A 55,030-nucleotide genomic window follows, 5' to 3' on the forward strand; every position below is an offset into this window, starting at 1 on the left:
GAACAAAGTTCTGGACACTGGCTAGTCCAGCATACTTTTACAACACACCCATAGTTCCTATTTATAGTCCACAACACAATTAGGGTTCTACCCATTTTCCCAAAATAACAGTAGGCTAGGGTTTGTGATTACTCACCCAATTTGACACAACCACTCCATTTTGATGTCGACCCATGCTTCTATTTGTTCTCCTGTATCACCTCCATGCATCAATTTTGTTCTCTAGACTCATCTGTTTTAATGATTTATCACCTAGGGTTATGGTGTGAAATCATTAAAATAGAGGGCTAGAGAGAGTGAAAGGAAAGGGGGAAGTGTGGAGGTGATGTTTAGGGTGAAGACGTGATGGCGCTGCAGAGGTGAGGTGGTAGAGATGGTGGAGCAGGTGGTGGACATGGTGTTTGGTGGAGTTGCAGACGAGGTCGAGAGAAAGAAGAAGAAAGAAGAGAAGAATGGGTCGAGTTTAGGGTATAGGTATAGGTTGCTAGAGTGTTGAGCGAATCCATCGAGTCTTGATGTTCTGTGACTCTGAGCTGCGAGATGCGAAGATGGTAGGTAGATCGGATGGTGATGCGGAGGCAAGCGAGGAGCGACCGTCGGATGAAGGGATACAACGAAACGAACGGTGCTAGATTAGGTTAGGTACTGTAGTGTAGGGCGGAGATATCAAACTTCGATGAACAGCAAGGGAGCAACCGTTGGATTCAACTACCATCTAATCTGAAGGCTTGGAATTTCAGCGCTGTGGTGCTTGGCAGAGACTTCAGATTTTGATGATCTATGAAGGAGCGACCGTCGGATGCTTCTGAGAAACTGATCTGATGGCTGAGAACGGAGGCGTTTTTGTGTGTAGAAAATGAGGCTGTGCGCACCATTCTTCGCGGCTTCCTTGCGTGATTTCTCCCGGCTTTTCACTACTTTTTTGCTCTTTTCGCTCCGCGACTCATCCGAACTTTATTTATTACCTAAAAATGCAAAATTAATTAATAAAATATTATTCTTGAAAACAATGAAAATACAGAATATGGGATAAAATGTAGAATTAATGCACAAAAGATGAGTTAAATGCCAACAAAAAGGGATAAATAATACAATATTTGGCACTCATCAAATACCCCCAAACCTGAATTTTACTTGTCCTCAAGTAAAACAAAACTAAGGAAATCCTAACTATACCACTGTCGCTGGTCTCTCGAATGCATTTAGCGTATGCACTAAGCCTTTTAAACCACTAAGTGTCCCTAGTGGACGAGTTGAAGTCTCGTGAAGGTTTACCAGAGGTGTGCCTACAAAACCTAAGGACAAATATAAGCTCAGATTCCATCAAATGTGACATGTGCAAAACAGTTAAGCTCACAGCAAAAGGAGATGTCAATCTAGCTATCGAAGGCACAATCCTAGCACTGATAACAAAAAAAAGACATGTGATAAGAGTGTAAAGTGTATCTACACATGTGTAAAGAAAGATCTGAAGTTATGACTACTAATCACCAAGAGTTTCTCAGGCTAAGAACTGAGGTCGAAATCTAGCTAGCTGTCCGGACTTTACGAGAATTGTGAATGAGTTGGAGGTATTTCACAATTACTCGCGTTGTCATCAATGGCATACACCCTCCTTGCTTATTACAATAAAACAACAAAATGACTCTTTACATGACTCTTATTTACATTGACTTTTCTCTTTTTATTTTTGGAACAAGAGATGATGGAATTGATAAATACTTGATTTTTTTTTATTTTTTTTTTTGTATTTTTCTTTTTTTTTTTTCTTTCTGAATATATACATCGTTTTTTTTTTTTTTTTTTTTTCATTCGATTTTTATTTTTTTTTTTTTTTGAATATATACGTCGTTTTTTTTTTTTTTTTTTTTTTTTTTTTTTTTTTTTTTTTTTAACAAGGAAACACTTTTGATACATATACAAAAGGAAACAAAAGATTACATGACACTTTGCAAGAGGTAGCCCTTTTTGATGCACCCAGTTAAATTCGATGGTTGTCTTTCTTAATGTAACCTCCACCTTCTATCCCAACCAACCAAAGAACAAGCTAGTCAAGTTTCGTTCAGTATTCTAAAGTGATTGGCAATCGTAATTCCTATCAAACACCTTGAAGATCGAGGCCATACATGTATTGGTAGATCGTGCGCGTGCAAATTTCTTATCACTATGTGAATTGTGCTAGAATCAGGGTGCCTAAATATCTAGACTAAGACTCTCTCTAAAAAATACATATTTGCACAAGAGTCAACATTTCAAGGTAAATGAGCTCCATTTTTATGATTTTTCATTTTTTAATTTTTTTTCATTTTGATTTTTCAATTTTTTTGGAATTTTTTCAATTTTTTTCAAAAAGATGGAGTTTTGTTTTCAATTATGGCTATATATGTGGTATCTACTCTATACCCCCAAACCTAAACTAAACATTGTCCTCATGTTTCAAAATATGGAAAGAATTAAAATGCAACATATGGAAAGGGACATGCTGAGTAGAGTAAAAGGAGAGAGAATACCCGATTTCGGCGAAAGCAGAATTAAAACTCCGTTATTCAAGGCAAAAATCCAACATATTTCAGCCGAGATCATATTGGATTAGCAAAATATATACAAAAGGAACAAAAGGGTTTTTAAGAAATTTTATCTACTGGATTATATACAAAAAATTCACCATACACTAACAATCTAAAGAGTTGAGGATCAACCCAAAAGAAAAGTGTAGAGACAAGAAAGTTTCAAAACACTAAAATTGGACTTAAATGGGAGTGAGAGTGAAAAACCGAATGAATCACCCCTAAACCAAATTTTCAACAGGTTTACTTTTAAGCACAAAATCTTTTAATTTTAGGGGTTCAGGATTCAAAAGGTCTAACTCATAATGGACTGTTTTCGGGATGGGCAAAGAAATGCATTCCAACTGTGGCTCTTTAAAAGTGTTATATTTTGAAGCAAAATAGTCCAAGAGGACTTGGGAAGCACACAGTTCCAATCCTAGATTAGGAATTTTCAGAAAAATCGGTTTACAATATGGTACAAACCAAATCTAGGTTGGGTGGAAGGCCATCAGATTGTGACTTAGGTAGAAGAATAGGCATATCATTATCAATCAAATCAAAATCTAACTCATCTACACATGTCACATCATGCTCACAATCATCAATCATTGGCAAGATCACAATCAGAATATCAACATCATCAAAGATTTTCGTGTATCGGCACATCAGGGGAAACATCACATGGAATACTAGAAGAAATATCATGCATTAAGGTCGGGGCAGAGAAGCCTAATGTATTTGAACCCAAAGGTTCCATAACATTTTCAGTATAGACATGTTCTTCTAACATAACATCATAATCATCATCATCATCATGATAGGATTTTGCAATCTAGGATAATTTTCAATCCTAAGGTCGGAGCTATTACAAGAATAAAACTCTAATTCATGGGGGTGACTCATATCATGTGGTGTTGTTCCTGTTTCCCTAACGGATTCCCATTGATGGGTTTTCTCTGCAATCTCGGCTAAAAAATTCCATGCATCATCCACAGATTTATCAATAAACTCACCATTACACATAGACTCAACCATGGTTCGAGATTTAAAGTCTAGTCCCTCATAGAGGATGACGACAAGTCTCCACTTCTCAATTCCATGGTGCGGACATTCACTCAACAAATCATTAAAACGTTCAAAATAGTGAAAAACAGTTTCCTCATCCAATTGGACAAAACAATTGATACTTTGACGAATAGCGATGGTCCTATGATGTGGAAAGAATTTTTGAAAAATGATTGTGAGTTGTCCCAAGTGTGATTGATTGTGGTCTCAAACCGTAAAACCATGTTTTGGCCCTTTCCTTTAAAGAAAATGTAAACAAACGCAATTTCAGAGAGTCTTCGGACATATGATCAGGTTGCATAGTCCGACAAATTTGTTCAAACTCTCTACATGAGTATAGGGGTTCTCAGAATCGAACCCTCGAAATATAGGAAGTATTTGTATCATGCTTGCATTTATTTTAAAAGGGTTATTGGTTTGAGGTAATACAATACATGATAATGGAATTTTTATTGACGGATACATGTATTCATGGAGAGCATGAGGTTGGCCCATTTTGAAAGACACAAAGCCCACTATTTGGTTTTAATGGGTTTTCAAAAATTTGGTTTTTGGGTTTGGATTTTGGGAAAATTTGGTTTTGTGGGTAAAAAGAAATTTGGTTTAAAATGGGAGCAAAAGAAATTTGGTTTTTTTGGGAAAAAAAATTTTTTTTTTTTTTTTTTTTTTTTTTTAAAAAGAAAATAAAATTTGGTTTTTGAATGGGAGCGCCCACTGTTGTTGTGTTTGCTTTGGCTCCGCTTGGTTGAAAACTTTTGGTGGAACTGAGTCCAAAATCTCGGCCTAGAATTTGGGTACTCGGCCCACTAACGAGTTCAACTAGCGTGATCGGTTACAAGCTCAGCTGGGTTTAAAAACCCAGAATACAAATACAAGTCCAAATTAAACAAGCTCACAAAAATTAAATACAAGCCCACAAATTAAACAAACAAGCCCACAAATAAATTATTACAAACCCAACAGAAAATAAGAGAAGCCCAAAAATTGGCTTTAATATTACAGCCCACAATTAAAAAATTGGAAGCCCACAATTCGGGTTCTCTTAAATGGGTTACCTTTTAAGCACAGCCCAGCTGCTCTGATATTGTTGCAAAAACCCAGTTGGGCTTTGGTTCTTTTCCTTGGTGGCGTCCCAGCAGAGGAAAAACAGGTTCAGAACAGCAGGTCCAACAGCAAATGAAGTGAAGCAGATGCAGATGCAAATGCTATGCAGTGAAATGCAAAAATAGCTAATAAAAAACAGAAAAACACAGCACCAATCCCCGGCAGCGGCGCCAAAAACTTGGCAGGCCTCAAAAGGGTGAAATTATCCCCGGCCAAAAACTTGGTGGGCCGGAGATATGTATAAAATTATGCGCAATAAAAACGGGGGCCTACAGTAATACCGCAAGTGCACGGTCGTCAGTTGTAGCTCGTGCAAGTACGGGTCGATCCACAGAGATCGGGTGTGTTTTGGAGTTTCTAGCTATTTTGGGTTCTAGTTGCTATTGGGCTATGAAGCCTTTTGGCTTAGATTGGGCTTTGAGTACTAATGGGTTTGAATGCCCTTTGAATGAATTGGGCTCTGTAATGTGAACTGATGCTTTGGGCTCAGAGTTTTTGAACTAACAGTTATAATGGACTGGGCTTGACCTTTTGTCCTAGCAGTGAACTAGGCTTTGCCTTGAACTTAGGCTTGGGCTCAGTGTAGTGAACTGAGAATTGGAGAGGAAGCAGCAGCAGCAGGGTAGCAGACAGCTGCAAGGGAAGTGGAGTGGCAGCAACAGCTGCAGAAACTCAGATGCAGGAGAAGGGAAGAAAAGGCAGCTGCAGCACAAGTGCAAGTGCCTCAAAAAGGGTATAGAAATTATCCCCGGCAGCGGCGCCAAAAACTTGGTGGGCCCGGAAATGTGTATAAAATTGAAGTGAAATGAAACGCGGGCCTACAGTAATACCGCAAGTGCACGGTCGTTGGTTGTAGTCCGTGCAAGTACGGGTCGATCCACAGAGACTGGGTGTGTTTGGAGTTTCTAGCTATTTTGGGTTTCTAAATTGCTGTTGGGCTTTGAATGGTCAATGGGCTTTGAGTACTAATGGGTTTTGATAACAATGGGCTTGGTAGTATTTTGATGTGAACTGGGCCTTTGGGCCTTTGAGGGACTGAACTTCAAATGTAGCAGTGAACCGAGCTTGGCTTTTGAAGTGGGCTTTTGCCTTTCCCTAGCAGTAGCTGTGATCTGGGCTTGGCTTAGTAATGAGCTTGGGCTTTTAGCCTTTGGTTTCAACCCTAACAGGGTGCAATGGGCTTAAACCAGTGAACCAAAACAGGAAAATGGATTAAGATACTGAAGAAAAGTGCCAAGGAGACAGTTGCACACCAAGGCCTAAGCCAAGGGCAGTGATGTGAAGAAAATAGCAAATGAAAGAAAGAAAACAGTAAACAATGGAATGAGTCTAAACATGAAAAAGAGCAAAACAAAACAGTGAAGACAAGAGGATGAACTCAACTGATCATGCCAATTCTTCCTTACAGCAGGTAAAGGTAAAGGTTCAAGCCTGCCTTTTACCTAAGGTGTTTCACCAATGGATAGTTGAATCACAACTAAAGTGTCAATCCTAAGCACTAAATGTCTGACTAAAGCACAATTAGTCAGAGAATTTGACAATGTCAATAAGGTATGAGTTGTGGTAATATCACATAGTTTTATCCTAACTACAAAGCATACATGATATGCACTGTGAGAGTAAAATGTGGTTTACCTTGATTCAATTCTATCCTAGAACATTTCACACATCTAAGAATGACATGAACAAAATGAGAACATTACAAGACATAACAGAACATACACATTAACAGAGAACATACACATTAACAGAGAGCATACACAGAACTGAACATAATATGAACAGCAAAAAAAGTGAACATTAACAGAACAAAGTTCTGGACACTGGCTAGTCCAGCATACTTTTACAACACACCCATAGTTCCTATTTATAGTCCACAACACAATTAGGGTTCTACCCATTTTCCCAAAATAACAGTAGGCTAGGGTTTGTGATTACTCACCCAATTTGACACAACCACTCCATTTTGATGTCGACCCATGCTTCTATTTGTTCTCCTGTATCACCTCCATGCATCAATTTTGTTCTCTAGACTCATCTGTTTTAATGATTTATCACCTAGGGTTATGGTGTGAAATCATTAAAATAGAGGTCTAGAGAGAGTGAAAGGAAATGGGGAAGTGTGGAGGTGATGTTTAGGGTGAAGACGTGATGGCGCTGCAGAGGTGAGGTGGTAGAGATGGTGGAGCAGGTGGTGGACATGGTGTTTGGTGGAGTTGCAGACGAGGTCGAGAGAAAGAAGAGAAGAATGGGTCGAGTTTAGGGTATAGGTATAGGTTGCTAGAGTGTTGAGCGAATCCATCGAGTCTTGATGTTCTGTGACTCTGAGCTGCGAGATGCGAAGATGGTAGGTAGATCGGATGGTGATGCGGAGGCAAGCGAGGAGCGACCGTCGGATGAAGGGATACAACGAAACGAACGGTGCTAGATTAGGTTAGGTACTGTAGTGTAGGGCGGAGATATCAAACTTCGATGAACAGCAAGGGAGCAACCGTTGGATTCAACTACCATCTAATCTGAAGGCTTGGAATTTCAGCGCTGTGGTGCTTGGCAGAGACTTCAGATTTTGATGATCTATGAAGGAGCGACCGTCGGATGCTTCTGAGAACTGATCTGATGGCTGAGAACGGAGGCGTTTTTGTGTGTAGAAAATGAGGTTGTGCGCACCATTCTTCGCGGCTTCCTTGCGTGATTTCTCCCGGCTTTTCACTACTTTTCTGCTCTTTTCGCTCCGCGACTCATCCGAACTTTATTTATTACCTAAAAATGCAAAATTAATTAATAAAAATATTTATTCTTGAAAACAATGAAAATACAGAATATGGGATAAAATGTAGAATTAATGCACAAAAGATGAGTTAAATGCCAACAAAAAGGGATAAATATATACAATATTTGGCACTCATCAATACCCACTTGCACCCTATGGCCTTCTTACCGTTCGGAAGCTTTATAAGAATCATGTGTCATTCTTGTAAAGAGACTCCATCTCGTCCTGCATTGCACCTTCCCATTCTTTACACTCTACACTGCGTACAACTTCTAAATAGGAAGTAGGAGTACCATCTTCAACAACTGGTAATGCATAAGAAATGTAATCATTCATCCAACCAGGCTTCCTGGTTGATCTTCTCGGTTTTCTGGTTGTTATGGTTTCCGTGACCGTAGCTTCTGTATCTTCTACTGACTCTTGTTTCTCTTCATCAACAGTGTCACTATCATTTGGAACTTCAGTAGTTACCTCTCTTGCAGATCCAATGTCTTCATAAGTATTATGAACATATACAGACTTAACTGGAATTGGTGGAGTTGCATCAATCTCCACCTACTGCAAAGGCTCACTAGTACTAGTGCTTCTGTCCTCCACCTGCCGAGAACCTCAAGACTTTACCATAGACATCTCATCAAATGTGACATCTCTACTCATGACTATCTTCTTCTAAAATGGATTCCAAATCTTGAACCCTTTTACTCCACTCTTCATATCCACAAAGATTCCTTTCACAGCACGGCTATCAAGCTTGTTTTCACTAACATGATACCACGCAGGACAACCAAATATATGAATTGAGTCATAATCATAAGCTGGTTTACCAAACCACTTCTCCATAGGAGTTTTACCTTCTAATGCAGCTGATGGCAACCTATTAATGAGGAAGCACGCATACGTAACTGCCTCATCCCAAAACGCTTTACCTAATCCAGCATTAGATAACATACATCGTACCTTCTCCAGCAAAGTACGATTCATGCGTTCAGCTACCCCATTTTATTGTGGTGTCTTCTTAACTGTGAAGTGCCTCTTTATCCCTTCATCCTGACATACTTGCAAGAACGGATCACTCTTGTACTCTTCACCGTTGTACGAACGTAGTACTTTGATCTTTCTTCCAGTTTGAGTCTCATTTGCCTTTTTCCACCTCACAAAGATTTCTAGGACTTCATCCGTATGCCTCATGGTGTATACCCATACGCGCCTAGAATAATCATCAATGAACGACACAAACCAATATTTCCCTCCCAATGATGCATTCTTGGAAGAACCCCAAACATCTGAGTGAACATAGTCAAGAAATCCACTGGTATTGTGGATAGTTGTGCCAAATCTTATTCTTGTTTTCTTTCCCTTAACACAATTTTCACAAAATGCTAACTTGCAGGCAATATCACCTTTCAACAAGTCTTGTTGAATCAACCTATGTAACGACTTCTCACCTGGATGTGCAAGTCTCATGTGCCATAGCTTCGTCTTCTCGGTAGCTGCTCTCTCGATGTGTTCAGAAATAGACATATCCCCTGTTGTTGTACTCCCAATAAAGTAATACAAGTTATGATGACGTGTGCCCTTTATGATTACCATAGATCCAGATATTACCTTTAGAACACCATTTTCAGCGATTATCTTATAGTCCCTAGCTTCTAAAATTCCGAGTGAAATCAGATTCTTCTTTATGGAAGGTACAAATCTTACCTCCTTCAGTTCTCTAACCATATTATCATGCATCTTGATACGAACACTACCAATCCCAATCACCCTCCAGGTATGATTGTTTCCCATACGTACTTCTCCATCAAATTATTCAAAACTTCAGAACCAGTCCCGATATGGACATATATGATATGTTGCTCTAGTATCTAATACCCATGTACCATCTATAATAGCACAAGCTGATGGTGTCACAGTTAGCGAGAAATCAGAAGCATCATCTTATTCTTCATTACCTTTAGCAATGTTCACCTCGGTATTACCGTTATCTCCTTCTCTCGCCTTATGCTTGGTACAATCCTTATCCCAATGACCAAAGTCATGGCACCAAGCACACTCATCTTTCCGTAGTTGCGTTCTACTCTTAGAACATCCTCTACCTTTACCATAACCACCAGTCTTCCTTCTCCTGTCTGTTGAACGACCTCTTGCAAGAAGCACATCATTATTAGATTCACTTGCAAGGTATTCACGGTCCATCTTCCCGAAATCCTCACTACGCAATGTTGTAGTGACCTCAACGTATGTTATCTTATCCTTGCCGTGCATTAATGCTTTAATCACGGGTTCATACTTTTCAGGAAGAGAGTTTATCAGATACAAAGCTTTTTCCTCGTCGTCGATTATCTCATCGTAGTTAACCAACTCAGCAAGAAGTTTATTATATGAATCTAGGTGCTCGTTTAGTGTTTGTTAGCATCAATGAGAATACAAGGAGATCTGCAATACAAGTACATGGTGAATATATTAGAACCTTGCACCTGAATTATGCAGTTAGCATCAATGAGAATACAAGGAGGTGGCAATACTGGAAATGGTTGTGCTGCTCGCCTGGGTATGATCCGCAACTAAAGAGATGATATTACTTTATTTTACTTATACCCCCATCTGAGTTCGAAACTAAGGTCTTATGCTGGTATGATGCCTGTGAGTGAAAGCATATAACATATTTTTGATTTGTGAAATCTAAAGTTTGATAATAATAAATGAGTCCACTTACAATATTTATGACCAGTGTTTGCATGCACGTCAACCATCCACCACTGGTGCCTTTGCTCCACAACCACCTGCCTTCTTACTTAGAGTGATAGCAAGACGTGAACAGGATACTGATCCCCATAATATTGTCGAGCGGGTAAGACCGGATTTTATACCAAAACAATAAGCATTTTCTAACCGTTAATTCTTTAGTTTTTGGGTTTGTTTCTGTTTTCTATTTTAACACTCTCCTTTGTGTGCTATATGTACTTGTAGAGTTGGCTGAGATTCAAGATCGGGGTTGGTCCGGCTACATGGGGTTGGTCCTGCTACATGTTCCAAAGCACTATTCGTAAGTTGGTGTTGCACTTATATTTTGTTCGTAAGTTGTTCTAGTCTAGTAAAAGATAAATCCGGTGTGGTTCCTCTGAACTGCAGGACAATAAAGATGCGAGACATGTTAAAACACATGCGGTTGCACTCAAGGAAAAAGACTTCTCGGAGGGTCTATGGTCACAGTAATCTTGATATTGGGCTGGCTTGTTAATTCCCAACCCTATGCCTCTTGGGGGTGTTATCATTATTGGAGAGGAAACAATTGTTTATTGTAGTGCCGGCGTATCTAAAGAAATCCCGACTAGACCTGTAAGTTACTAAAAACGCCTGCTGATTTGCATCCTAAGCTCTAGCTGGCAGATGGATATTTACACGCTTCTTTCATTTATTGATCTTTTTAATCTGCTTTTGAAGTCGATTACAAGGGACTACAGAAGGGTTGATGCAGATAGCTCTCGTTTCTTACTCAGTGGTTATGAAGGTCTTCTTCACTTACTTGTGATTACCCATGAGAAAGAAAGCTGACTGATCTTTCTAACTTGGACAGTCTTAAACGCTAAAATTAGTGACATGGGAAAAGCTAAGCTCACTGTATAACATTTTTGAGGTTTTTTGAGAATTATTCTCAATTCCTCTAACTGTCATGTAGCTCATTTGGACATAACTTGTCATGTAGCTCATCTGGTAATGTTGCTTTCTAATACATAGGACCATCCATTGATCCAAATCTTCCATGGTGATTACTATGGAAGTTTAGTTCTAAAACCTTGACTTACTTACACCGTACATGTTTTATTTTGATGTTTTTGTTTCATGTTAATCCTGAAAGTATCTTTAGAATGGTAATGCAAGTTTTAACTCTTTTGTGATGTAGCTTTGAGTGAACTTGCCCGACACCTGAGAATTCCACTGGTGGAAATCATGTAGCTCCCCCTGTGAAGATGTGAGTTGAAAACATACCCTGAACCTCCTTTTATGATTTTGATACTTATATGGGTCAGATAGCATGCCGAATCTTAGGTTATAATCTGCACCTTTTCTATTCCACTATATATATATATATATAATAACATGTTGGCTGTTGATACGGTTTTTAACATTATTCCCCTGTGATGCTGTTAATCTCCAAAAAATAAAACACACAGAGTTTATGAACTGAACGAAGTCCTTGTACTGTTGTTGATTTGCTTTGCAGGAACGACTATCTTTGTTGATTTGCTATGCTCGACTTGATATCATTCATGAAGCATTGGCTAAGTCCATCGTCATCGGACGAACTGAACCTGTCGTTTTTTTGTTTAACATTTTGTTGGTAGCACTAGCTAGCTAGCTTGGACATGTATTGTTCTGAATCAGAATCAGCATTTTTGTGTAATTCTAAACCCAATGGAAATGAATGAATGAATGAATATGGAATTCTCAGTTCGAGTTTAAATTTGAATTTCAGGTTGAGTTCCATTTAAGTTAAATTTGGCTTGATTGACTTGACTTGACTGATTTGGCTTGACGGACTTGGCTTGACTTGACTGACTATGACTTTCGTTGAGTTCAATTTGACTTGACTATGACTTGACTTCAATTCAGTTTGACTTGACTATGGCTTGACTTCAATTCAATTTGACTTGACTTTGCAGTCAGATCATTTCAGATTCATCCATTCAGGAGCAAATCTGAATCTATTCTTTTTTTATATTATAATATAAATCTGAGACCCACGGCTGAGAGTCTGCATCTCGGTACACTTAAAATCAGTCGTTATTCTGAAACGCACGGCTGAGAGTCGCCAAAAAAAACACGCTTTATCAGCGACCCTATCAGAGACTGTTGGGTCTGGTCGTGTAACTCGTATATATGACCTGTCCTGACGGTCGCGATATTGTTGTTTTCCACTAGTGGTCCGTTCTCCATAAACCAAAGTTATTGGTTCCTGTAAACTTTTCTACCTTGACTTGTGATCTATGTGAATGAAGTATTTCTTCTTTTGTTTCTTTATATTTATTTGTGGACTCTGAATATTCTCCTAAAGGATTTTTCGGATCTTCGTCCCCGTCAAGTATTGTTCACAAACAAACAAATATAGATAAAAAACAGAACCTTTGGGATTTGTATTACCTCAAGCAATCTTCAGAAGAAAAAAAATACCTTCACTTCTACTGCAATTCGAGTACCCGTATCCAAGAGCGTCTCCTTGTTCTGATACTAATTGTTGTGCCAAATCCTGCGGAAGCGTTTAGGTTTGCACTACTACGAGGTAGCTCAATATCACCAAGAACACAATCACACACACAAGAAGGACAAGTATTTAACGAGGTTGAATCCTCGGGAAGGAATAGCAATTTTATATATCACCGTATAGGTTGGAATATACAAAGCTCAAGCAGAGAAGAAGATAACTCTTTCTAGTTCTGGTGTATTTTCTCTAGTATCAATAGGATTGGACACATTCCTTAACAAGGATTACTTTCCTACAAGTATAGGGTTTCCTAACTTAGCTCTAAAAGACACAAGTACTTGGTTTCCTTAACCAACTAGATTTCCTAATCTAGTCCCTGACCGACCTACCAACATTTTTCTTTCCCTTCCCGTGGAAGTATTTCACGTCAGGCAATGAGACTTTCCATTTTGTCGTGGATAGTTTTATATTACTGATAGCCATCTCATCTAGCATCTTGAGAAGATAGGTGAGATTCCCAAAGATTTTGGAGAACTTACAGAAGCATGGTTTTTTTTATGCACACAAAATTTTTGGGTGTTGAACGTGGCCCTTTATCTCATGATTTATATGGGCTGATACCAGCTCTACTAGTGCTGATATCATTCCGTATAAGATAAAAAGTTCATGGATATTGGATCAATGGAATGGTACCAGCCCATATAAATCATGCTTTATTTGCACTCTGCAGTCTACATTTCTAACTAAAGTTAAACGCACAGGGGAAGAAAGGTCGGCATTTAGAGTGACTAATTCAATATAATGAAATTCGACTTTACTGATTTTCTAGATTTAGAGTGACTAATTCTATTTGGCCATTTTGTCAAGATAAAAAAAAAATAAAGAAGAAAATTCAGTAATTATCACATTTCATAAATTTAGAAAAGTTCCTTTTTTAGATTGTAAACTGATTTCTAAAGACGACAAAATACAGAATGACTAACTCAATATATAGCTAGATTAAAAAAAACGAAAAAAAAAATTGGAAAAGAAAACACAGAAGAAGAGAAGTTTTCTGCACTTTCGAGAAAAGACGTGAAATTTAGAAAGAATAAAAAAAAGTCAATAAATAAGAAAAGCCAATAATCATGAGTTTGAATTTTACAGCAGTTTTATACATACCGCTTCTTTAGGGCTGTTCATATGGCGATGATCAAATTTTGTTTTTGTTGAGCCACGTGGCTGAATAAATAACGTTTTCTACTAATGGTGGGTTTGGATGTAGAATTTAAAGGTGAAATTTATGGGTCCAGGAGATTAATTTGGTAGAATTACGTTTTCCTTTGTACGTTTGGTTTTCCGAATCCTTGGAATCACGTTTCGTACGGGATTCAGTTTTCCAGCAAATCCTCCATATAGAGTCCGACCCCTCCCCCTAAGATTTGCTGGGCAACTTATCAAGGGATTTATGGATCCATTTTTTTTTAACTCTAAATCCCATACATATGCAATTTTAAGATTTTACGGTAATGCCAAACTGTACAAAGACTTTTTTTTATAAAGAAAAATTTATTAGCTTTCTAGCTGGAAATGTTTTGCCTGTCTTTTGCCAAAAGACTAAAGCTCATCATTGAATAACACATACTCTTCAAGATTTAAAGAAGATTCTCTAACAGACTTTGATATCGAGTCTGCCACTTGATTGTTCATTCTACCAACAAAAGAAAAAATACAACTATTGAAACCTGAGATGAGGTGTTTAATCTCTTTTATTATAATTCCTATTTTCCCATTGAACTAGCAAAGCACTGCCAGTTATGGATTGTATGGCCAGTTTTGCATCGGCTTCAATATGGACGTTAACTAGTTGCTTCTCCTTAGCCCATGATAAAGCCTCACGCACTGCCATACATTCTCCAGCCTCTGCAGTTAAAGCTCCAATTGAGTAACTCCCTTTGATGCCATTACAGTTACCTGTGTGCTCTCGCAAAACAAAACCAGTTCCAAATTGGTTAGTATTCATATCAAAGGAAGCATCCACATTAATTTTGCAAGTACCATTCAAAGGTGGTTTCCATTCAGAATTATTAACACTCAGAAAAAAGGGATTAATTGATGTAGTTTCACGCAAATAAGGAGATAAATAATATAAGATCTTATGCATAGTAGTTTTAGGGTTGAGAGAAACTCCCTGAAAAACCACTTCACATCTGTCCTTCCATATCATCCAAGATCCTATCATAAAAGTGTATAACATGCTCTCTTCTAGAACTGAGTTGTTTAAGACCCAACTTATAACCCATTCAGAAACAGTGTGAAATTGATGTCTGACATTATCTATATTTATGTGAATCTCCTTCCAGACTTTTCTGGCATGACTACACTCAAATATAACACGTTCCATAGTCTCATCGTAATGTCCACAAGTGACACGGTGATTATCCATATCCCCATTATACCTTTCGAAGTTGTGTTTAGTTGAGTGAATTTCTCTAATACACTTCCAGGAAAACATTTTAATCCTGTGTGATGCAAAAATGCTCCATAATCTTCTCCAAACCATTTTATTAATAGAAACCCCATTAACTTGCACTTCCCTGTCAGAACTAGTGAGAAGCTTGTAAGCGCTTTTAACTGAGAACTTTCCATCTTTTGCAGGCATCCAAATCATAAAATCCTTTTTAGACTTATCAATAAAGAGAGTTTGGATTTTCATGGATGTATTGACATCAAAAAGTTGATTTAGCAGGCTAATGTTCCACTGATTTGTGTTTGGGATCATGAGTTCATCTACTTCACCATAAAACCTGGAAATATCATTTTGAGGAAGAGGTGGAGTATGCATACCTGGTATCCATTTGTCTAACCAGATTTTTGTGTCTTCCCCATTGTTGATTTCCATGAAATAGTTTTGCTACACTATCTTCAAGCCTTTAGTGATCCCATTCCAAGTGAAGGAACAATTTTTAGCTTCTATATTTTGATGAAGTATGTCCTTGCTTTTGAAGTATTTGCTGCTCAAAAGTTTGAACATAAGATGTTCTGAATCATTACATATCCTCCAAGCTAATTTGGTGAGAAGAGCAAGGTTTAGTTTTTCCAGATCCCTAAAAGCTAGACCTCCTAGGTCCTTAGAAGTACATAAATTTTGCCATGCTATAGGATTAGAATCTCTATTATATTTATGACCCCAAAAGAATTTCTTTTCAATGGATGTGAGCTGATTGATCAAATTACTGGGGAGCTTGAAAGTTCCCATCTGATAAACAGGAATAGAATTAAGCACATGTTTGATCATTGTTCCTCGACCAGCTTGAGAAAGATTGCTGGAAGACCAGGTGGAGAATCTTGATTCAAAACATTCCTTAATGCTGTTGAAAGCTTATTGCTTTGAGTGGCCAATAATGAGTGATGAACCCAAATACCTTTCTTTTGAATTCATTGTTTTGACTCCAAGAATGTTGGTGATAGTTGCTGCAACTTCTGGTTTAGTCTTCTTGCTAAAGTGGACTGCAGATTTATCAAAGTTGATAACCTGCCCTGATTGAGAACTGAACATATGAAGAACTTCTAATAAGTTGTTGACTGAAGAAATGTTTGCTTGAGTGAAAATAAAGCAGTCATCTGCAAATAACATATGATTGATGGCTGGTGCAAGAGCAACCACTTTAATACCAGGAATTGACTTGTTTTCTTGAGCAGCAGTAAGATGCCTAGAAAGGAATTTCATAGCTAAAATAAAAATATAAGGAGACAAGGGGTCTCCTTGTCTTAATCCTCTTGTAGAAGTAAAATCTTCACAGGGACTACCATTGAGCATAACTGACAGTGTGGTAGTATTGATGCATTGATGAACCAGGGAGCAAAAATCATTACAGAACCCAAAGTATTGGAGTACTTTTAATAAGAAAGGACATTCTAGTCTGTCAAAAGATTTTGAAATATCTAGTTTAAGGGATAGCCAACCTATCTGACCTCTTTTTTTCTTCATTGAGTGTATAATTTCTTGTACAATAACGGTGTTATCCTAAATGAGTCTGCCTGTGACATAAGCAGCCTGAAAAGGAGACACAATTTTAGACATTAGAGGCTTCATTCTGTTTACCAATATCTTGGAGATGATCTTATAGGAAGTATTGCATAGTCATATAGGTCTGTAATCAGCTGCACACAAGGATTTCTTCTTCTTTGGGATGAGAGAAATATATGTGTTGTTAATTTGTCTTCATAAATGCTTAGAATCAAAAAATCTGGAGACCATTAAACAAACATCTTCTCCTATCACAGACCACTGAATTTTATAAAAACCAGCCTGAAATCCTTCTGGCCCTGGTGCACTCCAGTTTTCCATACTTTTAAGAGTATCAAAGATTTATTGAGATGATGGAATACAGATGAGACTGCAGTTGTCTTCCTCAGTGATGAAGGTAGGCAGGATATTATAGAGACTTTCTTCCAGCTGAGGATTAGTGGTTGAACTGATTTGTTTGAAGTGAAGAGTAAGATATGCAGAAATATCCTCTCTTGATTGTAACCAGTTACCTTCATGATCTTGTATAGAATCTATGTTATTCCTTGATATCCTTTTATTGGCCTTGGTGTGAAAATATTTGCTGTTATAATCCATCTCCTTCATGAAGCTATCTCTTGATTTTTGCTGGTAGAAATCACTTTGAGCTTTGTGCCACTTATCCAATTCAATATTGATGTTGATGATATTACCTTGAACATTAGAGATATTAGGATCTTCTTGAAGTAGTTTTAATTCCTCTTGCAACTTATCTACCCTTTGGTTTATGTCACCAAAATGTTCCTTGTTCCACAGAGATAGATTCCTTCTTGTGATATAAAGTCTTTGATTAAACTGAAATGCTGGAGAGCCTTGAACACTAGTTTTCCAAGAGTTAGCAATAAAAGTAGAAAAATTATCAGCATTCAACCAAGTAAGGAAAAATTTAAAAGGTTTGCAACATTTAGGAACATTGGCATCTGTTACAAGCATTAATTATAGGACTGTGGTCACTACCAACCTGAGGAAAATGCATGAGTTTAGCATTGGGAAAATAAAAAGACCAATTACCATTACTAATGGCCATGTCTATCCTGGATTTCTTAGTACCTGTTCCTATATTGTTGTTGGTCCAAGTGTAATTCTTGCATATATAACCAATATCATCTGGTCCACAATCTTTAATAATACCATTCACAAGACCATCTGAAGAGGAAGAAGCAACACTATCATTATCAAGGAAGTGGAAATTTAGGTCTCCTAGCACAATCCAAGGCTCTACTAATTCTGTGTATGAAATCCCATTGTTTTTTCTTCTTATTATAGTTAGTATAACCATACATGCAAGTTAAGAGAAATTCAGGTTTGCTAGGGTCACTTTGAACTATAACATTGAACATATTGTAGTGAGTGTCTACTACATCGCAGGTAAAACCATTTTTCCAAAGAAGGACAAGACCTCCAGAAAGACCCACAGGCTCTATGTATGCAGTATTTGGGTATTGATACTTTTTAAGAAAAGGAAGGCATTTTAGCTAACTAATTTTAGTTTCACAAAGGAAAATGATATCAGGATTTTGTGTTCTATTAAGATCACTCAAGTGATTTCTAGTATTAACCTTATTAAAACCATGAACATTCCAAGAGACAATCTTCGTTGTAAACACTTCAGTATCTAAATGATTATTGTGAAACGGTACAAAGACTTTAATACAAGAAAACTTTATAAATCCTAGGAATTTTAGTTGAGTTACCAAATACACAAGGAATTTATATGAATCCCAGAATTTGTAATCTCATATGGGATTATAAATTCCTGGAAATTGTGAATTCTGCAAACAAACCCACCTTAAGGAAAATCAGAGCAAAATGAACGTATTTGGGTTTCTAGGGCCCACTAATATTTCCTTTTAATAAAAAATGTTTTGTAGGATAAAATTAAAATATAAAATATAATATTTAGATGAGATAAAATAAGATGAAATGAGATAATGTGAATAAAGAAGTAGTAAATAATTTTTGGGAAACTCAAAAAGTAATGAGGGGTTCTGGAAGACGGACGGGGTTGAAGAAAATCCTCACGCGGGTTATCTTCGTCCACGCGGCCTATGATCAGCCTCGCGTCTCTTGTTTGTCCATCTATTGGTTTTATTTTTCGTATTCATTGAATCCGTAATGAGTGCTAAATGAACAATTCCTTGATCCTTGATTTGGTCATTCCATAGGAACTGTCCTTAGACAACACAGAAAATGCTTTTGAAAAAAAAGACAACATAAAAACAATCTCCTCACATAGGATAGGCTCTGAGAATTAGACAACTTTTCGGCCCCATAATTAAAATTTACATGCGTTATGTAAAAAAAATTGGTAAACCGGAATCTCCAAAATTGCTAATAGGAGTAGCAAATTACTTGGGGTGTACCAATATGCATATAGGTAAGGGATTGGTACACCCCCAAGCAATTAGCAGCCTTGGAAATCTCGGTCCATTACGGTGTGCCCATCAAAACATAACTTAAAGTAGTTGAATCTTAGCCGTTGATAAATTCTCCTTCAAAGACTCCTCCATACTGCCATATACTGATATACATGTTATCAATAATACCACAAATATCTTCTTCCCCAAATTTTCTTTCCGGTACAAAATCGAATAAACACAAAGCCCTATCCTAGGTTGAAACAGAACGAAATTTCTTTCAGTAGTCTAATTGTGGCGCTGTTCTCTAATTTGCAATGATAAAGTTAACAAGAGTTTCAGGAAAAGATGGAAGTGCTAAGGAGGAGTTTCTGAATGTTCACAACTACGTCAGAATCGATAGTCCTGAGGTTAGTCATTGTTTATTGATTTTCTTCTTTTTGATTGTTTATGGATTCCAATTTTTCTTTTAATTGATGATGATCGATTGATTGATTGGTTTTCTTCTACTGTCAATGTAATAGGATTTGAAAAGGGCACTTGCAGCCGGAGCTGATAAAGAGGATAAAGATTCCATTGGAAGGACACCTTTGCATAACGCATGCTCACTTGGTAAGGTATGTTGCTACTCCTTCTCTACTCTTGTAACTTCTGTTGTGCAATTCAGTTTCGCAAATAGTATTAGGTTTACTCCAGCTCCAATTGATCGAATTTATGAATTAGACGCTGTTTAGAAAAACAACACTGCGAAGAATGTGCCGTGCATCCTCATCTGCTGCATTACTTACTGAATTGATATGCTTGTAGTTTGCATTCATCTAGGGAGAAGGTTATCTCTAGACTCTAGTTGTTAGAGGGCAGTGGATAGTTCTTATTTGGATAGTTCAGGGCTTGCCTCAGTGAGTAATCTCTCTCTTTTAGTAACCAGTTATAACACGATTTCGTAGATAATTGAGGTTTTACTAGGTATAGATTTCCACAAAACGTTCAAGGAAGATGAGAAAGTTAGAAATCCAATGATTCAGCGTTAAACAGATTTCTCTTGAACTTCAGGTTCCAATTGAGACCATCAAGAAATGTGTTGTGCGTCTTCATCTGCTGCATTACATAGTGAAATACATGGTTCTAGTTTGCGTTCATATAGGGAGAAGGTTATCTCTAGTTGCTAACTTGTCTAACCAGGTTTTCCAAAGAGAAATATCGATCTTAGAGGGCAGCTGATCGTTTCAAATCATTTTATTAGGACAACTAAGGGCTTGCCTCAATGGATAATCTCTTTTTGAATTGCACGATTTCATAGATAAGGTGTTACTAGGCGTAGATTTCCGCAACATGTTCAAGGAAGATGAGAAAGTTAGAAGATGGATTATGATCAATGACAGAGATTAAGTTGCACAAATCCAATGTTTCAGCTTTAGACAGATTTCTCTTAAACTTCAATTCAGTAGACCAGCAATTATGTTCTACAATTGTGCCCTGTAGAAATTTTATATAAAGTGAACAATAGATGCTTGTGGTTTGCATTCCTCCGGGGAGTAGGTTTATCTTTAGACTCTAGTTTCCAACTTTTTTTTCTTAGAGAGCAGCTGGTATCATCTTATTAGGATCCCTAGAGGCTTGCCTCAGCGAATAATCTCTCTTCTAATAATCAGTTATAGGCTTATAGGCTTATAGCACAATTTCATTGATAACGTTTTACTAGGATGTAGATTTCCACAAAATGTTGGTGGACAATGAGAAAGTTAGAGGACGGAATATTATCATTGACAGAGATTAAGTTGTACAAATCCAATGTTCCAGCTTTAGACAGATTTCTCTTGAACATCATGTTCCAAACCATCAAGAATTTTGTTCTGCAATTGTTTTCTGTGGCAATTTTGTAAAGAGATGAGATGGAGATGGCAAGTCCGCCACCATCACCAGTCACCACATCCAGATCTTGTACCAAACCGCAGCTCGTTTTAGTAATCGCAATGCAAAGACTGGAGCCATATGAGAATTTGATTTGTAAAGCAAGAATCTTGTGTTGAGAGAGATTATAGATGATCGCTTTCACCCACGAACTGTCATTTTCTTTTGAAAATCTCCACCACCACTTTGGGAGGAATGCCACATTTATACACTGCTTAGATTCTGATCCCAAATCGTTTTATTCAACTCTATACTTTTAATGTTGCAAAGTCACTCCGTTATTAATCACAGAGAAAAAAATTATAGAAATGCAACAACTTATTCACCTTCTCCATTTTGTACCAAAACCCTTAGCTGAGCCTGTGAAAGGACTTATCCATGTCCAGTTTTACCACCAATCGAGGCTTGCTATCTCTGACTCTGAGATCAACCTATTCATTGGCGACAATCTCACCATCTGTAATCTACCTACCTCGCAAGAAAGCAGCTTGATTCTGTGAATTACTTTGAGAGCTTTTGCAATTATTTTGAGGGACTTGAAATTTCCAACGTAGACAACCAAGATAGTCTGGTCGAGTGTTTCACTTGTGACCTGAAATTATCCTACAACGTCTTGTTCATGCCATCTAAATTATTTCAACTTAAATTGTTTTTTCTTCTTCTTGTTGTTGTTGGTGGTGGTGGTGCTGCTGCTGCTGCTGATAATCCTTTTAACCTTGAAATGATATAGAATTAGTCTTAAGAAACATACATTGCTCCAGCAGACGGTACAAAATTTTCGACATTTGTTGACTTTATACTGACAGTTGAATGCGTGCTGATGACATTTGGTTGCTTATAAGAAAACAGTTGCCAAAAGCCGCCCCGTCAATAACCAATCACAGAGAAAGAAAGTATAGAAATGCAACAATGTTATCCGTTATCCACATCTTCCATTTTATGCCAAAACCCATAGCCAGGAGTACTGAATCAATGTAAGACCAACTGAGCTCAGTTAACAAGCCAGGCTTCCTATCTCTGAATCTGAGATCAACCATCTCATTGGCTATAACTACACCGTTGTAATCTTCCTACGTTGCAAAAAAGCAGCCTGATTCTGTGATATTACTTTCTCTGTCACCACTTTAGGCCTGTTGGTGATATCTTTTGCGATAATCTTGTTAAAATACAGATGACTTTACCACTTGTTTAGTTATATTTTATATATGTAAGTTTCTGGTAACAATAAAGCACTTTATGTTACTGAAGTTGTCAAATTTCTGTTTATAGAATTAAGAAAACCTGCTTGATGTTTTGTACCAGGTGAAGTGTGCTCAGGTCCTCCTCGAGGCTGGAGCAGCAGTGGATGCTCTGGATATTAGCAAAAGTACTGCTCTTCACTACGCTGTTGGTTGTGGATATCAAGAGTGTGTGCAACTACTTTTGGATAATGGCGCTGATGTGTAAGCTTAATTTGCCTTTCTGAAGTCTCCCGTGAATGTGTTCGGAGCTTTCCATTCAGTTTTTTGATTTTTTAATTCTATTTTATTTTTCTTGCTGCAGCAATCTCCAGAACTCGGAAGGCAAGACTGCAATCGATGTTGCCAAGCAGTTCAACCGCCGGGAGATCCTGAAGCTGCTTGAAAAGTATGCTTCTGCTTAACTGTGTCTCGGGTGTCGTATCTTAGATCAGTCCTATACTTGTGTAAACCATATTTTCCTATGTAACAACAGTATTTTAGAGTTTGGATCTTTTGTTGATTTATTTAGAGGTTTTAATATAAATCAAATTTTGTTCAATGGGCACATATAGTTAGCGTGCCCATTTGTTTCCTGTTTTGTACATATTTTATTTCTTCCATCAACAAAAGAAAAAGAAAATGTTCATTAAATCAGCTGCTTCCCTGGGCCTGCTCCTGGGCCGGCCGACAACGATTAGCTAGTGAATTTTGTAATGGAAAATTTCTTGTTTGGTCCTAAGCCCATAAGGTTATTTATAGGAGGGTCCAACCGGATTTTATCCTTATCCTAGGGTCCAAAATTCTTTGAAAACATGAAAATGACTAATATATCCTATTGTTTAAATACGTGTGAAATAAAATACTTCTACCAAATCGGGATTTTATTTATCTGGAGGTCCAAATTTAATTAAAACATATAAAAGACCACAAATTTGAGTACATATCTGCTACACTGTTTACAAATTTGAGTACATATCTGCCATACTGCTTACAAATTTGAGTACATATCTGCTAAACTGCTTACAAATCTGAGTACATATCTGCTATACTACTTGCAAATCTGGGTATATATCTGCCGCACTGCTTACACATATAGTATGTATCCGTTGGACATATTGAACCTGTAAATGTGACCAGAATATAACAATATTAAAACATAGCAACAAAACTAGCATCTATTTCAGTATTTCACATACGTACTCATGGATCAAACCAAAATAAAGTGGCAAAACTATGAATAAAATAGAATAAAAAGAAGTTTTTATCAGTACGACATATACGTACTGCTGATTCATAAACTAAAAACTCAATTGCATGTCAAGAAGTGATGAATCCATAAAATATAACCAAATCAAAGCACATATTTAAGTATTCCATATATGTACTCCTGGATCAAACCAAAAAAAATAAGAGATACCTTATAGATTCATAGTAAACACAAAAAGAAAACAGTACGTCATATATGTACTGATAGTTGATACACAAAAGAAAACTGAAAAACAAAGCAAAAACCATAAAAATATCAGATCTACTGATGAAATAAAAATAAAACATGATTTTTTTATTTAAATCTGAACTTGTTTCATCAAAATCCACTAGTATATCATATACGTACAGATGATTAATACACAATAGCAAACTAAACTGCGAAACTATGAATAAAACAAAAGCAAAAGAAGTTTTTATCAGTTAGACATATACGTACTGCAGATTCATAAACTAAAAACTCAATTGCATGTCAGGAAGAAGTGATGAATCCATAAAATATAACTGAATCAAAGCACATATTTAAGTATTCCATATATGTACTCCTGGATCAAACCAAAAAAAATAAGAGAAAACCTATAGATTCATAGTAAACACAAAAAGAAAACAGTACGTCATATACGTACTGATAGTTAATACACAAAAGAAAACTGAAAAACAAACCAAAAACCATAAAAATATCAGATCTACTAATGAAATCAACATAAAGCATGATTTTTTATTTAGATCTGAACTTGTTCCATTAAAATCCACCAGTATATCACATACGTACCGATGATTAATACACAAAAATAAACTCAAAAGCATATCAAAAACAACCAAATGAAACTAAAATATCAGATCTAGTAACAAAATGTACATAAAACATGATTATTTATGTACATCTGAACTAACTATAAGACCTCCAAACACAAATTTGGACGAATTGAAAAATCAACCTAAGAATCAAATATAAACCACATACCTTGATTGATTCTTTGTTGATTGTCTTCATCTGTAGGTAACAATAACTTCAAATACGTATCTCAGTTGAATTTCTCCATTACATTAAAAATAAAGATCTAAATAGCTTCAAATAAAATAAGACAACATTAAAACTAACCAAATCTCGGTTAAACAAACAAAATCGAAATAACTAATCTCCCGTTCGTCGATAAAAACCCAAGAAAAAAATCTCTTCTAGCAGCTCTCCCGATTTGGAACCGAGAAGTTGAAATGAAAATAGAAAAATGAAATGAAAATTTAGTAACGCCGCTTTTATATACATAAGGGTGTTTTGGTAATTTTAAAAATGCGCATAATACATCCTACACGTGTGCAGGACCTGGACATAAAAAATTGAGTCCATTTTTCTCTTTTCTTTTAATTATGGACCTCTGGTTACTGGGCTTTAGTGGGTGGACCTGCCACTAACTAAGAACACTAAAGTTGTACCTATAGGTAATTCCTACTTTTGTAACATCTTCAAATGCCTTTGGTTCCAAAATCCGATGGTAGGCACGTTCCCCCATCCAACTTACCAGATAAGGAATGGGTCATGACCTTTCACCAAAAAATCCTTATTCTAGCCACGGAATTTTCCTCCTGCAAACAATCGCTGCCGACAACACTTGGCTTGTAAATTGTAATATCTTGAAACAAAAACAAAAGGAATTCTTTGGTCCCAAAATTTGAAGGTAGGACACGTGCCCCCATCGATAAATATATTTTGTAAAATATTTTGCTTCTTAGGTCGACATAGATAGATTCTTCCGTACACCATTTTTGTTTTTAACATGAGGTGTTACAAGAGAAGCCACACAGCAAATGACATTTGTTACCACAAAAAATGAATAAAAAGATTAATATAAACGATATAGCTGTGCAGTTGTATGCTTTAAAATCTATAAATACCCATAAGACTGGCAAAGATAACAAGAACAGAAAACAATATCTTCATCTCATTATACAACCACCAGTTTGAAGTTCAATATCTCATCTAGCTAGCAAACTTATTCCTTTCATTTGAAGAGAGCGAAGATGTCTACTAATCAGACAGTTGAATCAGCTAAGAACACAGTTAACACAGCTGGGGAACATGTTGCAGATGCAGCTCACGCAACTAGAGACTATGTAGCCGATGCAGCCAATTCTACCACCAATACTGTCCAACAGAAAAAGGAAGAGACCTCTAGTGTCCTTGCCGATACAACTCAAACAGCTAAGGAGCATGTTGCCAATGCAGCTGATTCTGTGTCCAAAGCTGCCAAGCCGGAAGAAGAAAAGACCCCTGGATTCCTTGAAAAGGTAAATAAGTTGTGTCCGTAACTATATATTGTATTCTTATTTATTGATTCGTGGAGAATGGGGTATAACAATATTTTGTGTAAATACTATGCAGACCGGAACAGCAGTGGTGAACACGGCACAAGGTGCAGTGGAGGCTGTGAAGAACACAATCGGAATGAATGACAAGAAGTAATTGTTAATCTTAACATCCATTTCCAGCTACCAATAAGAACAAGATTAATTACAATATGTTGTACTTTTTCTGTGTAGATCTTTCTTTCATCGTATCTTCCTACGTGTTTGTAATGATTATCAATTCATAGTGAAAAATGTTTGATTCGGCATTTCAATTGCTCTTGTCACTTCACTAGATAACATTTTCATAGCATCAGCAACATATTGTTCCATAGCCCGAGTTCAAAAATTTGTAAGATATTGGGCTTCCAAGCCCATTTTACCTTACTTGCACAGTTACACCCCTAAGAAGCAAAAATGCTTCCCCTTGATAAGGAAACATATTTTGAGGCATACTTAAATTTTTTGAGGCATACTCAAGATGTATGCCTCAAAATAGGTTTCTTAATAAGATGTCTGGCTCCTCCCAGCCACAAAGCATCAATTGTCTCTGGCCCCTGATATGAGAAGTTGTTGTTTGAATTGCCATACTTATTCATTATATGTAATATGTATATATAGCAAACGGCTTCACATCTAGCCTACTTTGGAATTCCAGTCGCTTTTATTTTATCTCGAGAAGCTGCTTACTTCTAGGCTTCTCCTTAATGCTGAAAATTCTAATTTGATTCAGGGTGTTAAATGGGCTAATCAAATAGATAGCATTATTAAGAGTTTTAGGAAATTTTCAATCCATTAATCTAGACAAGTAGCTTTTAGCTCAAGAATGAATAGTGGTGTCAAAAAATCAAATTGTTGGAATTTTGAACATTAAAAAATTAGCCCTTAAGGATGAGTACGTAGGTGTGCCACTGCTTATTCAATAACATAATGGAAGGAGATGTTGTCTACTTGGAAAGTTAGGAATTTAAATCAACCTTGTAGAACTGTAATGTCTCAGTCTGTTCTTGGTACTCTTGCATCTCATTATCTTCCATTTCCAAGAAATTGACTGACAGGTTAGATGGAATTCAACGGAGGTTCCGGTGGAACACGAAGAATGGAGAAAGAGGTATGCATTTCTTGGGTTGGAGCTCTATAACTAGGCCCCAAGGACAGGGGGTATGAATCTTCGAAAAACTGTTGTTTTATATGAAACACTCCTTGCTAAGCTAGCCTAGCTAGCATGACGAATACTTAAGGGGCCAGATTCTAGATGGGTCCAGGTAATGTATCATAAGTATTTTAGGGATCATAATCCTCTTCACTATAATGGGCCAAGTGGATCTTGGGTATGAGCCAAACATCAATTTGTTATTTTTTGGGTTAAAATACTGTTATTGGTTCGGCACATATTGAGAATATCGTAATATTCGAACCTCGTAAATGTGCAAGGTTCGACATATATTATGATTATCGAATACGCCGAATCCCTATGCATCTCTCTATGTGACTAGGTTCGTCTTGAAATTTCATGCCGAACTGTTCATATACACTTACAGGAAGCTTTTGTGAAGAACAGTTCGGCTAAAAACGCAACTCAATTTTGAGCCGAACCCAACATTGTAACCATCATTTAATCGATGAAAAACAACAAATAGGAGATTGGGTTTGTAAAACTTACTTTCTTATTCTCATTTCCGGAGTTGGAGAAGCAGTTGGTTCAGTTTCTGGTTCAATTGGTGGTTGATTTTCAGTTTCTACACCTTCATCTTCAATTGGTTCTTCTTCTTCAATTGATGGATTAGAAGATGATTTGGTTTGCCTAGTCCATGCTTTTCTTTGTACGAGTCATTATGTGGTTGAGTTTAATCGACGATCAAATTTTTACGAATAGACAATTAATCACGATGATGAATTCTTTTTTCACAGGAGGGGGAAGAGTTCGGCTAGAGGGGGAGGAAGAAGAAGAGATGTTAAGGGAAACTGATTTTGATTTTCTAGAAAACTGATTTTAGATTTTTGTATTAAGGGTATATAGGTAATTGAACTACCCATAGGGTACCCCTTATAAGGTCACCCAAGATGGGACTATTGTTTTGTATGCCCAAAATTAGGGTTCATTATTTATTGTTGGGAGGTAGGTAATGGAACTAAAATATACATTTTGAAAGATATATGGGTTCCTATTCTAGACACTTTGCTGCTATCTAGGTTAATTTCTTTTAATATGAGATCAACTCATTATACAAGATAGTAACACTTGGAATGTTGAACTACTGAATGTTTTATTTGATAGTAACATTGTTAGTGAAATCTATACAATTAGAATTTCTATTAGAGGATAAGATAGAGTTGTTTGGAAACCTTCTAGCAATGCAGTTTATTCACTTTGATGAGTGCTTACAAAGTGGATGATGTTGCAGATAACACATAACAGGTGTATCAGGAGCTTAGATCTTTTCCTTGGAAAAAATTCTAGAAGGAGGTCCTTCCATCTAAGATTTTACACTTGTTATGGATATGTTTGAAGATATACCTTCCTCTTGGGAATAGACAATCTAGATTTGTGAATACTATAGAAACTAAGTGTGCTCTCTCTAATGATGTTGGCGAATATTATGACCATTTGTTTCTAAACTGTAATATTGCTAAACAAACATGGACTAGTGTACGGATCATATGTTTCTAAACTTGTTTAAAAGTATTGGTCTAAGGGAATGGATTATAGGATGGTCGGTACTAGAGTGAGCGACAATAGTCTTGACATGGTTCTAATTGCAAGTTACACACTTTGGCATATTTGAAAATTGCATGTGCTATTATCTTTGATAATGTGAATGTGCAGGTTGAGAGAGTGGTAGCTCAGGTTAAGAAAGACATTGTGGAACGGAAGGATAATAACATCAGATTAACCTCAAGGTTGAGGCAGAATAATACAATCATTGATGTCCCTCCTTGGACAGTTCCACAATCTGATTTCGTCAAAATTAATTTCGATGCATCATTTTATAAGGTTTCTAAATCTATGGGGTCTGGACTAATATTTATTAATGATGCAGGTAAATTCCGATGAGTGTGGTGCATCCCAGCAGTAGGAGAGGATGAAGAACATGCAGAAGCAATAGTGGCGTATGAAGCTATAAAGCTGGCAAGGAATAAGAAGATTTCAAACCGAACGAGATTCATTTATTCATAAACAAACAAACATAAGATGTTTTAATTCGACCAACAGATAAAACTAAAGATATAAATTTTGATTCCGTAATTATCCTAGTTAAAGATATAAGTTTGGAAAACAAAAATCCATTCATTCATCATCATCTTCATCACTATCAATATCCCCACCATAACCACGGGCACGACCACGAACACCTCGGCCTCGTTTAGAAGGTTGTTCTTCGTCGGCATCATTATCGCAGCTAACATGTTGGTCGGTTCTTGATTCACCCACACCATTCTTTCTCGATTTTGTTTTCCTCCTTCACCGCGTCTCTACTGCTTCCCAAAACATGAACCAACGTTTTCATCTTCCGGACTATTTTATTCTTCAATCTTCCTCTCATTTTCCTCAACTTTTATTCCTTTCCTTGTACATGTTTTTGCTTGGATTATCCAATACTTGATTCTTCTTCTTTGTTTTCATTTCAATCAACAAATATTTTAAAAAATCATGCCAAAATTGTCTACAAAATCATAATGGAGTAACAATACAATACGTACCAGAAAATCGACAGCTTTATCTCGGTCCCTGATAAAAGTCCTCTCGTCTCTTCGTATAACACATGAGTATGTTTTGAGGTACCAAGACATGTAATCCGTAGATGCCTAATATTGGAAGATTGGCGAAACAGTTCGCAAACCGTGAATTCAGTTGGAAACATTTCACGAATCATTGTGAATTGATTTCTTTAAGTTGGTGTCTTAGGCTAGTAGTTGGCGAACCCGGTTTACGAACCGTAGTCAACTGAGTTCTCTAGTCTTATAGGGTTGGCGAACGCGTTTCACGAACCGTTGCACACTAACTCGTGAACAATCCTAACGGTTCTTGAACCGTTATACCAAACGTCCTAGCATGTTTAAGCAGATGATCAAAGAATTATTTTTTTAACTATGTTTAACATTTCTAGAACTCTCTCAAACAATTTTAAGACTTCATAGATCGCTCAAACACTTATGTGTGTGCATCATGATTTAAACTCTTAGGTTTTTAAACGAACATCATATTGCTTTTAGTTCTTTGGCATACTTGCAAAACTGAAATCAATCCCTGACACTTTGTGTCTTAGTTGATTCTAGAGTCGTCTTTTATAGCCCTAGATTTCCTTTAAGAAACATAATTAGGTCAACGACTAAAATAATTCACTTTGGGGATTCGTGAAGCCAGTTCCGTCTATTTTTACTTGATAGTTCGTGTATCCTGATCTTGCTTTCTGTTATCGAGGTTTTCGTAATCTCTTTCAAGCATGATCAATAGTAATCGCATAGTTCTCTTCGTCTCAGACTTTGTGATTCCGTAAGATAGATATCGGAAAACTAATCTTATTTGATCTTTTGAAGACTGTTCTTAAGAATCTAGGCTGCTCTTCAGGAGTCGTAAGTTCTGTGAGGTTTTGCTAGCTTTGTCTATTGTAAACAGCTAATCTTGATCTCTAATCAAAAAAGAAATCAAATAAGTTTATCTGTTAGATTGGTATCAAAAATCTTCACTTCGGCTGAAGCAACTCTTAGGATGTAAATAACGCCGGCTAAGAGAATCAATTGCATAGAGCCTTACGAGGTTCAGAGAAGTAAGGAGCGAGACTGTAACTGAACCGCTTGGAGGGTGGATTCGATCTCAACTACATTTCCGTCCGAAGTCTGATAGTAGGTTAGTATCTGTAACGGCTTAATACAGTTTGGTGTTCAAATTTGGACGAGGTCCCGGGGTAATATGGTCATTTTCATAGTCAGTAATATTTACTTTACATATTTTCGATAAGGGTAGTCTGGTCATTTTCACAATCTCCATAATATTTATTGCACTTAATTCCAGTAAGGGTAAAATAGTCATTTTCAGAGTCTGTAATATTTACTTTACTTATTTCCGATAAGGGTAGTCTGGTCATTTTCACTGTCTTCATGATATTTATTGCACTAATTTCTAGTAAGGGTAATATGGTCATTTTCACTGTCTGTAATATTTAATTTACTTATTTCCGATAAGGGTAGTCTGATCATTTTCACAGTCTCCATAACATTTATTGCACTAATTTCCATTAAGGGTAATATGGTCATTTTCACAGTTTCTAATATTTATTTTACTTATTTTCGATAAAGGTAGTCTGGTCATTTTCACAGTCACCATAACATTTATTCCACTAATTTCCAATAAGGGTAAAATGGTCATTTTTCATAAATGGTAATATTTATTTTACTTATTTTTGATAAGGATAGTTTGGTCATTTTATAGTCTCCATAATATTTATTGCACTTATTTCCAATAAGGATAATACGGTCAATTTTCACAATCTATAATATTTTACTTTACGTATTTCTGATATGGGTAGTTTGGTCATTTTCAGAGTCTCCGTAATATTTATTAGGGCTGTCAATGGGTCCGGGTCTTCCCGGGTACCATGCTACCCGGAACCGGACCCTATTATTTTTAACGGTTTCGGATCTTATCGGTTTCGGATCCGGTTCCTTAATTTGTGGGCCCAGAACCGGACCCGATTAAACGGCTGGGTACCCACCGGCTCCGGTATCAAACGGGTATTTAATGATCACTTTATACAACTGAATAAAATTATGCATCATTACATTGCTAACAATATCCAGAGTGTACAGATATATCTATTAACAGACCAAACAAATAAGAATTTTGTCAAAGAAACCCTTGAGAAAGAAAAGAAAGTAAACTACACCAGCATTAACTACTGCCACTCCTTTAACATCTTTAATAATATCAGCATTCACTGAACTAGTAGAGATGCTACGAGATAGACTTGCTTCCATCTGTCCCACTATGATGGATTTAAGCCAAGGCTGAGACCTTGATCAAGATGTACCTTGTGTCAAGTCTACTGTGAAAGTAGTGTCAATGTGTCATCCATCTGCTTATAAGAATTCTTTAGATTCGCAGCTGGTCACCCCCAAACTCCACTACTAGCAAGTAACAAATTATATTCCAATAAAGAGATAGTTTTCTTCTGACGATACTGAAATAGAGCTACAAGCAAGAACAAGGTCACTGTCATAATACAAAATTTACTGACATTTTGACAATTGATTCCACTTCAAAGCATTCAAAAATGAAATCTCTAAACAACACTTTAACAAACATATTACGAGCATCACTAGTTTCACCTCATTTTACATGTTTGTCAAATTGAATACCCATTTTCAAACTCTCCCATAAACAAAAATTCAACTCAATAAAATACTGAGTGTTTTGTTAGTAACGAAATTAACCTTGATGCAAAAATATACAATCAACCTCCAAGGCTTCAACAATAAGTAATAAAATAACACTAGAATCATTAAGAGCAGAAATTTTAAACTGGCAACAAAGATCTAGGAAAGAGAAAAAAATGGAAAATCTTAACTCGATCAACATTTTACACCTCATGTACATTTCAAGAAACCCTATAACAATGGAAGAAGTTAGAACAAAGAAAGTAAAAGAGAAAAACGATTAGATTTGGTATGTAAAGATAGAGAAAAGTGATGAGATTAGCTATAAAAGGAATGAGATAGGGAAGAAACCATAGGAATTTAGTAGTCGCCATGGATATCCAGTCCTAGTAATTTAGTTCTCAGAAAGAGATTTTAATTTGAGACAGAAAGGAAAGATTATAGAGAGCGCAATGTGTCCAAGTGAGGCGGAATTATCAAATTACAGCAACTTACTTTTAGGTTTTACACAATTTTATGCCGGGTACCCAAGATAAGGACCCGAAACTAAACGGTTCTTTATCGGGTCTGCCCGTCGGGTACTAAAACTACTAATGAGTCCAATATAAGGACCCAGAACCGGACCCAATTTGATCGGGTCCGGGTAATGGGTACCCGTCCATTAAGAATAAAATAGCCATTTTCACAGTCTGTAATATTTATTTTACTTATTTCTGATAAGGGTAGTCTGGTCATTTTAATTGTCTCCATAATATTTGTTGCACATATTTCTAGTAAGGGTAATATGGTCATTTTCACAGTCTGATATTTATTTTATTTATTTTTGATAAGGGTAGTTGGTCTTTTTCATAGTCTTCATGATATTTATTGCGCTTATTTCCCGTAAGGGTAATATTGTCCTTTTAATAGTCTCTAATATTACTTTACTTATTTTCGATAAGGGTAGTCTGGTAATTTTCACAGTCTTCATAATATTTATTGCACTTATTTCTAGTAAGGGTAATATGGTCATTTTTACAATCTATAATATTTACTTTACTTATTTCCGATAAGGGTAGTCTGGTCATTTTCACAGTCTCCGGAACATTCATTGCACTTCTTTTCCCGAAAGGGTATAAACCATCATTTTCACAATCTTCGGAAATTTTATTGCACTTGTTCCGATAAGGGTAGTTTGGTAATTTTCACTGTATTCTGAAGAAGCAGATATTTCTGTTGTGGTTTTTTCGAAAAAATCGAGAGAAAAGGTTGGTATTTGTCAAAGTCAAATTTTCTACAAAGTCATGACTTGTTGACTTGGTCTTGATCATGTTTTCTAATATTAAGAAAATTAAAAAGAAAAAAAAAATGTATTTTGATTTATAGAAATGAAATATAATTGTTAGTTTGTACAAATGTGGGGAAAGTAGTGACAGGTAAAATTCAAAGAGTTGTAATTTTGGGGTTGGTTTAGATGTGGTGAAATTTTTGGGTGGAATTATCATTTTAAATTATAATTGTGATTGTCTGTAAAATTGCCAACAAATGTTATTGTTACTAATAAAAAAATTTAATATTCTTAATTATTATCACGAATACGAAAATTATTAACGGTTATAACTGTTGCAAGACTTATCACAGGTGTATCAGTTACTGAAAAATAAACTGTGACAAGTTGCACCGTGAGAAAATCCTGGTTTTGGTGTAGTGCATTAAATTGGTAGTGCACTCTTTCATTTGAAAGGGTGACACTACCCATAGCCATTGCTCTTAGAACCATGTTTTAAAAGAAGGCTATTATTGGGATGTCACATTCCACTAGAGGGGCGTCACCTAATAGGACAAAAACAGGTCACTCATAAGTAATATCAAAAACCGCTTATCTAAAATAATTTTGTAATGACTAAACAACCCTTATTTAGTTAATTTTAATTTAATTTAATTAGATAAAAATTAAATTAATAAATTTTGTTGTATACTTGGTAAGTTCTGGGACAAAGTTTTTGTGGGAAGAAAAACTGGCCGTAAAATAAACTTCTACGGTTGGAATTAATCCAAACCTGGACGTAAAATCACTTCTACGATTGGAAATAATCCAAACCTGGACGTAAAATCACTTCTACGGTTAGAAATAATCCAAACCTGGACGTAAAATCACTTCTAAGACTGGAATTAAAAGAAAACTGGACGTAAAATCGGATTTTACGGTTGGAATTAAAAGAAACCTGGACGTTAAATGAGCTTCTACGTTTGGAACTAATCCAAACCTGGACGTAAAACTACGTGCGAATAAAATTCTATGGTTAGAATTAATCCAAACCTGGACATAAAATCACTTCTACGATTTTTAAGTTTTTATTTTAATTAAAGGGTAATCTAGACATTTTGTATATGTGTTAGGAACTAATCCAAACCTGGACGTAAAACTACGTGCGAATAAAATAACCTGGACGTAAAATCACTTCTACGATTTTTAAGTTTTTATTTTAATTAAAGGGTAATCTAGACATTTTGTATATGTGTTAGGATATCCCATAATCAATTTTTTGGACATTAAGAATCCAAATGAAACCCCTCTATTGGAGTGTGACTCCCCAATAATAACCTTCTTTTAAAAATATTTGGACAAATGACCCATTTTCCGTAAATCAAAATGATCTCAAATTTTTTCCAATGTCGAGAAAACTCCGAATGAAACCCATAAACTTTTCCGGATTAGTTGGCATTAATCTCACACAAAAACCATGAAATTGTAAAACCCAGATCTTAACTCTCAATCCTTGATCAAGCTACATGCTTAAGCCACCCGATTTCCCATCATCGTTTTAGAATTTTTTTCTATTATTAATACTTTATTGCTTTAGCATTTTCGGTCTGAAATGTTCCTTACTAGTGGTGGTCGACAACAGTTAGGTAGCAAACGATATCCTAATAATTATCTCCAAAATATCTGATTTAAGATGCTAGTAGGGCACGTGCCCCATTCAGATTATTATCAGATGATGAGTCATAAGTGTCACAAGTACCATCTAGTCTATCTCTTATCTTACTATAAAATATCGTAGGATATTTTGCTTTTTATGTCGACAGAGATGGAATCCTCAGACGTGTTGCAAAGAAAGAAAAAACAACAATCATGTCAACCAACAGCGCAAAGCAGCCATTAAAATCTATAAATACCCATACAAGAATAGATAACAAGAAAACAAAACAATACGATACAAAACAAGAAAAGAAAAGAATTCAATCATCCTAACTTATTTTTTTCTGATAAAATTTCTTCATCTTTAACATATATTCAAGGGTTTCGATGGCAAGTCATGATGAGTTTAGGTTGGTGTCATCCGCAATAGCTCATGAAGGAAAATTACCAAGGAAGTTTACAGCAGAAGGACAAGGAGCATCAAAGAAGATGTCATCACCACCACTAGAATGGCATAACGTACCCGATGGTACTAAAAGTTTAGCCATAGTTGTTCAAGATCTTGATTCAGACGTAATACCTTGGACTGCTTGGGTTGTTATTAACATACCACCTTCACTGAAAGGTTTGCCTGAAGGATTCTCATGTAAAGGTGAAGAATTAGGTGGTGACTATGCTGAGATTCAGGAAGGTAATAATGATCAGAAGGTTCCTGGTTGGTGTGTGCCTATGTTGCCGGAACCTGGACACAGGTTCGAATTCAAGATTTATGCCTTGGATGATTTGATGCATCTTGGTAACAAGGTAACCAAGGAGAAGCTGATTGATGCAGTTGAAGGGCATGTGCTTGGCGAAGCTGTTCTCCTCTCCATTTTCTGATCGATGTTTTTTTTTTACTTTTATGTCGAAAAGGAACCAAAGGAGCAGTTAGTTTCCATGGTGCTGCTTTTGTTTGAAGAGTTGTTTCATTCATTGTAATATATGTTTGTGCAATGATGATTGAATAGCAGGGTTGGTGATCTTTACTCAAAAATAATAATAAAATTTTTGCTTAATAGAACTTTTGTGTATTGTTGCCAAAGGGTTCAGTTTGCAATGTTCATTTGATAAATGGACAGCTTGTGCTAAGAGTATACTTTGTAGGTGATTAAATTAAATGGGTTTTACTCTTGAATCAAATTTTGATCGATGGTCCGTCCCACTATGTCAGCCCACTCGATTAGAAATTTGCTCTTAGTCGTCCACTGCAGTTGCTCTAAGCGCCCTCCCATTTCTTTTTTATTTATTTTTTTCTTTTTTAACATTTTTAAGTCAGAAAAAGAAATAATTCTTGTTTCACAAAAGTAAATGTTCGCTGTTTCCCTTGGCCTGGCCCGGCCGACAACAATTAGCTAGTGAACTTGTAATATATATCTTCTAATGCTTTTGGTCCCAAGACCTGAAGGGTAGGGCACGCGCCCCCACCCAACTTATCAGATAAATGAGTCATGACCTTGTACAAAAAAACTCTAGTCCATCTCTTCCTTAAAAATGGTACTTCCTCTGCATCATATGCCAACCATCTTTCCAGTTTTGTTTTTAACATTTGTTACCACAAAAAATGAATAAAAAGATAAAATAAACTGGCAAAGCTGTGCAGGTGTAAGATTTAAAATCTCTAAATACCCATACAAGAAGACTGGCAAAGATAACAAGAAAAGAAAACAATCTCTTCATCCTATTATACAACCACCAATTTGAAGTTCAATCTCTCATCTATCATTCGAAGAGAGCGAAGATGTCTACTAATCAGACAGTTGAATCAGCTAAGAACACAGTTAACACAGCTGGGGAACATGTTGCCGATGCAGCTAAAGCAACTAAAGACTATGTAGCAGATGCAGCCAACGCTACAACCAACACTGCCCAGGAGAAAAAAGAAGAGACCTCTGGTGTCCTTGCCGATACAGCTCAAACAGCTAGGGAGCATGTTGCCAATGCAGCCGATTCTGTATCCAAAGCTGCCAAGCCGGAAGAAGAAAAGACCCCTGGATTCCTTGAAAAGGTAAATAAATTAGGGTCATAAGTAATATTGTATTCTTATTTATTGGTTTTGATTTGTTGAGAATGGAGTATATAACTAATTATATATGGTGTAAATATTATGCAGAATGGAACAGCAGTGGTGAACACGGCGCAAGGTGCAGTGGAGGCTGTGAAGATCACAATCGGAATGAATGACAAGAAATGAAGAATTAAAATTTTATCTAACATTCCATCAGTTTGTGCCTACCAATAAGAACAAAAATACAATATGTTGTACTTTTTCTCTGTAGATCTTTCTTTCGTCTCTCTTCGTATTTGTTTGCAATAAATGCATGATTTGCAAAGCATAATGAAAAATGTTTGATTCATCGGGTCAATTACTCTTTGTCACTTCAGTTTTTTCACATTTTCATAACCTCAGCAACAAACTGTTTCAAAGTCTGGATATAATCGAATTTCTGACCGGAAAACTGATGAAAAGCAAGAGGAGGCATGTACCACTTACCTTGCTGTTTGAATTGCCACTCCCTGCGGCAGATAGGGCAATTTGCTTGAGAAGTTTGTGAATTCACCCATTTTAAGATCCCTTAACACCATTTTGATACTGGAACACCATTTTAAGCTCACAACGTCACCTACTCAGTTTTGAACACCATTTTGATACTTGAAGCAGTAGGAACTGCTCTTAGCTTATCCTTAAATTGCTCTTGTCTCACTCTTTTAGACGAGGCAGCACTAGGACGAAAGTATAGAACAACTTTCTCCAAAACCTTTGCGTTTTTCAAGAAAAAAAACAAGGAGTTTGAGCTCAGCATCACATCCTTCTGCTTCTTCAAACTGGACATACTTGAGGTGAGACGACATTCCTGGCAATGACAATCCAGCTTCCCAATCATCTCCAGCGTCCGTTACATTTGACTATATCCAAACAATCATGACAACCGATAGGTCACTAAGTGAGAAAGAATAGTAACCCCTCAGACTCAAGGTTTCGAAAATGCTCCACAAAATAAAAATAAAAAAAAGAACAAATGACGTCAATTAGATAGATCAAAAACATAGAAGCTGTATCAGAACTTTTAAAACGACATCACATGCAAAATAAAATTTGAAGAGCTTGGTTAAAGTTTACCTCCTTCGTCTTCGAACAAAGGTAAATTTTAGTTATACTAGGAGATATCTTGAGTAAGTATGCTAAAGCCCTCAAGGAACCTCTTGTAGACCACATTTCCAGCGTCAAATTTTTTAAATCACATAAGCGAGGTGGTTGACAGTCTAATAGGTTGGGAGCTTGTGAGAGAACCTTGAAAAAAAAAAAATTCAAATAGTAATAGCAGTAGCTAAAATCTTGCTTCTGTAGTAAACCAAGACTACTGAAACGAGCACGATAATAAAGTTATATAAATAATCTCATCTTTACTAATTCAGAATAACATGACTTTTGTTAATCCTTGGTATTAATCCTTCTTTCTTATGCTAAAATTGAGAAAGAAACAGAAAAATCGAAATATATAACAAAGGATCCTCTCATACGTAATGAAAGTTGAGTTGCTTAAGCAGCAATGCCCTTGCCCTTGCCCTTGCCCTTCTCATACAGTTGACTAGGCAGTAAAACATACTTACATCGTTTCCGCAAATATGTTAAGCTATATAATTCATGGAAAAAAGGTGATAATCCCATATTTTTCACCATAGAAACCGCTCCGAGATATCTCACCACACGTTTAGCATATACAATTTTTTTCTCTGAAGGCAATTCCGAATATGTATATGCATTCTCATCTTCTTCTTTTTCTTTCAGTATCATGTCAAAATATACCTCGGAAGGTGGAGAAGAGATTTCTATAGAATAATCATGTGTCAAGAAAAATCTGCAAATGAAGTCTTCCAGATTTGGAGCAAATAACTGGATAATGTTAGCCATAGTATCATTTTGTGGCAAAACATGCCTATGGCAACAAGTGTATGCAAACTTCATAAGGCTGAGAGATTCAACAACCAATGAAAGAGAGAATTTGATGAATCAATGCATCTGGTAACCTACTGATTCTATCTTCCCCATTTGAGTATAAGGATGCATTTATTGTTTCTTCCATTTATTAAAGGTTAGCCTAAACTGAACAGTAATCCTTAATGAACTTAGAGATCCCCAATATTTGTTTGTTCAAAACTCTAATCTCCAATTTCAATTAATAAACAAAGACCCTTTTCCAATATAGCTGAGAATTAAAAGTAAGTACCTTTGAGTGCAGAAATGGCTGATCATCCAGTGCAATTTTTGAACCCTAAACTTCAATCTCAAGTCTTGAAGTGCAAAACCCCCATAATCAATTCTAATCTTTGCTTCTGATCACACTACATATACCACCAATAGATGATTCTATCTGCTTTTGTATGACTAGAAACTGATGATGTCTTTCTTGTTGTAGTTAATTTTCAGAATCTCTCAGGCAGAATTGAAAACCTGAACCCCCAATTTCAAAATGAATCAATATCTGCGGCTTAAAACCCCCAAAATTCGATGAGAAGAACAGAAACTAATGCGGACTCACTGGGCTGGGCTTAGTTATAGAAATATCTCCTATCTAGTATGGTAAAATGGTAGTAACTTTTTCTCTTCTGTGGTGAAAAATGCTAACTTTCACTTTCACTGCTTCATTGAGAATTTGGAATGCACTTGCATTAACAAGGGCGTGGGACTCTAGCTAGCCAGCTATTATTCCACGAATAAACAAACTGAGAGCAAGACACTTTCTATTGTAACCCATTATAGGGGAGGCATGATTTATTAAAGGGGCGGCATTTTAATATGACAAAAAAGGTCATTACATGATCATTCAAGGTGTCCCTTATTAAAAAAATACTGGAAATGACAAATTAACTCTCATAATTGATACCCTAGTTTAGTGATGATAATCAAATTTAATGTTAATGATTAATTTCGCTTATATTAACTCAAAATCAAAACCAAAATCAGATTTTTAGAGTTAAAAAAAAAAAGTTTAGAGGAGAAGGTCAATCTCAATCAATTGAAGAAATTAACCAACAAAATGAATAACCAGGACCTGAAAATGATCGGGTGTACTTTTAAATTAGTCCCAACTAGCTTTTTGTTGCTCAAAGTTATCTAAAGTACGTAAAAAATTCAATTTGAAGAAAACCCAATTGTAAAACCAGTTACGGTTGGTAACTAAATGTTCGATACGAACCGTAACTCAGTTACGGTTGGTAACCAAATGCTCGATACCAACCGTAACTCAGTTACGGTTCGTAACCAAATGCTCGATACCAACCGTAACTAAGTTACGGTTCGTAAACTAAAATGGTTACCAACCGTAACTGAAGAAAATTCTCAGATATAAGAACATACGGTTGGTAATTGAACTACTACCAACCGTAACTCACATAAACCCAGAAATTTTAATTTCAATTTTCATCTAAAACCCTAATTTTCAATAGAAATTAAACTTAAATCGAACAAAATAAACAAAATCGCAACTGGGTTTTCAAAACATACCTCATATAAGTCATTATACTACACTTGATTAATTTTCGAATCGTCGATTAATCGAAGACGATGAAACTTTGAGTTTTAATGGAGGTTACGGTTGATGGGAGGAGGAGAAGAGAAGAAGAAAGAAAACAAATTTTCAATTTAGCTTTGATTTGGGTTAAAAAATGGGGAGGATAATCTAGTTAATTTACATCCCCTATAAGACATCCTCTAATCAACTAGAGGGACATTACTATCACATTGTCGTCCCTCTAATAAGCCATGCTGCCCCTATAACAAGTTACTTCTACTTACGATGGTTGGGTACGACGGGTGAGCCAGAATTGACTCTCATCGTTCGCATATAACCATTGACCGACTTATATTATGAGAGGGTCAATTGGGGCTTATCACGAGTAGCGCTCTGATTCATTAATGTATAGGGGTGTGCAACGGACGGACGGTTGCGGATTAGGGGTCACCCGCAACCAAACCATAAAAGTTACGGATTTGGAAAATTGAACCGTGACCGGTTCAATCACCCGCGGATCAGCGGGTGACACGATCCAGATGCGGATTAACCGCGGATTTCTTCAGAAAAAATTATGTAAAGGAAACAGATAAATGAATACAGATACACGCCGCCAATTAGAAGCCAATGCAGTAACTGATGTGCGGTACCAGTCTGAAATTAAACAGGGTGCTGGTTACATCGCAACCAAGATTAATGAAAGGGAAACTTCACGAGAAAATTCGAATATGAGTTTACTTGCACAGAAGTTTGAGAAATTACTTTCTCCAACACCAAGAGAACAACCAACTCCAAACAAAAATCCATCCCCAGATCATGTTGATGTTAAACAAGACGGGTTTTTGTATCAATAGTATTGACGAATGATTGTGTGAACCGGAATCAACTCCGATCATTTGAAATAATTATCTTCTTCAATAAGAGATGCTCCAATTAAAATGGAGTAATTTGCCCAAAATCTTGTAGATCCAAACGAATCCGGATGCCCTAAATCCCTTTGTTGAAGATGAATCCAAAGCGAATCCGAGCAGAATCATTGATGTTCTTGATGAATCGTGAATAGCAAGCCAAGAAACACCATGGATATTTGAGAGCATCGCTATTAGAGCGAAGATAAAAACGTCCTAAAGACGAAGAAAAGATCGCCCAAATAGCGAAGAAATCTGTTCATAGACATCAAAAACAACAAAAACGAAACCTAAAACTACAAATTAGACTACTTTTATTCTTAAAAACTAAATATCCTTGCTCAGATCTAACTCAAAAGGATAAAATCTGAGCAAGAAATTATACGAATTAAAAAGCTTAGAATTCTCATAGCTAGTCGTAACTTCCATATAATGGACATTTATTTTCCTTTAGCCCATCTATGACATGCGTTTTAATACCCATGTTATATATTGACATTCCTTGTATATATATTTATTTATTTTTTGATAGTGGAAAATAAAAGGAAAAAAAGAAAACCCCATAAACTATACAAACACCAGCTAGGGTCACAGAATCATAGAGATTAGCCGGGACTTGAGAAAATGTCCACTGTTGTTGGACATTCTGCTTAATAGCATATTTTTCCAACTTGTGAGCCACAAAGTTGACCTCACGCTGCATGCAATTGTACTCCACATTAGTGAGAGAAGTTTGAATCATTTCAATTATGATTAAAATACCATTTCCGCTGTTAATAATAGTACATATCAGATTAGCTAGTTCAACAACTTTATTTCTTAGGATTACTTTTTTATTTTGAATAATCTTAACTTTGTTAAATGTGAGTTTGTTAGTAGAAACTTTAATAGCAGCGAAATACAATAGAAGATTCAATGTATCAGACGAATGGTTGGACGTGATACCACCGTTTGGCCTAAATATAATATAATTTTTCTTCCATATCAATAAATCTTTATTTCCTAACAAAAAAAATCTAAAATTAATTATTAAAAATTATTTACTTAATTAAAGACTTGGAAAGTTATTTTGATTTATGAAAAATAAACTAAATCAACCACTTAGTAACTGATGTATTTATAAATTTAAATAATAAAAGAAAAATATTTAAAAGTGTTTAATGAAATTAATTTAGTTTAAAATTTTAAGCTAATAATTATTTTTCTTCCGATCTAAAGGATTTTTCTGAATTAGTATTAAATAAATAATTTGGCGTTTCTTGTTTTGACTAAAAGTCAACTTGTTCGGAAACATGCTTCGAAAAAATAAAGAAAAACTTGTTAGGGAACACTGATGTGTTGTTAATTTAATCCACTCGGTAGCCCTGAAATCCAGTGCATGGGAGCCATCTGTCCGTATGCAGCTGTGCAATACAAGGAAAAACTGATGAAGAGTAATAAGAGAAGAAGCGACTACAGGCCCATCCATTGGGCACTTGTACGGTCGTACCGTTTTCTCTCTGCATTTGTTTTCCTTTTTAAGTTTGTTGACCATTTTTCTTACCATATTAATTACTCATTAGTCATTAGAAGTTCATCTGTTTGTAACTCTGAATCTGACCGGAACTTCACAAGATTATAAATAGGGTACTAATCTATTATGGGGTGTATAGAATTTAGTATGAGACAAAATTTTCTTTACCTTTGGTATTGCACGCTCCCAAACGAATTGGTACCCCTATAAGCAGCCATGTCAAATCAGGGGTAATATATAACTCTTCGTTTTTAATCCTTCATTTCGTATCTCTTCACAGAAGTTAAGCAGACTGATTTCATCTCCCTACCACCACCACGCCACCGCCAACAGCACCAACCTAACTTTGCCACTGCATGTCTTCTTGTCCGCCTGATCCATAAGGTATGCTATCTTAGGAGCATGTTGTTTTAATTCTTGAACAGTTTATCAATTTATTGAAAAATTATTTAACTTTGCATCTATCCTTCTTCATTATCAAAATCAGTAAACCAAGTATCCCACTTATATTCCATCATTCTATAAATTCGGTCTGTGTATTTCCATGAGATCCGTATGTTGTTTTATGATTTTTGAATGATGATAGGTAGTTTCGGTTTTTTAGTGTGTTTGTGTATGTGTGGGCGTTTTTGCGCAGGTTGTTGTTTGTGGAAATAAATAAATAAAAAGCTAGGGATTTTTAGCTTACAAATGTGAATTTTTATCTGATTGGGGATAAATGACAGGGACAATCTAGAGGGGATCATGGGAAAGCCGAAATTGATGTTGAAGGAGAGGAAGAGAAGTAGTGTTCATAATAAGAAGGAAGCTATTCCTAACAGTACTGCTACTAGTCGTGAGACTGCAGTTGATGAGATGGTACTGTGTGATATCCTAAGTAGACTCCCTGTGAAGTCACTTATGCGGTTCAAGTGCGTATCGAAACGCTGGTGTTCCTTAATCAAGGATCCGTACTTTATAGATTTGCACTTTAGCAGATCAAAACTACTTGGGCGTCCTCTTTTCATCATTCCACCGCCTAAAAGACGGTCAAAAAAGAGGATTGTAGCAGGTATCAGGTGCAAAGGTTATACAGTGTGTTTCAAGCTTGCTGACTTATTGTCTGAAGTTACAGGCAGAGCAATATTAACCATTCACAGCATAAGGACCTTGAAATCGTTTCACTACACTGATATAGTTGGAGCTGTTAATGGTTTGATCTGTTTTAGTAACAAACCCGAGGATTCTGTATGCGTATACAGTGTCAGTACCAGAGAGGTAGCGCCATGGGTTAAGCCGACATGGAGAGGTAATGATATTTCTGGTGGAATTAATGAAGTTCCTACTTATAGATTTGGATTTGATCCTGCCACCAAGCATTACAAAATCATATGCATTACAATGTCGATGACAACATTTGGGAGGTCTTGACTTTAGGCGACAATTCATGGAGAAGGATCGAGGAGGCCCCATATGGACTTCCTTCATCTTCTATATATGTGAATGGCTCCATTTTTTGGTTCCCCAATATGTCCGAGAGTAGCAATTGGGGAAATGATGATATTGTTTGCACAATAATGGCATTTGATGTTGGAAGTGAGAAGTTCAGCAAGATCCGAATTCCTCAGTTCATTTTAGATCAGCCTAATATATATCCTTTACTTCAACTGCGTCGTGTTCACTTAATAGAAATGAATGGTTGTCTAGCTATACTGACTGGAGGCAGAGTTTCTGCTGTCGATATATGGATACATGAAATCAATGACAAGGAGATGAGTGATGAAAGCTGGAAGAAACAAACAATCAACTTACCTAGTTATTGTTTTTCCAAACCTTCAGAATCAGCTGTTTTGTTTTTTCATTCCATTGCAGGAACAAAGAAATTGATCCTAGAAGTCCATCATAGAAAATCCAGTCGACGTACAAAAGATGTGTCTCTTTATTCTTATAATTGGCAGAACAAGACTTTCAAGAAGATGAAGATCAGCGGGATCCCTTCCTCGATTCCTGTTTATATTTCTACGGCTGTATGTAAATCTTTTATTGAAAGCCTCCATTCCTTCTCTGAAGCAGAAAACATTCCCCGTACTCAACCTTCAACAGAAAATTGATAATTAATTAGAAGCGTTCATTGGAAAAGAAGTGACAATGTGACAAAGAAGGGCCGGATTGAATCGATCAAAAAAAGAAGAAGGGGCGGATTGAACTTTCTTTGGTGCAACTTCGCAAGCTGTTTGGGTGTCTTAGTCCTTACTGTATTTCGACTTGTAATGCTGTTTATGTCAGATATTGTTGCAGTGGTTATTTTAGTTTTTACGAAACCTATATTGTTGCAGTGTTTATTTTAGCTTTTACGAAATCTTCTTCTAAATTCGGTTGTTTTTTGCATTCTATTGGGTCAAGTCACTAGTTACATATCTGATGTAGTGCAAGATATGGCAGAATCTTATTTGGAAGGAAGAGATCAGCGAAAGAATATTCGTCAACCATGCAGGAATATCTTGATGTTTGTTATTTTTGTTAAGAAATAAGAGATATCTTGCATGATATCGTATTTGGGTTGATTTCCTTTTATTTGCATTAATCTTAGAAGATATTGTCATTAAGCCTAATAAGGCCTATATATGTCCTCGTCTGAAGAAAAAAGAGGACAGACTTTGAATAATCATATTCTTCCTTTGAGAAGTTTTATCTATGCGTGGTTTCTTCCGTTTCCAGTACTAACATCCTACACCATTTATTATTCAGAATCTGGGTATCGATCCTTCCAACATGGTTCGTGGTAGAGGTCAAGGTGGTCCTCGCGAAGCTCTAGTTGATGAGGTGATGGAGAGAACTAGGTACGATGAATTATCACGCACGGTTGAGCAGCTCGCCGGTCAAGTAGCAACATTGTTACAACGACATGAGCGCCGTCGTCCTCCTACGGATGAATCCAATTCGGATGGAACAGATGACGATAATGATACTGAAAACCCCTTTTTCTGGGCGTGAGCGTGATTCTAGGAGTTGGGAATCGTCATTCCGCATAGAGATTCCTGAGTTTCATGGTAGCGGTTTATCACCGGAAGATTGTATCGACTGGTTCTCTACTGTGGAGGAAGTTCTGGAATTTAAGAGGGTTCCTGATGATCGAGTGGTTCCGCTTGTGGCTACGCGCTTTCGAGGAAGGGCTGCTGTTTGGTGGCGTCAGTTGAAAGCGTCTCGAATTCAGCAAGGTAAAAGTCCTATTTCTTCCTGGATTAGGCTTGAAAAGTGCATGCGTTCGGCCTTTTTACCGTTTAACTATACGAGGGAACTCTATATTCGTTTACAAAATCTTCGTCAGGGTTTTCGGTCAATTGATGAATATACGAAAGAGTTCTATGATTTGGTCACACGATCAGGTATTACAGACACCGAAGACCAACTTGTCTATCGATAATTAGGGGGCTTGCGTGAGACTTTTCAAGATACCCTTAATCTGTTTGACTATTATTCTGTGTCTGAGGTTCATCAGCGTGCTTTGCGATTGGAGAAACAACTATCTCGTAAGTCGATTCGGGCAGCAAATGGCCGTCCTCCGACTTTTTCTTCTCATACTGCTTCCGCACAACAGGTTGTTAGTACGCCTACGAAGTCTGGTCCTAAGTGCTATCGTTGTGGAGATCCGAATCACTTGGCAAACGAGTGTCGCAAGGCTGGAAGACCGGGCAAGGCTTTGCTTGCAGAAGTGGATACTACTGCTGATGTCTTTGCTGATGCGGATGAGACAGCAGCTGAGTTCGATGAGGTGTTCCTGCCAGGTGACCAAGGTGAATGTTTGATGATCTACCGTCGATCGTTTCTTAATCCTAAAGCTGACGCTGACGAGTCATGGCTAAGAAAGAACATCTTCCAGACAACGTGTACCATTGCAGGCAAGGTGTGCCGTTTGATCGTTGATTCTGGAAGCTGTGAAAACGTGGTATCTGACGAGGCTGTTCGGAAACTCAAGCTTCCCACGGAAAAACATCCTAGCCCATATTGCCTTCACTGGCTTAGTAAAGGATCCGAGGTAACTATTTCCGGACGTTGTCTTGTGAAGTTTTCCATTGGTTCTGTCTATGAAGATGCCGTGTGGTGTGATGTCGTGGTGATGGATGCCTGTCATCTGCTGTTGGGTCGACCATGGCAATACGATAGAGCAGTGACTCATGAGGGTAAGATGAACACCTACTCATTCATATTTAAGCATACTCGTGTTACGCTGGTTCCTGCCAATGTGGCAGTACACGCACCTGTTTCTCCCGTGGCTTCCAATTTTCTTTCTTGGCGTCCGTTTGAGAACGAGATGCTCACTGAGGGGATGGTGTTACTCTTGTGTGGTCTCTCTCGTGAGGCTACAGCTGCTATGGAAGTTCCGGCATGTGTGCAGGAGCTATTATCGGACTTTGAGGATATCTTCCCAGTTAATCTTCCAGAGGGTTTGCCTCCTTCTCGAGCTATTCAACACCGGATAGACTTGGTTCCTGGTTCAGTGCTTCCTAATCGAGCTCATTATCGCATGAGTCCAAAAGAATATATGGAACTACAACGTCAAGTGGGGGAGTTATTAGCCAAAGGCCTTATCAGGGAGAGTCTCAGCCCTTGTGCAGTTCCGGCGTTGCTTATTCCTAAGAAGGATGGTACATGGCGCATGTGCGTGGATAGTCGTGCAATTAATAAGATTACGGTAAAGTATCGTTTTCCTATTCCTCGATTAGACGATATAATTGTCCAGCTTCATTGTGCTACGGTTTTTAGCAAATTGGATTTGCGTAGTGGCTACCATCAGATTCGTATACGGCCAGGAGATGAATGGAAGACCGCTTTTAAAACGAGGGAAGGACTTTATGAATGGTTGGTGATGCCGTTTGGTCTCTCCAATGCTCCTGGTACATTTATGCGCGTAATGAACGAAGTATTAAAACCATTTTTGGGTAAGTTTGTTGTCGTTTATTTCGATGACATATTGGTTTATAGTACTAACTTGGATTGTCACTTGTGTCATCTTCGTGAGGTCTTAGTAGTTTTACGCCAGCAACATTTCTTTGCTGCTCCAAAGAAGTGTGTTTTTTGTACGGATCGTATTCTGTTTCTTGGATACGTCATATCCAAGGATGGCATCTCGGTGGATGAGTCTAAGGTTGATGCTGTCCGTACTTGGCCTTGCCCCCAAACAATCCATGAGGCTCGGAGTTTTCACGGGTTTGCGTCTTTTTATAGGAGATTTATTCCCCATTTTAGCACTATAGCAGCAGCAATCACCGACTGCACGAAGAATAGTAAATTTGCATGGATAGAAGAGGCGACATCAAGCTTCATCTTGTTTCAAGAGAAGCTTTGTTCGGCTCCTATATTAGCTTTACCCAATTTTTCTTTGCCGTTCGAAGTACACACAGACGCCTCTAAGGTTGGTATTGGTGCCGTCTTAAGCCAAACAGGTAAGCCGGTCGCCTTTTTCAGTGAAAAGTTGAATGGAGCCAAACGTAATTATAGCACGTACGAATTGGAATTTTATGCCATCATACGGACTCTTAAGCACTGGCGTCATTATTTGATTCATTCCGACTTTGTTTTGTTTACTGACCACGACGCTCTCAAGCACATAGATAATCAAGAAAAGATGAGTGCACGACAGGTTAAGTGGGCTAGTTATCTGCAGGATTTCACGTTCGTCCTCAAACACAAAGCTGGTACTCAAAACCGTGTGGCTGATGGTCTGAGTCGTCGTCGTAGCCTCTTAACATCACTGCGGACTGAAGTATTGGGGTTTGACTCGTTTGCGACATTATACCAATCAGACCCATATTTTTCTGTCATATTGGAAGCTGTACGTGCAGGCAACAGTGCACAATTCTTCTTGCTGGACGGATTTATCTTCAAAGGAACTCGACTGTGCATCCCGTCCTGTAGCTTGCTGATGAGTGCCAAATATTGTATATATTTATCCCTTTTTGTTGGCATTTAACTCATCTTTTGTGCATTAATTCTACATTTTATCCCATATTCTGTATTTTCATTGTTTTCAAGAATAAATATTTTTATTAATTAATTTTGCATTTTTAGGTAATAAATAAAGTTCGGATGAGTCGCGGAGCGAAAAGAGCAGAAAAGTAGTGAAAAGCCGGAAGAAATTACGCAAGGAAGCCGCGAAGAATGGTGCGCACAACCTCATTTTCTACACACAAAAACGCCTCCGTTCTCAGCCATCAGATCAGTTCTCAGAAGCATCCGATGGTCGCTCCTTCATAGATCATCAAAATCTGAAGTCTCTGCCAAACACCACAGCGCTGAAATTCCAAGCCTTCAGATTAGATGGTAGTTGAATCCAACGGTCGCTCCCTTGCTGTTCATCAAATCTCGATACTTTCGCTTAACACTACAGCACCTAACCTCGATCTTCGCCGTTAACTTTGTTGTATTTCACAATCCAACGGTCGAAGTGATTCATCTCTCATACCACCGTTAGATCCACCTACCATCTTCACATCCGACGGATCTCCTCGCTGCGCATCAACTTCAGATGATCCCGATCAACACCTTAGCCATCAAACCCATCGACCCAAACAAACACCCACCTTCTTCTTCCCCAAAACTCATTTCCCCCAAATTTCTCTTCTTCCCCCGACATTTGCAGAGACACCATGTCCTGCCACCACCATCTCTTCCATCACCACCTCCACAACCAGCCGACCAAGACACCTATCGAACCCCCTAGTCTATCTCTCTCCCTCATAGCTTCTTCTCACATAGGTGCTAAGATTAAGAGAGGCAGGCTTAGGGTTTCGCTCCAAGATAGGGTTGCAGTGCAAAGAAGACGAAGAATAGGGGATTTCGAGCAGCGTAAAGCCAGTACAAAGCATGGGTTGGGTCGAAATTATCCAATTGGTATGTCAAATTTGATTTTCCCCAAAAATCAATTTAGGGTTATCAACATTAGGGTTTGTAGAAATTTTAGGGATTTGTAAAACTATAAAAGGGGATGTGTAGGAGATGTAAAAACTGTTCTTGGACTAGCCAAGTTTCCACCCAATTTGGGTTAGGTTAATTCCAATGTTAAATTGCACTGTTAGTTTTTAATGTGATGCTCCTGTTAACTTTCATTGCTCCTGTTAGTTGCATTTTCACTCTTAATTGCATTTGTTGTCATGTTAGTTTGCCATGTTATGTTAGTTTGCCATGTTACTCAATGTTACTCACTGTTACTCACTGTTATGCTCACTGTTATTTTGCCCTGTTAGTTTGCCATGTTACTCAATGTTACTCACTGTTAGTTCACTGTTGTTGTCACTGTTAGCTAAATGTTCATTTGTTGTTCCAATTCACTGTCTTGTGATGATTAGTTTGATGGAATGCTAGGCTAGAAGCCTTTAAAGCACTGTTTTGATTGAGCAGTGGGGAGAAATTAGTGCTCATAGCAAGCTAATTTTCTTCCCACTCCATGTAATTGCTTAACTCTATTGCATTGTGTTATTTGAGTAGTGGGGAGAAACTAGTGCTCACTAGTGACAATGAGCAAGCTAGCTCTCTTCCCACTCTAAAAGAGTGCCTTAGTTTAGCTCCATGTTAGCTTAACCATTTCCCCTGCCTTTGTGTCATTTTCACTTTGCTCCTTTGTGTTTTGTTCACTGTTTAGTTTTCATTAGCTTTGTTTTCTTGTTTTGCATTGTTTTTGCCTTGTTATTTGCTTCCCCTTGCTGCATTGCTGCCTTTCTCTTCTGCTGCAGCACTTGTGCTGCTTTGCTTTCCCCTGCTGCTGCCTCCTGCATCCAAGCCACTTCTTCTGTTGCTGCTGCCACTTCTTGTGCTGCTGCCATCTCTTTCTCCAGCACTGCTGCTGTTGCTTCACCTGCAGTACTGCACTGCTGCACTGTTTTTCCTTCTTCTTGGCCTTGTGCTGTTGTGCTGCTGCTGGTGCCTGCTGCTCTGCCAAGTTGCTGCTGCTGCCCCTTCTTCTCCTGCTGCCTTCCAAGGCCAACTGAGTCCAAGGTCCTAAGCCCAATTCACAGTTGAACTGTTGAGCCCAAAGCTCAAATCAGTTCACTGAAACAAAGCCCACCTTTCAAAGCTCAAGCTCAGTTCCTCAAAGGCCCAAAGGCCCAGAACCTTGACTGAATCCAAAGCCCAAATTCATTAAGGCCCAATCCAATTCAACTGTGGGCTTAATCAAAAGCCTAAGTTTAAGGCCAAAGCCCATTTGCACTTCAAAGACCAAACTGAGCCCAAGCTCAGTTCATTTTATTGTGAACAAACCCATTAGTACTCAAAGCCCAAATTAAGCCAAAAGGCTTCATAGCCCAATAGCAATTTAGAACCCAAAATAGCTAAACACTCCAAAACACACCCGATCTCTGTGGATCGACCCGTACTTGCACGAGCTACAACCGACGACCGTGCACTTGCGGTATTACTGTAGGCCCCCGTTTTTATCACGCTTAATTTCTATACCCTTTTCAAGGCCTGCCAAGTTTTTGGCGCCGCTGCCGGGGATTCGGGTTGTTTTCTCTGTGTTTTTTTTATTAGCTATTTTTGCATTTCACTGCATAGCATTTGCATCTGCATCTGCTTCATTTCATTTGCTGTTGGACCTGCTGATTCTGAACCTGTTTTTCCTCTGCTGGGACGCCACCAAGGAAAAGAACCAAAACCCAACTGGGTTTTTGCAACAATATCAGAGCAGCTGGGCTGTGCTAAAAAGGTAAGCCTAAACCCATTCAATTGAGAGAACCCAACCTGTGGGCTTCCAATTTTTTATTTGTGGGCTTGTAATAATTAACCCAATTTTTTGGGCTTTTTATTTTTCTATTTTGGGTTTGTAATAATTTATGTGTGGGCTTGTTGTTTAATTTGTGGGCTTGTATTTATTTTGTGTGGGCTTGTTTAAATTTTTCCATTGGACTTGTATTTTGGACTCTGGGTTTAAACCCAGCTGATAACCGATTGTGGGCCGCAGCCTTCCTTCCATTTCATTAGAGGCTTGCACAGTGGGCTTGCTCCCATTCAAAAACCAAATTTTATTTTTTTTAATTTTATTTTTCTTTAAAAAAAAAAAAAAAAAATATTTCTACTTTGCTCCCAATTTTAAAACCAAATTTTTACTTGCTCCCATCTTAAACCAAATTTTTATTTTTACTCCCATTTTAAACCAAATTTTCAAATGTCTCCCACCAAAACCAAATTTTTCCCAAAAATCCAAACCCTTTAAAAACCAAATTCTGAGCTTTGTAACATAGTTACTTAGCTTTTGAGCCAATCATGTCTGGATATTGGTCTGCTCCTGGGGATGGAAATAAAACTCTTAGAGAACTTGCTTATGGGCATATGCCACGTTATGAACCTTCCACGGACCATGATGTCAATAGTCATAGGAATTATTATGGACATTTTCAAAGTCCCGAGCCGCAATACATGAACCCTAATGACTATTCATACATGCATCATTTATCGCAACGTGAAAATGAACATTTTGCTAGTGCCTCACTCACACAATCATCTCTGATGGATCAATTAGAAGCTCGAATCGCAGCTTTAGAAATGCAATCACATGAGGAATCTGTCACATCTAATTTTCTTAGGCAACCTGAAATCTATGCATGTCCCACATGTGGTAGTTTAGACCACCCTGTTGAGCATTGTCATATTTTGCATAATTTTAGGCAATCTAGAGAAAATCCAAGGTATGAAATGCCCATAAATTGTGAGAATGGTAGTCATTGGGACCATAATCAATCCTTTGAGGGTTGCGATCAATCTTTTATAAACCCTAATGACCATGCACACATGTACCAATCACCACAATTTGAACATGAAGAATTTTGTACTCCCATGAATTTAGACTCCACCACAGAAGCTTTCAGACTTAGTGAGCAAAACTTCGATAGATCTACATCACGAATTCAGGCATATTTAGATCAGATTTTGCTTCACCTACAAAAGGAGGAAATTCATGAGGAAATGTATGTTGTCCCTAATGAAGTGTCTAGTCCCATTCATGTGAATGATGTTGAATATGAACCTAATTTAGAGGAACATGAATCGACTAACGACACCACCACTTTTAATGAGGACCAATATGCATGCTACCATGATGATGATTATGATGATTATGATGATGTGTTAGAAGAACATGAAAATATTGTGGAACCTGTTGGTTCAATAACATATGGCTTCTCGCCCTCGACCTTCATGAATGTTGTTTTTTCTAATACTCATTGTAATTCATATGATTTTGATATTGACATGGGATTCGTACAATTATTCTGTGAAGATGAGCATGACATAGGAATAGTTGAATCTTCTGTAGACACTAATATGCATGAAAATATATTTGATGTGTCTGATTCTCTACCTAGGTCACATTGTGATATTTCTCCTGATTTGCCGATGCATGAGAATGAATCTGTTGATGATGTTGATGATTCTAAGTGTGAACTTGCCAATGTGAGTGATGATTGTGAGCATGATGTGACATGTGTAGATGAGTTAGAAGATTTTGATTTGATTGATAATGATATGCCTATTCTTCTACCTAAGTCACAATCTGATGGCCTTCCACCCAACCTAGATTTGGTTTGTACCAATATTATAAAACCAATTTCTCTGAGAATGCCCAACCTAGGTTTGGAACTGTGTGCTTCCCAAGTCCTCTTGGACTATTTTGCTTCCAAATATAATACATTTGAGGAACCACAGTTGGAAATAGCATGTTTGCCCGTCCCTAGCACAGTTCATTTTGAGCTAGACCTTGTGCATGATGAACCCCCAAAACTGCGCGATTTTGTTTTCAAAATTATATCTTCTGTAAAATCCAGGTTTGGGGGTAGCTCATTTTGTTTCACAGTTTCACTTGCGTTTCTTTCCTGTTATTATTGTGTGAAGCTGTTGAAATGTCTACACTTCGTCTTTTGGGTTGATCCTCAACTCTTTAGATTGTTAGTGTATGGTGAATTTTTTGTATATAATCCAGTAGATAAAATTTTAAAAACCCTTTTGTTCCTTTTGTATATATTTTGCTAATCCAATATGATCTCGGCTGAAATATGTTGGATTTTTGCCTTGAATAACGGAGTTTTAATTCTGCTTTCGCCGAAATCGGGTATTCTCTCTCCTTTTACTCTACTCAGCATGTCCCTTTCCATATGTTGCATTTTAATTCTTTCCATATTTTGAAACATTGAGGACAATGTTTAGTTTAGGTTTGGGGGTATAGAGTAGATACCACGATAATATGCTATAATTAAAACAAAACTCCTTCTTCTTTTTGAAAAAAGTGAAAAATTCCAAAAAAATTAAAAAACTCAAAATTCAAAAAAATTAAAAAATGAAAAAATCATAAAAAATGGAGCTCATTTACCTTGAAATGTTGACTCTTGTGCAAATATGTATTATTATTAGGAGTCTTAGTCTAGATATTTAGGCACCCTGATTCTAGCACAATTCACATAGTGATAAGAAATTTGCACGCGCACGATCTACCAATACATGTATGGCCTCGATCTTCAAGGTGTTGGATAGGAAGTTACGATTGCCAATCACTTTAGAATACTGAACGAAACTTGACTAGCTTGTTCTTTGGTTGGTTGGGATAGAAGGTGGAGGTTACATTAAGAAAGACAACCATCGAATTTAACTGGGTGCATCAAAAAGGGCTACCTCTTGCAAAGTGTCATGTAATTTTGTTTCTTTTGTTATGTATCAAAAGTGTTTTTGTTCAAAAAAAAAAAAAAAAAAAAAAAAAAAAAAAAAAAAAAAAAAAAAAAAAAACGATGTATATATTCAAAAAAAAAAAAAAAAAAAAAAAAAATCAGAAAAATACAAAAAAATCAAGTATTTATCAATTCCATCATCTCTTGTTCCAAAAAAAAAGAGATGTCAATGTAAATAAGAGTCATGTAAATAGTCATTTTGTTGTTTTTGTAATAAGCAAGGAGGGTGTATGCCATTGATGTACAACGCGAGTAATTGT

At 37.1% G+C, this 55,030-nt stretch overlaps 5 protein-coding genes and 1 long non-coding RNA gene across 8 annotated transcripts; 4 read left to right on the forward strand and 2 right to left on the reverse strand.

Annotated features, from left to right (window-relative positions):
* Nucleotides 1-15,584: 15,584 nt before the first annotated feature.
* LOC113326864 (uncharacterized mitochondrial protein AtMg00310-like) lies at nt 15,585-16,400 on the reverse strand. Its single transcript, XM_026574535.1, has 2 exons — nt 16,096-16,400; nt 15,585-15,996 (listed from the first exon to the last, which is right to left on the reverse strand). The coding sequence occupies exons 1-2, from the start codon at nt 16,398-16,400 to the stop codon at nt 15,585-15,587; spliced, it is 717 nt and encodes a 238-aa protein (XP_026430320.1).
* A 2,891-nt stretch (nt 16,401-19,291) lies between these two features.
* LOC113326936 (ankyrin repeat domain-containing protein 2A-like) lies at nt 19,292-22,871 on the forward strand. The gene is made up of 4 exons (XM_026574594.1): nt 19,292-19,506; nt 19,621-19,713; nt 22,310-22,449; nt 22,550-22,871. Exons 1-4 carry the CDS (start codon nt 19,414-19,416, stop codon nt 22,647-22,649), a joined length of 426 nt encoding a protein of 141 aa, XP_026430379.1. The 5' UTR covers nt 19,292-19,413; the 3' UTR covers nt 22,650-22,871.
* Nucleotides 22,872-25,386: 2,515 nt separating this feature from the next.
* On the forward strand, nt 25,387-26,111 carry LOC113326731 (late embryogenesis abundant protein Dc3-like). Its single transcript, XM_026574396.1, has 2 exons — nt 25,387-25,779; nt 25,874-26,111. The coding sequence occupies exons 1-2, from the start codon at nt 25,513-25,515 to the stop codon at nt 25,952-25,954; spliced, it is 348 nt and encodes a 115-aa protein (XP_026430181.1). The 5' UTR covers nt 25,387-25,512; the 3' UTR covers nt 25,955-26,111.
* A 9,205-nt stretch (nt 26,112-35,316) lies between these two features.
* Nucleotides 35,317-36,173, forward strand: LOC113326730 (UPF0098 protein TC_0109-like). Its single transcript, XM_026574395.1, has one exon. The coding sequence runs from the start codon at nt 35,501-35,503 to the stop codon at nt 35,990-35,992; it is 492 nt and encodes a 163-aa protein (XP_026430180.1). The 5' UTR covers nt 35,317-35,500; the 3' UTR covers nt 35,993-36,173.
* A 563-nt stretch (nt 36,174-36,736) lies between these two features.
* LOC113326732 lies at nt 36,737-39,655 on the reverse strand. 3 transcript variants are annotated; one of them, XR_003348504.1, is made up of 4 exons: nt 39,379-39,655; nt 38,271-38,441; nt 37,644-38,056; nt 36,737-37,140 (listed from the first exon to the last, which is right to left on the reverse strand). It is a non-coding gene; the product is annotated as an uncharacterized LOC113326732 (long non-coding RNA). The 3 variants fall into 3 exon arrangements; XR_003348502.1 differs by having other exon boundaries at nt 38,271-39,655; XR_003348503.1 differs by having other exon boundaries at nt 36,737-37,148; nt 38,271-39,655.
* A 1,600-nt stretch (nt 39,656-41,255) lies between these two features.
* LOC113326865 (putative F-box protein At4g38870) lies at nt 41,256-44,493 on the forward strand. Its single transcript, XM_026574536.1, has 2 exons — nt 41,256-41,500; nt 43,809-44,493. The coding sequence occupies exons 1-2, from the start codon at nt 41,256-41,258 to the stop codon at nt 44,491-44,493; spliced, it is 930 nt and encodes a 309-aa protein (XP_026430321.1).
* The last annotated feature ends 10,537 nt before the right edge of the window (nt 44,494-55,030 follow it).

The sequence above is a fragment of the Papaver somniferum genome, unplaced genomic scaffold (genome assembly GCF_003573695.1).
Source record: "Papaver somniferum cultivar HN1 unplaced genomic scaffold, ASM357369v1 unplaced-scaffold_10, whole genome shotgun sequence".
Taxonomy (NCBI): domain Eukaryota; kingdom Viridiplantae; phylum Streptophyta; class Magnoliopsida; order Ranunculales; family Papaveraceae; genus Papaver; species Papaver somniferum.

Coding starts and splice junctions, on each gene's coding strand:
- LOC113326936 (XM_026574594.1), top strand. CDS start 19,414: ATGATAAAGTTAACAAGAGTTTCAGGAAAAGATGGAAGTGCTAAGGAG. Junction 19,714..22,309: donor ACGCATGCTCACTTGGTAAG/GTATGTTGCTAC, acceptor GTTTTGTACCAG/GTGAAGTGTGCTCAGGTCCT. Junction 22,450..22,549: donor TTGGATAATGGCGCTGATGT/GTAAGCTTAATT, acceptor TTCTTGCTGCAG/CAATCTCCAGAACTCGGAAG.
- LOC113326730 (XM_026574395.1), top strand. CDS start 35,501: ATGGCAAGTCATGATGAGTTTAGGTTGGTGTCATCCGCAATAGCTCAT.
- LOC113326731 (XM_026574396.1), top strand. CDS start 25,513: ATGTCTACTAATCAGACAGTTGAATCAGCTAAGAACACAGTTAACACA. Junction 25,780..25,873: donor CCCCTGGATTCCTTGAAAAG/GTAAATAAGTTG, acceptor AATACTATGCAG/ACCGGAACAGCAGTGGTGAA.
- LOC113326864 (XM_026574535.1), bottom strand. CDS start 16,400: ATGAAATTCCTTTCTAGGCATCTTACTGCTGCTCAAGAAAACAAGTCA. Junction 15,997..16,095: donor ACAATGAATTCAAAAGAAAG/GTATTTGGGTTC, acceptor CTGGTCTTCCAG/CAATCTTTCTCAAGCTGGTC.
- LOC113326865 (XM_026574536.1), top strand. CDS start 41,256: ATGAATACAGATACACGCCGCCAATTAGAAGCCAATGCAGTAACTGAT. Junction 41,501..43,808: donor GTTGATGTTAAACAAGACGG/GTTTTTGTATCA, acceptor GATAAATGACAG/GGACAATCTAGAGGGGATCA.